The sequence below is a fragment of the Heterocephalus glaber genome, unplaced genomic scaffold (assembly GCF_053883595.1).
Source record: "Heterocephalus glaber isolate CG9 unplaced genomic scaffold, H.glaber_assembly_v1.0 deba00001509, whole genome shotgun sequence".
Taxonomy (NCBI): domain Eukaryota; kingdom Metazoa; phylum Chordata; class Mammalia; order Rodentia; family Bathyergidae; genus Heterocephalus; species Heterocephalus glaber.
Window position 1 is genome coordinate 44059334 of NW_028258325.1, and position 71776 is coordinate 44131109.

Here is a 71776-nt window from a genome sequence, read left to right on the forward strand (position 1 = left end):
CTCTCTGCCTCACCTCGTACCCTTTTGGGTACCTGGTATAAAGTTCCAGACTCAGGTTATCTTTCATAACAGCACGAAAGCGAGTACCCTCTTTTCTCTTTTATTCCGCAGCCTGGGGCGGAGGGGTGTCGTTAGTCCCCGTTCATTATCTACAAACATTACGGTATCCTGTTCGCATTCCGAACAAGGGGCTGTTCATAGATTGGCCTCCAGCGATTTCCTGCAGGCACATGTGGAAGTAATAGCGCGCGGTGCTGTCACCCGAGCCGAGGAGGCGGCGCGCACAAGGCCTGGGAGACGAGCCCCCAGCCCAGCCCTAGGCGCGCTTTCGCCGAGCCCGCACCCTGCGATCCAGCTCCCGTTAGGCTCAGCACCGCGCCCTCTCGAGTGCTTCTCTGTGACCCTCCCCTGTCCGCAGCCCTACGTCCGCGCTCCTGGTGAGCCAGAAGGTGATGGCTTTCGACGTGCCAGTCTCAACCGAGACACCCTAGCCATTTGAGTAAGGGTGTATGTGGGAGAGGGGTGGGGGAGGAGAATAAAGAACGCCACCCCCAACTACCTGCAACAAGAAAATTCAAAATTAGAGCGCGGAGAGCGAGCGCGTTCCCCTCCCCCGTCCTCCCTGGGACGCCCCGCTGCGCTCGGGGCTCGTTCCTGGAGCGTTAGCGCCCCCTGTCTCTGGCGAGAGGAATCGGTCAGTCCCAACGCTGGCTTCGCGTCTGGGGCTCCGAGTTTGGGGTTCAACTCGGTTCAGGCAGTCTGACCAATGAGGTGGGGTGTGGGGTGTGGGGGGCGACTCGGGGTCAAAATGCACCCTCCCCAAGACGCGGAGCTGCGGACTTGTAGACAATTCTCCAAATGTCCAAGCCCGGGTTTTTGTTGTGCGAGATAGAAGCTAGGGCAACTTCTCCCAGATAACCCCGAAAACAAAGGCGCTCCTAGGGAGTAAAGGTCGTTCTGCCCCACCATTCCCCACCTACGAAGACCCTCGCTTATTGCGCCCTATCCCGGACTCAATCTAGTCTTTCAAAAATCTGTCACCCTCATGTTGGACTCAACAGTTTGCCTAATCCCATTAAAGGATTAGCGTCTGCACCGCACTTTCCCTAAAAGACCCCTAGTTCAAAGCCACGCAACCGCTCGGAGATCTCTCCTCAGGCCCCTATTTCTAGTTGGTCCAGGTTTCTACAGAAAGGACATTTTTCGATTCCAGATTTATATTCCCACTGCAATGCTACGTGTCCCTTTTCTTCTTTACACAGAAAATACAAAACTACAGCAGCATAGGAAAAAATCCTCCAAACTGAGAGGCAAACTCATTCTGGAAATGATGGGCTGTTTGTAGTTTCACCAAACCTTTTTCCCGGCAGAGCATCAACACCTCCCCCTTCAATCACCCCCACCCCATCTGGTCTGCTTCTCCCCGCCCCCGAGTTGTTGTCGAAGTCTGGGGGTTGGGACTGGACCCCCGATTGCGTAAGAGCGAAAAGCTAAGGCGCAATCTGGAGACTAGGAGATTTAGACAGCCGGGAATTCGAGGGAAACTTTTATTTTGAAGAGGTCAAGGGAGGGGGGGCTTCATTTCCTGACAGCTATTTACTTAGAGCAAATGATTAGTTTTAGAAGGATGGACTATAACATTGAATCAATTACAAAACGCGGTTTTTGAGCCCATTACAGTTGGAGCTAGAGGGAGAGAAACAGGAGGGGACTGCAGGAGGGGACTGGAGGCCTTGGATGTACGTTTTACTCCATGTATAGGATTTTCCTTGAGGACTGACATAGGAGGAGTAGGTAAGGGAGAGGGGAAATAATTTTTGTTTCTACGGAAATCCCTGATCAGAACCCGGTGTTAGAAAAAAACGAAGTAACTTCAAACTGGGAGATGAGAAGAAAAAACAATATGGAGTTGAATTCCAGTTGTGTGTCCGGAGAGTAATTTACTCGGAATAACTGCACAGGGGTGCCTCTGTGTGGGGAGATAACCATAGCGTTAGAAGTCTGAGAATTTAAAAAAAAATTTTTTTCCAAAACTATTTTTAAAAGTAGTGTTTTTCTAACAATCTTACGGCCTCCCAAAGAAATTGTTTAGGCTTACATTTTTGAGGTTTCTTTTGGGGATGAGGTGGTATTCGTGGATACTGGGACGAATACCAAGTAACGACGCGGGTGGAGGCAGAGGTGTTGGCCCTGTTTTTGGCAGCGGGTCCTGGAAGGCGACAGGTTTTTAATGAGTATTTTCATTCCTCGCCGGCGGTTTGGCGGGATAGCGCAGCAGCCGGCGGTGTGGGGCGCGGCTGGGGGACCTGGAAAGGTGGGCCGAGAAGGACGCTGAGTGGGGCGCTAGCAAGGTTTCGGGGCGGGGGAGGTGTGAAGGGCTGGGCTGGGGCCGACCCGAGCTCGGGGGCCGGCCGTGTGCACATGGCGCCAGCCAAGCGCTCGTAATTACTGGACGGCGCTGCGCCCGGTGCGAGACAGGGCCAGAGGCGGCACCGCGGTGGCGGCTGCGGGACCCGCGGCTGAGCGCAGGCGTGGGGGAGGCTTTGGGGAGCTCCGGAGCCGTTTGTAGGGTCAGTGAGTTGCGAGGAACAGCAGCGGGCGCTGGCCCCGCGAGGCGCTCGGATTGCGCGCCCATCCCGGGGGGGCGGCGGCGGCGGAGCGGGCTAGTGGTCTGGAGTAACGACAAACACATTTGGCCCCAAGTGACGAAGTCGTCCTGGCTTCGCATTCCAGCAACTGGGATTTGAGGAATTTCGAGCTGCACTCCAAGGGGCCTGAACTGTGCCCGGTGGTCCCCACCCCCAGCCCTCTCATCTCGCCTCCTCCTCCAGGAGGCGAACCGAGGAGGCTGTGCTGTGGCGACTAGCGGCTAAGAGGCAAGGTCTCCGGAGAGGGGCTGACCCCCTGTGAGGAAGTTAGGGACTCCTCGGAACTGACGGAGGTGACTGCAGGTGAGACAGAAAGGTGAGGGGCAGTGGCCCTCACCGCTCGTCGGGGGACTGGAGGAGCCCTGCACCCTCTCTCCCTCCTTTCTCCGGTCCGCAGTGGGGTGCGCGGCACCTGGCAGCCTGCGCTCACCCCACGCTGCCTCAGCCTCCCTGGTCGCCCCCTTTCTCTACTGCTTTCTACCCGCTGTCCTCCCTGGCCACTTCGACGCCTTCTAAGCGTACCCCTCCTTCCGACACCGTCTGTCCCCGTGGAATCGGGCTTTTTGCGAGAGATTAACTCCTCCCGGCGTCCAGTGGGCTTTGAAACAACTGGGCCCGGCGGTTCTGTTTGGAAAGGGTTTTGACCAGCTCTCAGGGCAAAGGAGTGTGTGTGGCCCGACCCGAGTATGCTGCGGGAGGAGCCAGGGCCTCCCGCCCAGGTGTGCCTTAGCTGCCCAGCGTTGGGCCTTGGCCAGACAGGAATTGCTGAACTGTCTGTCTGCTGTCCATCTCTCCTGTAGCCTGAGCGCCCATCTCGCCATAGGCCCTCCCGGCCCCGCTAAGACCTCGGGATGTGCGGAAAGTGCCCGGGAGAACTTCCACCCGGTCCATCTCCGAGGAAGGGAGGAAAACCTAGGCCAGGGAGGGAACGTGCATGGCCCTATCACGTCTGGGCAGCCGAGCGCCAGGCCGAGCTGCCTGGAAAAGCCCTGGGCTGGGCGATGTGGGAAATGGCTTTTTGGCTCCGTGGCCGAATTGCTCAATGTTTTGAACCGACTCGCTTTGCCTCGGTGGCTCCCGGTCACAACTAGGAAGCTTTTTGGAATAAGGGGGCAAATGGGACACCACAGTGCCGAGTAGCACATCTCTCGGGACGAATACCCCAAATCCCTGTGAGCCTCCTGGGCCGCAGGAGGGGAAGAAAGGGCGACCAGGCCTTGCTGGCTCTGGATTTTACATAACCCCTCTCTCCATCTTGACCTCCCGGACCCTTGCGTTGCAATTCTTCCCCCTTCTCAGCCTCTTTGCCATCATACTCTTGATGAGAGGCCTGTCCAGCCCTGCTGTGAAGCTCTGGACAGTCCTGCTTTGGAGTTCTGGCACAGTCCTGCTTTTGGATTGACCCAAGTGCAGCTGGACCTTGTTCACGAGAGCGAGGAGGGACGGGAGGGGAGGAGGCGCCAGGAGTGAGCAGTTAGTTCGCTGGTCCCCGGTGCCCGTTTCTTGCCTCCGTCCTGAGATTGGGACTGGACGCAGAGCCCGGGCTCGCAGCTCTGCACCCCAGAGCTGCTTTCAGCCAGGGGCGCGGGCGGGGAGGGACGCAGGGGAGGGGCTGAGGGCTGGGCTTTCCAGCTGCAAACGCGTCTGGCGCCGAGGCGGGCCCGTTTTGTGCCTCCCGGGGACGGGCCGTGGGCGGCGCGCCTCTAGGGGACGTGGTGGCAGCGCCTTCCTGCAGACCCCGGTGGGTGGGGCTCCTTCTGGCCTCCTGGGGGCTGCGACCAAGTTACTTGTTGCTGATACAAAAGTGGTGATTCTGGGGAAAGAGCTAAGAGCTGGAACGGTGACTGAAAGGTGCGGCTCTGAACGTCCCTTGCATCCCGGGGCGTCCGTCCCCACCATCAGCCTCGGAGCTGAGGGGCGCGGGGATCTTGTGGGACCGCGCCCAGCTGGGGATTCAGGGTTGGGGACAAACTGTTCTTCCCAGTCGCACTGGAATCCCAGCGACATTTCCTTTTGTTTTAAACCGAACGGTGAACTAGGGATGGGTTGGGAAAGTGGATGGTAAGGAGGGGACAAAAGGGAGCCTGGGATTTGGGCGCCTCTTTCTCTATCTTCTGCATTCTCCCATCCTGTTTCCCTTGGAAGGGGATGGAGAGGTGCGGGCGGACGCGGGTTGCGCGGGGGCAGCCGAGGCAAGCGTCGGGAAGGTGGGCACCGAAGGCGGCAACATTCTTGAAAGCTAAGGAGGCACAAGCTCGGCTCGCCCAGGCCTTCCCGGTTAGCCAGTGCCTGGGCCGCGCGGCTCTCTCGCCCATAGGAGGCGCTGGTGCGCGACTGTAACCCTAAACCCCCGGCTCCTCTCCCTCCACCCCGCCCGGCCCCTCTCAGGTCTCCGTGGAAAACAATGCAAACGCCGAGCGTCGTGCCTGGGGCGCGGCGGCTTCTCTAGCTCTGAGGAGCGCACGACCGTGGGACCCTCCAATCTCTTGGCGGAGGGCGTGGAGGAGGCTGGAGGGAGAACGGCCCACGCAGTGTTTGTGTGGCTGGGTAGAGATCCGGAGGTGCCGGCGCAGAACCTCCCGGAGGAGGTTTTCGAGCCGCGGTCCCCACTGCGCGGTCTAGGACTCCGAGCCAGAGCTGCGCGCAGCGGAGCAAGCCGGCCGGGTAAGATCTGTGGAGCTGCCGCGCCCTCTAGTGGGCTCCCGCCTCCGCGGGCCCCGGGCGCTGGGAGCCAAGGGATCCCGGAGCTGAGGCTCAGCTGCCTCGCCGCTGCACCCACCCCCCACCCCCCCTCCCGGGAGGCTGAAGTGGACGCCACGATGGCGGTGTGTGGACTCAGTGTGGGTGGGCGACAGGGGATGAGGTCCCAGGTTTGGGCTAGAGAATTGGGGTGTCATTATCACTCACTGTGGGGGGAGCGGGAGACCGCGGAGGGCTCGGTCCCGCTCACTCTTGGGGACAATCGCCCCCTGCTGATCTCCAGGCTCGCACGCGCGCCCCCGCCGCGCCGGGCGGCCTATTGCTGATGTGTTTGTTTTACGACCCGTAGTTATTGTGCAGCGGGAACAGTAGTTTCCAATTTGCCCGGCTGCGCGGCCCCCGCCGGCCGGGTTTATGAGGGGTGACAAGGGCATGCGGACAGATGGACAAGCCGAGGAGCGAGAGCGTGGGCTGCACAAGACCCGAGCGGCGAGTCCTGCCGAGCCTCTGTGGCCTGGCGGGGCAGCGTCGCCTTCCTGGCTCCCGAGGCCCCTCTGCCCCGCGGGTCGGCCCTTAGCGATGGCGACGGTGGTGACCGTGCCCTTCACTCCTGGGGCCCCGGGGGGATTCAATTCAGGCATTTTCGACATCAGTTTTGCTCTTTCTCCTTCACTCCTCGACTTTTGACTGAGGTCAACAAAAAACCTACCAGTACAATTTAGGAAAAGAAGAAGTTGTCAGAGTTGGGACATTTTAGCTCAGAATTCGTTGCGGTGGCGTCTGCATCTGGGTGAACCCCAGGACGCAGTCCCTGGACTAACACTGCCACCTACTGGCAAATTTGAAGAATTGCCATGACCCTCGGTTTCGCGGAGATTCCAAGCAAGTATTTACTGAGGCAATGGCTTGTTTTGCTTTCCTGTGCTACAAGACTCGTTACACGGAAGACATTTATTTTGTACACATTTGTGTAGTTTCCTGCCCTATATATTTTTGTTTTGGGAATTGAACCCAGGACCAGGAGCATGCTAGGCAAGTGCCCTACCACTGAGCTGCACCCCAGTCCTGCCACTTGTTAGTCTTTTACGTTTAGATAATGAACAAAGTGTTTGCAGAGTGGACCTGTGAGGAAGGTGGTTGAGTACTTATGTTGCTGTTTATAAGTGGGGAGACCTGGTATCTGTGGCTTGATGACCTCAATCCAGTGCTCAATTGTACTACAAGATGCTACTCAGGCTTCCCCGTTAGGAACCGTATCAGGTTAGTGACAATAAAAAAAAGGGGGTCGTTATATTCTCCCATGGAGAAATATCTAGTGCAGAGTGAGCAGAAAGGGTTCTAAGCTTGGATCGTCCCATAAAACGCTCCTGTGTAAAAACACTCCAGCCCCCAACCCTCCCTGGAATGTCTGCTGGACCTCAGGAGACCAAAACAAGCCAGGCTGCGGGGTAAAGCTCCTGGGAAGCACACTGGCCTAGAAAATAGAAGTGGCCACTGAAAGGGACCTGCATTTGTTATGAGATCGAGTTGACTGTTGCAGAGTAGAAACAAGATGTGTAATTTTCACAGTTAGAATTAACTTAGGAGAGCTGAAATTAACCGAACCTCAGAAATCTGAACCTTGAGGTCATCAGTGGCTTTGGGGCTGTGAGAGAGTCTCCTGTGGTCTTTAATCATGCCAGGGTGGGGTGACATTCAATATTCAGTGGTCCTACAGCTGGATGAATTGTGCTGCTGGGGGTGGGAAGCTGTCATCTGGCTTTGTGAGAATGGCAGCTCTTCTAAAAGTGGGGCTGCTGGAGTGCATGCCTTCCCTTTGCTCTCTGGCTTAGCATGTTGTCTCTGCTAATGGAGTCACTTCTGTGTGCAGGGACAAGATGGCACACTTAAGAAAAAGGCAGTCACAGCAGTCAGGTTTGTTTCTGTCTGTGGGGCTGTCTATCAGGCCACCTTAGCAGTCTTCACAGGATCACTGGGCTGGAGGTAGCAAGGGCGGGGCAGTGAACTCCTGGCCTTCCCTAGGTGAGTTCTTATCTACCTGCCTGGAGGCAGGAGACACAGCCTGAGTCCCCAAGGCCTTGGGCCTTCCAGCTTCGTTATCTTAGTAACAAGAAGTGGAAGTAGCCTCAAGTGGCTGTCCTCCAGTGCCTCTTAGGAGTCTGGGGAAAAGGTCAATATGAAAAGCAAAGCACATTCAGTTAAGGTGTATAAATCAGTTCTTGGAGGGCTGGGGATTCAGCTCAGTGGTTCTGGCGCCTGCCTCGAAAGCACAAGGACCTGAGTTCAATCCCCATTACCAAAAAAAAATAAAATAAATAAAAAAATCAGTTCTTGCATAATGCAGCAGAGCAAGCAAGCAGGTCAGGTATTCGGTCTCAATTTACAGAAGATCCTAAGGTTCAGAGAGACAAAGTGTCAGACGAGAGCCAGCAGGGAGTCCAGTGTGATTTGGTATCTCAGAGAGAAGGAGTGAGCACAAGAGGATGGGGTTTGGGAAACCAAAGATCTGGATGAAACTCATTCTTCCTACAAAGTGATTTGTCTTTGCTTCAGCATTTGTAACCTCAGTGACTTACGTTCTGACTTTGGGATGAGCTCCAGACAGGTGTAGCTCATTCAGGATGAGCATTTGCCCCCTGCTCCCAGGATGGAGAAGTGCCAGGAATAGCAAGGCTTTCCCAGAGTTCCACTTGGCTATTGGTAAGGGCAACCGCACCTCTGTCCATGCTCCCTGTTACCTCCCCGTGGGGCAGACACTCTGCAATTGTTCACCAGTAAGTTGTCTGGCTTGCAGATGAGTAAGGATGTGAAGTTTCACAAATATGCCCGGATTTCAAGCCAGGGAAGCTCTCTTATCAGAAACAGGAGTTTGAAATCTTCAGCAAACACATGTTGATGCTCGGAATTTGCATCATCGTGGCTTGCTCAGGGTTCCCCGTCTTCCTTGCCTACTTTGTATGTCAGTAAATGATCTTCCCTGGTGGCGGGTCCATGGGTCTGGATGCACAGAAGGAAACTGGTGGGGCCCAGCCAGGGCAGAGCGCTGCTCAGAGCCTGCGTGCCCTGTGAGCACAGGGAACTGGGAGATATATCATGGGGAGGCCCCGCTAAAGAAAGACAGGATATAAATGTGATAAAATTCAAGACAGCCAGCTGGCCCTGGAAACCGCTTTGAAGTCTGCTGAGTGGATTATCAGTGGGAGGCTGATGTTTGTATGTACAAACACATGGGCTGTTACTGCTAATTGTGGTAAGTCAGGCAGTCAGCTGAGCTCTGGGGCCCCCTGTGCCTGCCACTCTGAGTCCGGGCATCTGCCAAGACCCTTGGAAGCCATCAGCCAGCCGTCACTGAATTTCATTTGGGTTCACAGCCCCGTAATTATGTTTCTCCCACTGTAGGGAGTAGAATAGGAGGAGGAGGAGGAGGAGACTCCAGTTTGCATTAGGGGTGCAGCGAGATGGGACAGGGCTGAAACACTGATCTTCCCTTTGAGAGACGGTGTGGCAGAGTGGAGGGAGTATAGCTTTTGCATCTCAGACTTTGTGTTAGACTCCTGGCTCTGCCACTAGCTGTGTGTCTTTGGGTTATTTGCTATGCCTCTCTGGGCCTCAACTGCTACTTCTTAAAAACAACTAGGTCACAGGATTATTCTTTTTTCTTTTTTTTTTTTTGGTATTGGGTCCTTGTGCTTGTGAGGCAGGTGGCGGAACCACTGAGCTAAATCCCAGGCCTCTGTCACAGGATTATTCTTTAAAAAACATGGCATACACATAAAACTTTGACTTAAGACATTTTATTATTTTTTTCTATCCCCCCCCTCATTCCATCTGTCACTTGCCTTTCTTTTTTTTTTTATTGGTACCAGGGATCGAACTCAGGACCTTGTGCTTACGAGGCAGGCAGTACTTGCCTTTCTCCTCCATTTTCTTGATAGAATTCAAAGAAATAGAAATCTCATCTCTGCAACTAGGAAACAAAAATACTTGATTAGGCATCACCAAAACCTACACTTAGGTTCTTAGCTACTGGATCTCCTCCCTACCAAAGCTAGTAAACAGATAAAGAGCAGCTAGGGCTAAACAAGGCATAGATTGATTTAAAGACAGTTTACTCAGGACCGGCCCTCATATCTGGGTTTCCAGGTCTGCCCTGGGCCAGCCCAGTCCCACTGGCTGCTCCCTCGTGGGACTGGGGTGCAGAGGCCAGGTGCCTCCTGGCCAAGGCACTCTGCTGTACTGCGTCTCTCTGCTTTCTTGCTTCTCCACTCCTGCCTGTGCCTTGGGCCTGTGGCCCAGCTGTGCATCCCAAAGGTCTTAGAGACCCACGCCGGGACCTGTGTGTCCCCCGGGTCACAGTGGTCACCTCTGGGCACCACTGTTAGTGGGAGTTTCAGAACCTCCAGATCAGAATGACACTTTAAAATACTTGTTCCGATCAAATAACTTTTCCAAAAGTTACAGAGGAAGTGACATCTGGGTGAATTGAAACATGATGTCTGTGATACTCCACATAGAGTAATAAACACTGGTTTAGAAGTTTTGAAAATACACAATGTTTATTTCTTTGTTTTTTGTCTTCTTGATTTAAATGGTCTAAAGGAACCATTCTCCTGGATTCCAAGACCGGAAACTGAGACTGTCCAGAATCTGAAAGCTGCAGGCCTTCCAACAGTGTCTCAGCCTCAGACCTGTTCTGACCCTGTGGCCCCGTCAGGCCAGCTGATTCTTTCTTCTTAGATGTCTCATCGTATTAACTGTGAATGAAAAATTGGCACTTTTTTTTTTTTTTTAAATGATGTCACTGACATTTTCTGTTGTACAAGCATGAAGAAAATTAGGCTCAAGGGTTGTTTTCTGTTGGCTAACATTGTTTCTGTCCTTTGACTTTCGCAGTTCTCCAGAGCTATGGGGACATCCTGCCCGGCCTTCTTGGTCCTTGGCTGTCTCCTCACAGGTAGGTGTTCCTGGTCTCTGGGCTCGTCGTCTTGGGGACCCCATGCTCTGTGGGTGCATTACCTGTCCTCTCCAGTGACGGGTTGAGGACATATACTATCCCGGCCTTAGCATGTTAGTTAGAGTAACTCGACCTACCCACTCACCTACACTGGACGTGGGCCGCCAAGAGACATGGACCAGATAAATTCACATATGTTCAAAGGAAACAAAGAGTGGAAAACTTGCCCAGGAGCGCTCAGTAGCCAAATCATGCCTGGCTTAATGAAAGAGGCTTACTTTGCTTGAAAATCCCATTTTTTAATTCTTCCCTAGGAATGGAATCGGTAGAGGAGTGTTTCTCGCTTGGGGGACACTATTTCCTCCTCACCCGGAGGATGCTGTGGGGGCCACTTGTTTATCAGACTTTTGTAGATATCATCCAGATATTTAGGTACTGAAACCAGTGCTTCTCTTGTCTGAGGAGTTAACTCTGTTTCGGTCTCATCCTTATGGGTTTGGTAGAATTAAGCAAGACCAGATACTTAGTATTGAAGTTCTAAAGTCCACTGAGTAGAGCCAGGATGGTGGCTCACACCTGCAATCCCAGCACTTAGGAGGCTGAGGCAGGAGGATTGCTGTGAGTCCAAGGCTAGCCTGGGCTACATAGTGAGTTCAAGGCTAATCTCAACTACATAGCAAGACCTTGTCTCAAAAAATAAAATAAAATAAAATAAAATAAAATAAAATAAAAATACCTCCACTGAGTGCCCCCCACCTACAGGGTGACAGATAGCCTAGATGCAGATAGCCACTGTTCTAACAACCTGTAGGAGCAGGTGGTCACATATTGAAGTTGTGTGGGATTCCCATGTTAGGCAAGGGAGATCTAAGACAACTAATTAATAATTAAGTCATAACATCACTCCTGTCTGTCTTATGGCCAAGGGATGCTACACTGAAATTGATGAACTTAAAGGTTTTTAGATCTTGGGCTTTATTATTCGAGGATTAAAGTCCACATCATCCTGCCTGGGTTCTGGAAGTCATTAGAGACACAGCTTCCCAGAGGGCAGGGGGAAAGGGAGGTGCTGAGCCTGAGCACAGATAGACCTGCTCTGTGCTTTGCTGAGTCCACCTCCTGCCCGCATCCTTGTGCCTGTCTTTAGGAAAGGGGAACTTCTGCAGGGAACGTGTGCGATGAAGAGCCCACGTGTGCTCCTGCCCAGGACATCTTAGGGTATTTTATGGTTACACATAAGAGTCTGAAATATGGAATTGGATCAGACGTCCTCTGTCCATCTGAGTGGCCGGAGGGGCAAGTGGAGCCGGCTCAGTGGGGCTATCGAGCCCTTTGGAACACTTGCTGCTCTTAGCAGATGCAGCCGCTGCTATAATGGAGGCCTTTTCATGGGCATCCAGACCAACGGATTTGGGGTAGAAACGGTCATTGTTCACGAAAGCCGCCACTGTGGCTTCTCTCAGTTCTCTGGGGGAGATGTCCTCTCTGGCTTCGTCCTATTCAGAGCATGTTTCCTTTGACAGAGCTGAGCCTAATCCTCTGCCAGCTTCCACTGCCCTCCATCCTTCCAAATGAAGATGAAAAGGTCGTGCAGCTGAATTCATCCTTTTCTCTGCGGTGCTTCGGGGAGAGTGAAGTGAGCTGGAAGTACCCCATGACTCCAGGAGACGTCCCCGACGTGGAGATCAGAAATGAGGAAAACAACAGCGGCCTTTTTGTGGCGGTGCTGGAAGTGGCCAATGCCTTGGCGGCCCACACCGGCTGGTACACTTGCTACTACAACCACACGCAGACGGAGGAGGGCGAGGTCCAGGGCAGGCACCTTTACGTCTATGTGCCGGGTGAGTCAGATGGGTGCCCTGGACCACGCTGCTTCTCATCCTGTTTCTCCTGCTAATGTCTTAAGATATTTTTTTAAATGTAAAATTCAATATTTATTGGATAAAACTGAAGAGTGGAGAACACACAATTTTTTGTTTTTTTAAAGACAGGGTCTCACTATGTAGTTTAGGCTGGCCTTGAACTCAAGGTGGTCTTCCTGCCTTGGCCCACCTCGTTCTGGGTTTAGACATGTGGAGCATCACACCTGGCTTGCTGCTGTTTCTGAGACAGGGTCTTGCTATGTTTCTTAGGCTGGTCTCAAACTCCCAGGCTCAAGGGATCCTCCTGCCTCAGCCTCCCAGGTAGCTGGGACTATAGGCATGTGCCACTGTCCTGGGCAGAACATGTGAAATTAAATAAAGTTTGTCAGTCATTATTAAGAAATTCATTGTTAATATTTCAAAGCTGCATTAAGTTTTTAAAGTCATCTTTGTTATGGCATGTCCTTTGTGTGCTGCAAAATATCTGGACTCTACTCATTTCTATTCATTTCAGTCAAGCTGAGTAAATATTTACAGTGTGTTCAACAGATATTTACTGTGACCATTGCTGGAGGCAGAAGAGTGTAGAGGTGTCGGGTGTAGAGTGTAGAGGCAGAGTGTAGAGGTGGCTTGGCATTACTTATAGTTCATTACAACAGCTTTCAAGTAGCACTGAGCTTTCAGATTCAACACAAATGTGCACTTTCTTTTTTTGTTTTTTTGGTACCAGGGATTGAACCTGGGACCTTGCGCTTGTGAGGCCGGAGCCAAAATCACTGAGCTAAATCCCTGGCCCCATGTGCACTTACTCTTGATGAATTGCAAGGGATTTCTTTTCATCTTTTTAATCAAAATGTAGGGGGAAACTCACACTAATGTTTCTTTGAGCCATCTGAGATACTATTTTTAAAATTTCTGTGCTAATTTTCAATAATACTGCCTATAAGCATTAGGAGTTTCCGACAACATTTTGTGATATCAAAATTATGACTATTATTTTCCATTTTTGTTCTTTGTTGTTTAATTTTGGATTTAGATTCCTGGCTAGCATTTATCACCAGCATTTCTTAATAGGGACAGGCAGTTAGGTATGATTCAGCGTTTAAAGTTACCTTCACATAAAATTCATAGCTAATGAGAATAACGCTGGACCCTGGGTGTGAGTGTAGCCTAGTGACAGAGAGCTTGTCTAGTTTGTGCAAGGCTCTGAGTTCCATCTGTAGTGTGTGTGTGCGCACACACATGCAAACACACACACACAAATAAATAAAAAAGAAAAAGAATAATGCCAATGGGATAACTTTTCTGCATACGTGTATAAAAATGAAATTAATGCCTAATAGATTCTTCTTTCTTATTTAAACCACAGACCCAGATGTGGCCTTTTTGCCTCTAGAAATGACAGATTACATAGTCCTCGCAGACACCGATGACTCTGCCATCATACCCTGTCGCACAACAGATCCCAAGACTCCCGTAACCTTACACAACAGCCAGGGGCTGGTGCCAGCCTCCTACAACAGCAAACAGGGTTTTAATGGGACCTTCGACATGGGGCCCTACTTCTGCGAGGCCATTGTCCGAGGGAAGACGTTCCAGACAATGCTGTTTAATATTGTTACTTTGAAAGGTACTTGTACCCTCTCTCTCCTTCTTTAAATAAAAATAGCAAACTCATCGGATGCAGGCAGGGTTTTTAATTTAATCCTAGTCACTGGTCATAGAAGTTGGAATTCTGGTTTGGGGGTTGAGGACCCCACCTTTTCCATGCAATGCAGCTAACTCCTGTGGCTATAATAATACAAAGCCGAGACTCACTAAAGGCTAAAGCTTGCTTAAACATGTAAGTTTCATGTTTCATCAGTTGACTTCAAAATACTGTAAGGAATTTTTTCTTACATAAGCCTCTTACTATTTGATTCACACTCTTGATTACAGAGACCCTAACGGCAAACACACACCCCAGGGAGCTGGATGCCTAGATTAATTTTGGTACCTTAAGAATTAGGTGATTTCAGTTTTGAGCTGTAGTTGTGGACTGTTGATCCCAACCCTTTGACATAATGGTTAGCATGGATGGGGAAGTAGGACATGTTGTGGGTCTGGATGGGCAGAGCTTTAGGGAGCACTTTGTGAACGGGTGGCAGCAGCAAAGGTTGCCCTTTGACTTTCTGTGAGGGCTCATTCTGTACCAAGCACTGTGCTGGGTTCAGAAGGTGCTGGGACTGACTGAGTAACAGAGGGGTGGCGAAGAGAACTGAAGGGACTGGAGGTGACTACGTGAATAAAACATAAGTGAAGGTGCCTGCGAGTGAAAGAGTGCAGCACTCCCTGACCCCGTGCTTAGGAACATGGTGTTCTGTTGGACTGAAATTTGTTTTTATTATTGTTATTTGTATTTCTGTACTACAACTACAGGCCAAATTATGCATAACAACTCGAGATCAAGGCCTCTCTGATTTTCCAAATTTTGTCTCGATCAATCTGGTTTGCAGTACTTCTCAGAGTTGTTTGATTGTTTTTTGAGACAAGGTCTTGCTGTGTAGCCTGAGCTGGTTTGAATTTGGGGAGCTCCTGTCTCACATTATGCTTATTTATGCAGATGATGCTGGGACTATAGGAGTATGCACCACACCTGGGCCTCGGGGTGTTTTGTTTTCTTTATTGGTTATTTTTGAGGCAGGGACTACCTATGTAGTTTGGGCTGGCCTTATCTCAGGGTTTTCTTAAACCCAAATATTATGAGATCCTGGCTGTACTATGGATATTTAAGTCCTTTTATTTTTTAAAATAGCTGCACCACAGCTGGATCTTGAAATGGAAGCTCTGAAAACTGTGTATAAGTCCGGGGAAACTATCGAGGTCACCTGCGCTGTCTTTAACAATGAAGTGGTTGACCTTCAATGGAGTTACCCTGGAGTAGTGGTAGGTACCCTCAAGACATGGGTGGTGTGTGCCTGCAACACATGTGTTGGAGTTCTGATCAGTGACAGCACATCCCTGAGATTCTCCAGACCTCAACCTCCCATCTCTACCATTTTTCTTGCTTTTTTTTTTTTTTTGATACCAGGTATGGAACTCAGGACCTTCTGCTTGCGAGGCAGGCGGTGGAACCACTGAGCCAAATCCCCAGCCCTCTATCATTTCTCATTTGTAGTAGGTAGGAAGTTTTTATCCCAAACCAAAACACATGCCATTTGGGCCAGAAAAATATAATCAAAATGCTGCTTGCTTGCTTTATTTATTTATTTGTTTATTTATATTTATGTTTTTGAGACAAGGTCTCACCATGTAGTCCAGGCTGATCTTGAACGCACAGAGATCTTCCTGCCTCAGCCTCAGAAGTGCTGGGATTACAGGCATGTGCTACCGTGCCCAGCCAAAGTACTGTTTTATACAGCACATTTTTTCCTGATCATACAAGCAATGTAGGTTTATCATGGAAATTTTGTAAAATACAGAGAAACAGAGGAAAAGCAACTGCCCAGAGCATCACACTGTTCAGATTTTAGGAAGATAAATCCTTTAAAAAGTTTTATACATAAATGTTTAATAATTCATAGATATTATTCTTTAAACAGTACTTCGCCGTACCCTTTTCCCTTCAGCAGTGTATTACATATGTCAGGTCATCAAATGTCTATTTATTTATTTATTTTTAATTTTTTTGTGGTACTGGAGATCGAACTCAAGACCTTGCACTTGCAAGGCAGGCACGGTGCCACTGAGCTAAATCCCCAGTCCTTATTTTTTAATTTTAAACAATTTCTTATCAATAGCGGGGATTGAACTCAGGGCCTTGGGTACAGTAGGCAAACCCTCTACCACTAAGCCACATCCTCAGTGCATTAGCCTCTTAAAATGTGATTTTCTTTTTTTTTTGGTATCGGGAATCGAACTCAGGTCCTTGCACTTGCGCAACAGGCAGCGAAACCACTGAGCTAAATCCCCGGCCCTGAAATGTGATTTTTCTAAGGAACTAGCTTTTTGTTTTTGAGTTTTAAACTTTACGTTTTAGAGCAGATTCAGGTTCACCACAAAACCGAGAGGTGCAGAGATTTCCCTGCAGCCTCCCCACACCCCCATCCCCACCTGTCCCACACCTCGCTGACACCTACTGGGCACCTCCTGGTCAGCCAAGTGTCCAGAGGCCCCAGGAGGGCTTGCTCTGAGGTGCCAGCTATTTAAAAGCCAATTTTCTTCCCCTGTGCTGTAGAAAGGCAAAGGCATCCTGAAGCTGCAGGAAATCAGATTTCCGACCATCAAGTTAGTGTACACTCTGACGGTCCCTGACGCCACAGTGAAAGATAGCGGCGACTATGAATGTATCGCTCGTCATGCCACCGAGGATGTCAAAGAAATGAAGAAAGTCACCATTTCCGTACATGGTACGTTCTGCTTTCTTGAGTATCAGTCTTCTGCCCTGCTTGGCGTCTGGAGGTGGTGATTGCTGTGTAATGTGCCTCTTCCCTGTGCAGAGAAAGGGTTTGTTGAGATCAGGCCTACTTTTGGCCACAAGGAAGCTGTCAACCTGCATGAAGTCAGACATTTTGTGGTGGACATACAGGCCTACCCACCTCCCCGGATAGCCTGGCTGAAGGACAACCTGACACTGATTGAAAACCTCACTGAGATCACCACTGATGTGGAAAAGATTCGGGAAATAAGGTAGAGAATGTGCTTCCCAAGTATGTCTTTTGCTTCTTCCTCCTCCTCTCCCTCCTTACCTCCTCTTTTTTTTTTTTTTTTTTTTTTTGAGACAGGGTCTCACTATGTAGTCCAGGCCAGTCTTGAGCTTGCTACATAGCCCAAGCTGGCCTTGAACTAACAATCCTTCTGCCTTAGCCTCTGAAGTACTGGGATTACAAGTGTATGTCATCATGCCTGGTCCAAGTATGTCTTCTTAACACGTGTGTCCCTAGAAAGATGGAGCTTAGTGCCTATCTTACAAGCCAAACCAAAAGTCCACCTAGAAAATGTAGTAATCTGAGTTGAGACATGCTTGAAAATCAAGTACCTCTAACTGTAACATTACAGTGTGATGATGGGATGCTGGTAAATATTTAATGGTAAGGTAAGAAGAAATAAATATCCCTGTCCCCCAGTGAAAGACAGGTTTCTGGATCCAGCTGGGGGTGGAGGAAAGATGTTGAAATTGAACCCGCTTGGATTGAATATTTGAAAGTAGACATTTCTGGTGATTCCACTGGTGAGACAATTATCACATTGACTCACATGAATCAAAACATCATTGGTTAACTTTGCAACACATTTGTCCCAGTCAATGATTCTACAGGAAAAAAGGGTAGACCTTGGCTGTATTTGGTCAGGAAGGAGGTTTATGGTGAGTCATTTGGATCCTTGTCCTTTTCTTTCTTAAATTTTGAAAAAGGGTCTCTATAAGTCCCTAAATTGCTCAGGTTAGGCTCGAACTTGCAGTCATCCTGCCTCGGTATCCCAGAGTGCTGGGATTATAAGCATGCACTACCACACCTGGACCCCTGCTCTTTCCAGAGAGTGGTAGATTCTACGCTCTTATGTCTTAACTAGTTGTGGTGTTTTTGGTAAGGCACTGCCCAGCCTTGCGTTTCTCACCTGTAGTATAGGATTTATATTACCTCATGTTTTCAAGGCAAGGAATTGGGTGAGATGATATCTTGAGGTCTGTTGCAGTTGTGTGTGTGTGTGTGTGTGTGTATTTGTGTGTGTGTTGCTAAGGATCAAACCCAGGGCCTCTTGCACTGAGGCCCAGTGCCAGCCCCTCTCGAAGTTTCAAGCTGTGATTAGGATTCAGGAGTCAGAAGGTGCATTTTGAAAGGCCCAGCTAATTCAGCCAAATGCCCTCGTCAGAAATCACTCTAGGAAAACACAGCTCAGTCCTGTATTTTAAGCTGCAGTCAAGAGAAGAACAGAACCTTTGTCATCATTTCACTGAACTCCACGCTTTGAATGCTTATTTCTGAACTACATTCCATGCTGCAATTGAGAAACAGCATCTGAGAAAATGAATTAAACAAAAATTTTTTTTGTGTGGTGCTGGGGATTGATCCCAGGACTTTGTGGTGCATGCTGAGTGTGCGCTGTATCACTGAGCTACACCCCCAGCACAGAACATGGGATTTTAAGACCCCCACAGAGTGGTTATGGGACTCCCATTGGGAGTGGGCTCCCAATGTGGAAGGCAGAGCCCACAGGAAGGGCCACACAGGAGGGCAGCTGGCAAACCAAGAACTTTGCTGAAGCTGTGAAGCCGAAGTGGAACAGGGTGATCCTGGCTCAGCTAACACTCCAGATGAGACTGAGCATGATCTTCAGGCTATAATCCATAGCAGTGACGAATCAAGCTTGCCATCGGGTGGTTCTGGAAGGTTGCCTGTTACAGTGACTCAAGAATCCTTCAGCACATGTAATTTTTCCTTTAGCTCTTAATAATTGTGGGCCAGGAAACACAAGGATGAGCGTGGTGAATGGGTTACCAATTTCATGGAGCTTGAAACCAGGGGACCCACTCCTTTCTTGGGCGATCAAGTACAGACAGTGAGTGGCAGAGGCTCATTTGGGCATTGGCAGTCAGCTGTGTCCGAGGCGCTCTAAGGAATCCAGTGCTGAAGCACATCCATAGGTGTAACAGGAAAACCCTGTCCAGCCTACTCTTCGGTAGGCCCAGGCGCTGCAGCATTTGCCAAGTGCTTTTGGCCCTAAGCAGTGCTTTCCTACATGTAATCTCATTTAACAGATTCCCAGAATGACTGCTATGTGCACACTTACACCTTTCAATACAGAAGGAAACCAAGGCATGGAGAATTTCAATAATCTCCAAGTTCTTCATATTTTATGACCAGTGCTTTTCTTTAACCATTCTAGTTGCCTTTGCATATTGTGATTTTGGTGGTGGCTAGATAGACCAGGCCAGCCTTGAATTTGCTGTGTAGCCTGGGCTGAACTTGAGCTAGCAATCCTCCTGCTTCAGCCTCCTGAGTGCTGGGATTACAGGCATATACTGCTATGCCTGGTAATTGTGATGTTTTATGAAAGACAGTCTAGTGAGAAAATATTATGTATACATACAATGCCAATATCTTTGGGGGAAACTTTCTTTTATGAAAGTATGAAGAAGTTATTTGTTCTTTCTGAGTTGATAGAATCCCGTGCTTCAAAAACAAACACGAAGAGGTGGTGTTGTATGAAGCCACATTTGCCTACTCTTCCAATCTGTCCAGTTACCCCTCCACTGCACATGTTAGTTTCATTAGGTTTTTATGAAACCTTCCAGAGTTTCTTTAAGCAAATGTAGATGAGCACTAATGCTATATCCTGGTCTGCCCTCCCCACCATCAGGGACAGCATCTTCATTCTGTTCTCAAAGTGTTCCACTGTTTGGCTGAGTCATCCAAATCACCAAGTCACCCCATATTTGAGGGGCCACAATTTTTAGAGGGTAAAAATCAAGATTTTGTTTTTCATTTTGTGTTTTTGAGACAGGGCTTCACTAACTAGTCCAGGCCGACCTTGAACCCACTATGTAGTCTGGGCTGGCCCTGAACTTGGAGCGATCTTCCTTCCTCAGCCTCCTGAATGCTGGGATTACAGGTGTGCACCACCACACCTGGCTTTGAGAATCACATCTCCGATTCAGACATTTAGCATGCGGAATCTTGAGAATTCCAGAAAAGAGATGATACAGACAAGAAATTACAAAAATGAAATTTCAGCTGAAGACAGTAGTTGCTTAAATAACTGGAATTTAAGCAAGCTACTGCTGGTTGAAACCAAGCCTGTTTCTTTCAAGGTATCGAAGCAAACTGAAGCTGATCCGTGCCAAGGAAGAAGACAGTGGCTATTATACTATTGTGGTTCAAAATGAAGACGACGTGAAGAGCTACACTTTTGAACTGTTAACTCAAGGTATGCAAAGGCAGGGCCAGCTCAAGGAATGACTGTCCCCCAAAGAGCTTGGTACTTCTCTCTGAGGTTAGGGTGGGGAAAGAACACTTTAGAGAGGAAGTGGGGACCAAGATGTCACAGGTAGGGGTAGCTTTGTTGCACTTAGGAGTTCAGGTACAGGTTGAGCATCTCTAACTCTAACTCAAAAATCGAAAGTGCTCCAAAATATGAAACTTTCTGAATGCCGACATGATGACACAAACCACAATGCCTGTCGCACCTGACTGCTTATGTGAGCCAAAATTCCAAGTGTACAAAAATGTAGAAACTCACCTTCTAGTTACGTGTATAAGGTATCTGAGACATAATTAATTTCATGTTTAGACTTGGGTCCCATCCCTAGGGTACTTCATTGTCTAGATGCAAATATTCCCAAGTCGGGAAAGAATCTGAATCCAAAGCACTTCTGGTACAAACATTCTGGACAAGGGAGACTCAGCTTGTAAGTCTGGGTGGTTCTGGCTTACTCTGAAACACTCTGACTGGGAATTTGTAGGTGCTGACTGCTCTCTTAGCACCTGCTTCTCAGTGTAGTATTTTTTAGTTCAGATCATCTTCAGTTTTTCTGAGGAGCTCCCCTGGTAGGCTCTACACAGTGGTCCCTGTCAGAGTCGACTGATATCTAGGTTCAGCCCATGTCCATCAAGCTCCTCTGTGTGTGGAGTACATCTTAGGTGGGCTGTTTGGATCCTCATAAGATTTGTGATATAGGCATTAGCCATACTGACCACAGATTTTTAAAAATCCTTAAAACTTAGTAAAATCTCACATATGCACTTGGGTAAATGCTGCTTTAAGTTACACTCCTGCTAAATTCATTAGTGGAATTTTAAGCTCTAAGATAATTTGAAGAGCCTCTTTCCCTTTCAAGCAAGCCAAATGACCACAGACACTTTATAGTCCTCATTCCAGTTTTAGAACATCACAGGCCCAAGGCCCCAAACACTGAAACTGTGCACATGCTCTTAAGCAGTGTCTATGTCTAAGGTGGAGGGTACAGCGTGACTCAGACAGCTGGGCTCAGCCCCTTCTAGTGTGGTTCCAATGCCATGTGAACAGTTTCTGAGCTCACAGGTCATTTTGAAGCCCCAACAGTTCTGGGACATGAACTTCTCAGTGCTAACTTCTTCCACCTCTTGCAGTTCCCTCATCCATCTTGGACCTGGTTGATGACCACCATGGCTCTGCAGGGGGACAGACTGTGAGGTGCATGGCTGAAGGCGTTCCTCTTCCTGACATTGAGTGGATGATCTGCAGGGACATTAAGAGGTATGGATATAGGATATTCCCCATTGCTTTGTGCTCAGAATGTCTCTGACTCAACAGGAAGTACTGCAAATGCATTTTATTGCTTTGGCTGGCTCTGTTTTGTATTTGTGATTCTTTGTTCTAAGGCTCTGAGGAGAAGGCTGTCATCAGATCCTCAAAGGGTCTCTAATACAAAAAAAAGATGCATCTTAAGAACTATGGTCCAATCAGGATTTGTACTACCCTGCCCCATAGTTTTACCTCACATTTCTTCTTTGGTGAACTTTCCTGGCTAGACTGGTATGTGAACATAAATAGCACTCATGTGACTCCTTTCACCTTCACGCCCCTACTTACTGTTTGACAGAATTAACTACCACTCCTCCCTTCCTCCCCCCACTCCCTGGACCTTTTTAGGGGGGAGTACTGCAGATTGAAACCAGCCCCTTTGCACTGGGTTACGTCCTCAGCCCTTTTTTATTTTAAGATGGGGTCTTGCTAAGTTGCTCAGGCTGGGCTTGAACTTGGGATGTGCCATGGTGCCTGGCCCTCCTCCATCTTAAGTAGGCATATGAACTATGAGCTCACCCTTTTACCCATGGCCACTGACCGTGTTCAGACACCTTAATTGCTTTTCCCCCAACGCTGAGACTCCTAGTCCCACTCTTGTGAGGGATAAGGGGTGACTTGGATGCTGGCTGGAGTGCAAATCTAGGTCTTGGAACTCAGTTCTGAGGATTACCCAAGCTTAGTGGCATCTTAGGGCTCTACCAGTGTGTGTGTGGTGAGAAGGGAAAGCCAGGCCTTTTGGAAAGGGTGGGAAATTGGAATTATTAAATGTGCTTCAGGTTAAATTGCTCAATTTCATGGATTCAAGATTAGGGATCAGTAGAAATGTTTTATTGAACATGTTTACACCTGGCTCCTTCCCAGACAGTTAACTTTCAGTTGTCTGTGGGAAGGTTATTTCCTCTGGAGTGTGTGTTTTAATGTTAATACCCAGCTTATAGCACCCCCAGGTATATTCAAGATCAGAAGTGCAGACAAGATCACTGTCCTACTCACACCATGACTCCTAATAATTGGTTCCACTTTTGTGTTTCTTTTCTCTCTAGATGTAATAATGAAACGTCTTGGACAGTTTTGGCCAACAATGTCTCAAATATCATCATGGAGATACATCCCCAGGGCAGGAGTATTGTGGAGGGCCGAGTGACATTCGCCAAAGTGGAGGAGACCATTGCAGTTCGATGTGTGGCCAAGAATCTCCTTGGGTCTGGGAACCGAGAGCTGAAGCTGGTGGTTCCCAGTAAGTAGCTCAATAGTCAGGATGGCAGCAGGTCATCGGCTGAGCCCTGACTTCCTCACTCAGGTGGAGGGTGGAGCCCAGATCAGGTGGTGTAGGAATGAAGGCAAAAATTCAGATATAAAAGCACTAAAAGGCCTTCCTTGGGTATCAGGGCCTTGTTTTAGATTCCAAAGTGGCATCTTGCAGAGGTTCCTGACAAACAGATAAGTAGATGAGCCCTTTGCTTATCTACCAGCATAGCTGCTTCATCTCTTTAATCTTAGCATCTGTGTGTGGGGTGTCTCCTATCTCGCTGCTCTTTGCAACAGTGCAGACAGGTTGAATTCTTAAAAAAAAAAAAAAAGGATAAATGAAGGCAAAAGCAGTAGAAGCAGAATGCAACTTTTCAACCTACATTTATAATAAAACTTAGAAAGTAGAGATTTCTACACATATAGCAGTTCTCAATCTCATTTAGCAATGTTATCCATATTCAGATTCCATCTAAAGGTTATTCTTGAAGCATCTTTAGACAAAGGGTAGAGATCCCCTGTTGAGTTTTTTTTTTTGGTACCAGGGATCGAACTCAGGACCTTGTGCTTTTGAGGCAGGCACTGGCACCACTGAGCTAAATCCCCCACCCCATCCTCCCTCATTGAATTTTGCCCATTGCTCTTTCAAAGGAAGAGTTGATGTAGTTTCACGGGTGTAGATATTTGGGAGATAGCATTCTTCACCCCTAAAATGAGACAGACAGGCAGTGAGAGATTCCGACCAGGCACAACCACCAACTTCCTGTCTCCCTGAATACCTGAAAGAAATTCTCCACTGTGTCCCTCTCTTTGTCCTCTAGCCCTGCATTCTGAACTCACGGTGGCAGCTGCAGTCCTGGTGCTGTTGGTGATTGTGATCATCTCACTGATTGTCCTGGTTGTCATTTGGAAACAGGTAGGTATTTTCTCAAAGCACTGAAATATTTGAACCCAGTAAGAATAAGAACAGCAGCTTAGAACACTGCTGAGCATAGAGAAGGGTCTCAGTAATGACAGATGGGGTGAATGGTGTTGGACCCCCCTGTGTGCAGTCACTTTGTTTCTGCAGTGAAGCTGTGGTGCTTTTAGACAACTCACAAGTTACCTGTCCTGCTCATTTATAGAAACCGAGGTATGAAATTCGCTGGAGGGTCATTGAATCAATCAGCCCTGATGGACATGAATATATTTATGTGGACCCAATGCAACTGCCTTATGACTCCAGATGGGAATTTCCAAGAGATGGACTAGTGCTTGGTAAGCTCCTGTGGGGATGATCGTGCCAGACTCTGTTCTCACCCCTTGCTGTTTATAGGCCTTGGATGAAGTCAGGGTTCTGAGCTTTGCCTAGTAAGAACCAAACAATAAAAATTTGCTTGTAGACATGTACTTTCATCTTGAAAATTGTTAGCTGGGCTTGAGGGCGTACCTCAGTGGTAGAGTGCTTGCCCCACATATATAAGGCCCTGAGTTTGATTCCTGGCATTGAAAAAACAAACAAGAGTCAATTTTATCACTGCACTGGTTTTTAAAATCTCAGGTAGAGGCTTGGCAGAGATACTCACCAAAATGATTTTGCTTTGGAAATGGCATAAACTAGAAATGAAATGAATTTCTTTGACTCAAAAGAGATAGATGAGAAGTGAATGAGGAAAATTACAAAGCGTACTTTGATCCAGTTCATTCTGTGGGTGCCTAAAATACCTCCCCATACATAAGATATAAAAAGGTTGTAAAACTGTAGGTACAGTAAAAGGCAACTTGTCACAGATTTCAAATGTTTCAATTCTAGGGTGAGGGCTGGGGATTTAGTTCAGTGGTTCCAGTGCCTGCCTCACAAGCGAGAAGTCCTGAGTTCAATCCCTGGTACCAAAAAAAAATAGGTCTCAATTCTAGGGTGAGACTAAATATATGAAATCCAAAGGAATTCTGGTGGTTTTTGTTTGTTTTTAATCACATTCTGAATGAATAAAAACAAGACAAAGGTAAATGAAAATTAGAGCTAGAGATTGTGTCATAATGAATAATCCAGCCAAATTTTAATTATCCCATTGGTCTCATTTCAAAATACGGCAGTTTGGGTTTTAGAGAGCTACTTACATGAAAATCAAACAAGGTACCCTTCACTGCTCCCAATTTCAAATGCTTATACATAAGTTTACCTTATTATATTTTCACCACTGTTTTCCAAAAAAGAGATGAGGAGCTTAAGGAAGTTAAAAAGTAATAAAATATGAGGGAGAGAGGAAGAGCAAAAGCCCTATTATGGTTTATATTTAGATGTCCCCTCAAAGTTTCATGTGATTATAGGTGGGGCTTCTGAGAGGTGATTGGATCATGGGGACATGTTACACTTCGGTGGACTAATCTACCGATGAGTTTATAGCTAAATGTGATTTGGGATGTGAAGCCTGGTCAGAGGAGGTGGGTCACTGGGGGGTGTGCCCTAAAGGGCCTATCTCCCTTTCTCCTCCCTTGATTGCTCTCTGCTTCATGCCCGCCATGCAATGAGCAATTCTCCTATGCCATGGCTCTGTGCCATGCCCCTCTGCCATGCCTCCCTGCCTTGGAGCCAGCTATGTAGTAAAACTTGTACAAACTGTAACCCAAAATAAACTTCTCCGTTTGGTTGTGGGTATCAGGTATTGTGTCCCAGTGATGAGGAAAGTATCTAAGTCAGATTTTGGTACCAGAGAAGTGGGGTCATTGCTGTGATTACCTGACCATGTGGTTCAGAAGCCTTTGGAACTGGTTCTCAGGAGGAGTTTGGAAAGGTTTGGGAACATAGGCTGGAGAAGCAATTGTAGAATGCTGTGAGCAATCCTTGTTGGGAGACTATAGTCAAGCTCAGAAGACCAGAACATTGACAGTAATACAGCTGGTAAAGACCAGGCTCAAGAGGTTTCAGTTGGCAAGAAGGACTCCATGGCAGTTGAACTCCAGGGAATGTATGTTATGCTCTAGCAGAAACTTTATCTACATTTTGCTCATGTCCAGAGATTTTGCAGGAGACTGAGATTAAGAGCAGCAGACTAATTAACCTGGCAGAGGAAATTTCATGGCAGCCCAACATTCAGGCTGTGGCTTGGGTACTATTGGGAGCATTTAGCTAGCTCTACATTGTAAACCAAGAGCAAATGGCCCAGCTGAATATGTTACAAAGTTTTGAATTTGGCCAGAAAGGAAGGGCCAGTAAAGTTGGAATCTGGAAAGATGGAGTAGAGGAGAGCTTGGTTGGTGAAAACATTAAAAAGAAGCCAAGTATTTTACAATGGGACCATAGAAAAGACGGCTTGATGACATCACAGGGACCAACAGGACCTTCCTCTTCAAAGGCTCAAAGTTGCCAAAATGAATGACTTCGTTTTAAGAAGAGAGCCCTAGAGCACTGAGCTAAAAAAAGGAGAAGGCAATTTAGGGAATTGATTCCCCTGGATTCAGTTCACCATGCTCAACCATCCAGGCACTGAGGACTCTGTTGCCACCTGCAGATGCAAAAGGATCTGGCTACTGCTCAAGCTGATGGCAGACCTTGGCATTTTCCACCTGGTGCTGGTTTTATGAGTATGCAGAGAATGCAAGAACTGTGGAGTCACAGAGGCTTCCACCCAGATTTCAGAAGGTCTGGGAGGCCAGGCATTGAATTTGTGACAGGACAGTGTATGAAGCAGTGAGAGTGGAACTGAAAGTGCAGTGGAAACTTCATGAAGTTGGAGAAGCCAGAAACATGGAACATCTGAGGAAAGTCACAAGGAGGAAGCAAAGCCTACCCAGAAGAGAAGCCATGAGGGCTACTATGAGGGCAATGCCAAGGCTGTCCAAGCAGTTAGGAGCTTATATCTTGCCCTGGGTGCTGGACACAAAGCTACAGGATGTAGCCTTTCATGAGTAAGGTTTAATTTTTTGAAAAGGAGCACAAGGTGGGTGTCTTTAACACCAATGTTTATTTTTAGGAGTATTTCTATTATTTATTTTAATTTTATGAATTTTATTGTGTTTAGTAAACTTTTACAATGTGACAACATGTTCATCAGTGTTGGTTTTCAAAGATATTACACATTTTCATGTGTAAATTGTAATGAGCTTTTAGAAAGAATGTTATAGAGACTGCCAATTAAAAGTCCAAATGTATTTCTTTTGATGTATTATTTAATCAGTTATAATTAAGGCTGGGAACATTAAAATCTTGTTAAAATTATTAGCAGACAAGCATGACTTCAATAGTGGTCCATGTTATATCTACTGGAGGAATTGTGCAGAAGGAATTGTAATTTTACTTCCCCAAAACTGCAAACAGACTACAGAAAAAAATAAGAAAGAAAATTTCCTAGATAAGGAAAAGAGTTGATGGAAAATCTTTTTAGCTGGAGTCAGATATTGGACCAATTGAACTATATCAAGGTAGAGATCTTGAATGTTACAACTGGAATGTTAAGGTCAATGATAGTTAGTAAATTTGAGCTACTAAATTCCTAAACTACAGGGGCTTCCTGAATCTAAGCACAGAAAGAGCAGCAATGGGGTAGGAGGGTAGCTCAAAGGCAGAGCACTTATCTAGCATGTACAAGGCCCTGGGTTTGGTCCCTAACACACACACACACACACACACACACACACACACACACACACACACAGATCATTTCAAAATCAGGGCATCGAGTGAAATTGCAATTTACATGATGTGATGCAGCCCAAGATCCCCCCCCCCCACTGTTTTGTTATTTATTGCTACATAACAGTTGCCCCCAAATTTAATGACTTAAGACATTGAGGAATTTATTGCTTATAATTCTATAAGTGACTGCACCTAGCCAAATAATTCTTCCACACCATAGGCTGTTGGCCAGGGATTATCTGAGGGTTCAAGTGAGTTGGAAATTTCAAAATGACCACTCACATGTCTGATCCCCCACGGGTCTCACTGGGAAGCTAGACCTAGTTGAGGTGCTGAAATGACCAAATATCCCCCCATCCCCCACCTCTCTGTCTCAGGGCCACCTCCTCTATGATTGACCTTTCTTCTTGGCTTTCCTATGACTTCTCTACATGGCCTCCTCTAGATTTCTTACATGATATCTCAGGCTACCAAAAGTGAAAAACATTCTAGCCAGACGTGGTGGTGCACACCTGTAATCCCAGCACTCGAGAGGCTGAGGCAGGAGTATCACCTTGAGTTTGAGGCCAGCCTGGGGTACATAGTGAGTTCAAGGCCAGCCTGACCTACATGGTGAGACCTTGTCTGAAAAAAAAAGAAAGAAAAAAGAACCTTCTAACCATTCTTAACTACCAGGAAAATAAAATATCAATAAAATAAAGTATTAAATTAAAATATTTATTTATTTTTTTAATAAACATTTTTTACAAAATCTAAAAAATAACTAAATAAATTCCTATATAACTTCAATGAAAATAAAAATAAAACTCTACAACCAAAATAGTCTTACTTCAATTATGAGACCTAAGGCAGTCTTCACACTGTAAAAGTAGCATGTTCCATATGCAAGTGTCACTTACAGTCATAGCACAGGTGTTTTGTTTTCCTGCCTTTTTTTTATAGGACATACTTAACATCTCGCTGGTCTTGCTATTGTGTTAGGAGGTTCTTGAGATGTTTTACCTGTCTGTTCACTGGTCTGCTGTAGAATTCTTTTGTGGAGTTCTTTGGGCAGATACATATTGTTCTCTCTGTTGTAATTGATCTTTTATCAATTCCAGTCCCAATTCATCCATTTACAAACAATTTCCAACATTGAATTTCAGTGTTTGCATTCTGTCTAATAGGTTTCACCCCTGGAAAGAACCTAATAACATTTTCCTGCCTACTTCTAACATGACCATTTTGTAGCATTTGGACTAATCAAATGTTTATTTACATTATTGTTTTCTTTCTCATCTGAATCAAGGTCTTCATTCTCTACTTCTCTGTCATTCCTTGTTCTGTCTCACTGTTACAACTTCTTTGGTTTATATGATCCATGTCATAAAAATAACCTGTAAAGCAGTTTGCATCTTTGTCCCACATAGTAACTTTGTCTCCCAGGAAGTTGACTATGGGCTTTGCAGACCTGCCTTCAAAATCCTGTTACAAGCCAGGTGCAGAGGGGCACAGGCCTATAATCTCAGCTATTTGGGAGGATGAGGCAAGAGATTTGCAAGTTCAAGGCCAGCCTAGGCAATTTAGTGAGACTCTATCTCAAAATAAAAAGGGTTGGAGATGTCGCTCAGTGGTTAGGATGAGAGAGGGAAGAGAGTCTCTGGCCTTAAAAAGATCTGCAAGACCAATAGTTTACTTCCTCTAACATTCTGCCCCTAACCTCCTTCATTTTGACAAAAGTACCCTTGGAGTGAGACACCATGTGCAATTCTGTAAAGAAGACAATCTTGTAGATAGAGACAGACCCAGCTAGAGCACTTTTTTTTTTAGCCAGCAATGAGCTCAGCCCCAGGGTTTTTCTTGAGTGCTCCTTGGGATCAATGAAATTTGGAATGCTGAAGTATTTCCAGTGGTTAAAGATTTATTGATGCAGAGGATCCCTCTGTTTGCTTGTGGCAAACAGAAGGGTAAAGAACCAGGGGGCTTGGGTGGGAGCCATGGGTACAAGTGGAGAGGATTCTGGGGCCTGGGTAGCACTGAGCTGGTAACCAGAGTGTTCATAGCAGGCCTGCACTCTCTTCTCTCCTGCTGTGTTTTCCTTTCTGTCACCAATGTTATTTGACAAAAGCAATTACACTAATTTCCTTCCCTGTGGGATCAATTCTTTTTCTGACATGATGGCTGGGATGAATAATTAGGCCTACTCCATACAGGAAAAACACCCACCCAGCTGTACACCGGGCGTGCTAGTCTGAAAGCTGCACTGACGTTGGAGCTGGGAGCTGGCATGTGTTGATGGCTCTGTTTGCCCACAGGTCGCATCCTGGGATCTGGTGCCTTTGGGAAAGTGGTGGAGGGAACAGCATACGGGCTAAGCCGCTCCCAGCCTGTTATGAAGGTGGCTGTGAAGATGCTCAAACGTAAGCTCTGTCTGTGGAGGGTGCTTTGAATGGGGAGACACTAAGTGAACTGGTCAGAATCATGAAATGCAAAGCTTTTAAACAGCAAATTTAAGATGAGATCCTGACTCTTTTGACTCTAGGTCTTATGTACGTTTAGACCTTTTTGTCAGTTAGGTGTATTTTGATTCCTCTTGTCACTCATTCATACATTGGAAAATCAGGAGTTATCTCTAATGACTGACCTCTTTTTACCCTGAAGAGTAGGAACTACTCATTAGAGTCTATGTAGACTGAATGGACCATCTGCTCCTCTTTTAGACTCGTGGTAAATAAAATGATATCAAATCACAGGATTAGCCACAGTGCCAGCTTTTGTGGGGAACAAGAAGTAGACAGCTCAGTTGCACTGATACATGATTTATTTCTTCAACAGCCACAGCCAGATCCAGTGAAAAACAAGCTCTCATGTCTGAACTGAAGATAATGACTCACCTGGGACCACATTTAAACATTGTGAACTTGCTGGGAGCCTGCACCAAGTCAGGTAGGCTCCCTGACCTGGGAGGGAGGCTTTGAACTGAACACTTTGGCTGTGAAAACTGTTGAACCAGGCTCAGATCTGCCCTCTTCATGCCCAGACACACCAAGAAATATAAATCTCCAGCAGAGTCCACTGGCCCAACTGAACTGATGGAAGATTATTGTTTTTGAGCAACATCGCTTGCAAGTCCAAATGTAACAATTTGTAGAGCTGGGCATAGGTGGCACATGCCTGTAACCCCAGCACTCTGGGAGGCTGAGGCTGGAGGATCACAAATTTCACCCAAGCCTGGGCAACTTAGTGAGATCTTGTCTCAAAAATCTAGTTAAAAAAAATTCATGACTTTGTGTTCTTCATTTTCATACCCATCTTCTAACTGATTTTGGTTCTCACAGGCCCCATTTACATCATCACTGAATACTGCTTCTATGGAGATTTGGTCAACTATTTGCATAAGAATAGGGATAGCTTCCTGAGTCAGCACCCGGAGAAGCCTAAGAAAGAATTGGACATCTTTGGATTGAACCCTGCAGATGAAAGCACAAGGAGGTGAGTGTGAAGAATATGTTATTTTATGAGCCTCACAAATAGAGAGGATCCATGTCCTGATAGATTCCACGTCTGCAGATTCAGTACTTTAGGTAGCAGACAGAGTCCAGCTAGCCTGCTGGGTCTTCATGGCAGTGCCGATGCTGCAGGTGGTTGGGAACCAGGACATCATGTGGCCTTGCTGTTAGGTTCAGTCATCCTGTATAACATACTTAGGAAGTGTAAGTAAGATGTAGGTCCACCTTGTAAGAGATTGTCTGAGGATCTCTAAGCTAGGGCTACTTGTCCTTGCTGAACATGGGCTAGTAAATCAAGACGGTGTTAGTAAATCAAGACGGTGTTAGTAAATCAAGCCAGTGTTAGTAGTCCACCCACAGAAGGCTATCTATAGAGATCTTTGTGGATGTGAAGTTCTGGAAGGTCAGAAAGTACAATGAAGGGCTGGGGATTTAACTCAGTGGCTCCACGCCTGCCTCACAAGGACAAGGTCCTGAGTTCGATCTTTGGTACTGGGGTGGGGGGAGAAAGTACAATGAATTGGTATAAATTACTTAATGGACATTAAATGGGTGCTAAATTTATTGAGTAGAAGGAATTGGGTGCCTGGCCACCTGACCACAGTGGTTTAGGTTCATGGCTTATGAACTGAGAAACAGAAGAAGAATAATGACAATGTCAAGAATTTTTCAAATTTTAAATGTAATAGACATAACATTTTCTAAGTTGTTGGGAACATATTCCCCTGCCTTACATGTGGCTCTTCAGGATATCTGTGTCCTTGATAAAGGTGTGTAGAGGAATGGGATTGAGCACAGATAAGAAAAAATATGTAAGAAGAATCATAGGAGCTGACATTTGTGGAGCCCAAATATTCTCATAGCATTTCCCATCTTTGTAGATGGGGTTCATGCTACATCTTCCTAGGATCGAGTTTGAGAAGACCGGTGATTTGTGTGGTTGTGTGATTAATGCTCCCTGCCTCAGCCTCCCCATGTGAGGGGTGCACAGTGGTTTTGCTTTTGCTCATCCTTTAGCCCCTGTGCCTGCCTCAGTACCTGGTACACTGTGGGTACCCATACGATCACCTGCTGAGTCACCTACTCAGTGACCACTCCAGAGGTGCAACCTGGGTAAAATTTCCTTGTCTGTTTTTACAGCTATGTGATTTTATCTTTTGAAAACAATGGTGACTATATGGACATGAAGCAAGCTGATGCCACACAGTACGTCCCCATGCTAGAAAGGAAGGAGGTTTCTAAATATTCGGATATCCAGAGATCGCTCTATGATCGTCCTGTCTCATATAAGAAGAAATCTATGCTAGGTAAAAGTGTCTGTACTCACTCTGGGCATTGTGATCTTCCAGTGGTTTAATATGATACTGAAAACACTCTGAGGAAGGTGAACAGGGATGATAAGTAGACCTGCCAGGCCACATGGTCTCTAAATGCAGGGCTACTCACCCTGGTCTGTGACACGTTGTTATAAGTTTGTGCCCTGTGAATTAAAAAAAAATAAAGACAGACTTAATGTAGTGAATTTCTCAAACTTTAAATATAATCACTTCAAGGAATAATTTATTCTTTGATACAGTGGGCTTCCTTTTTTGTTAACATGTTTTTAAAACAATATTTTAACATTTATTTCTTTTTCTATGTTGGGATCAAACCCAGGTCTTTGCATGTGATCGGCTAATGCTCTATTAAACGCCATTAAATTGCCTCCAGAGTTCCACTCTCTCTTCCTTTAAATGAAAGCATGGTGACAATTATTTTTAATGCCTTTACTTGGAAAAAAAATTAAAAGTTGAAAATCTTACTTTGTTTCCTCATAATGTGTTTTTTTTTCTTACGTTGTAAGATTTTGATATCTATGAGTTCATTAACCCTTGGTTTTAGTTTCTAACATCTAATTTGTGGTAGAAGCTGAAGAGTAGACAACTGGAGGTTATATTTTCTTTCAGGTGTTTCTGTTGACTGTTGTTAGAAGGCAGACCCATCTGTTTTCAAAACAGAAGTGTATGTGGTAGGTTGACGTGATTTATAAATTCCAGGGTGCCTGGCTGATGTCACACCACATGGGGCACCTCCCATCTGCTCCAGGGTGGCCCCTGGCCCTGGGCTAACCACAGACTTGGAGTAGGGTGGCGGCTGGATGGGTCTGCCTCAGTTTTTCTTGTGATCTTATCTTTTGGGTCCTGAGCCCTCCTGTTGTTTGATGCAAAAGTGTTGAGTTGCCGTGGGAATTGTTTTGAGAATCACTGATGCACTCTGAATATTTGCAGGGTTCTTAAGTGAAAGGTACAATCCATTAAAAAAAAAAAAAAGAATGTGCTTGTTTGGTAAAGCTCAGTACACAATAATATTTTCCATTTTCTTCACTTTTAAGTTCCATTCATTTCTCACTGCCAAATGGGTGAACTTCCAAGCGCTTTTTAAAGATGAGCCAGTCAGTTATCGGAACCAGTGCTTCCTCTTCCCTCCCACATTGTTAAAAATAGTGTATGTTGCTTCCCAGGCTGAGCTGGTGAACTTGGCACCAGGTATCGGGGGACCTGAGTCATGCTTAGGCCCAGGCCCTGTTGGCAGGTAGACCATGGTTTTCTGGCCTGCCTGTAGCTGACTGAAAAATATGAATGGCTGGAACCTCTCTTCATGGGCCTGAACATTCTCAAAAAGGACTGGGAACTGCTGGCCTAGATTGCCTTCTTCCTCGAAAACTCTGAGACCCTTCCAGATGGGATGAACTGGGGAAAGTGGACAAATTACAAACAAAGGGAAGTCAGTGGCCCTGATCTTTAAGATTGCTTCCTTGTCTGAGGGGTAGTTGACTCAACTGACAAATTATAAATCAGGTACTATGAAGGTAGCTCTAAAAAGAAAATAAAGGTGGGCAAGACGGTGCACAGCTATAATCCCAGCACTTGGAAAGCTGAAGCAGGAAGATTTCCATTAATTTGAGGCCAGCCTGGGTTACATAGTGGGTTCAAGGCCAACCTGAACTACGTAGCAAGCCTCTGTCTCAAATGAATGAATAAATAAATAAACAAACAACCAAACAAATAAACTCACCCACCCAGAAACTACTTTTTCAGAGTTCTCATGTGTATTTGTTATGGAAGATTTTAGTGTGTATGTGTATGTGAATTTTATTTATTTATTTATTTATTTATTATTTATTTTTGGTACCAGGGATTGAACTCGGGACCTTGCACTTGTTAGGCAGGTGGCAGCACCACTGAGCTAAATCCCTGGCCCTGTATGTGAATTTTAAAGATGGCTATGGTGATTGCTAATTAAAGTTGAAAAAAGAAATCTGGGAGACAAATATACAAACAAAAAAATATATGTGAGAATCCATTAGAGAGATCACATTAGATTGTGTATGTGTACACACAGACACACAATCACACACACATATAAACCAGTGTGTTGCCACATGCAGGGTAAATATTCCTCATCTAAAATGTTTGAGACCCGAAATGTTCTGGATTTTTTCAGATTCTGGAGTATTCACGAGTAGATAATGAACTGTCTTGGGGATAGGCTCCAAGTCTAAAAACAAAATTCACTGATACTGCATGTGAACTTCATACATACAGCCTGTCGGTAGTTTATACAATATTTTTAGTGCACCTATATGATGGTACCTCAGTTCACAAACTTAATTTGTTCTACAATTTTGGAAAAGATGGCCATGTTTGTGTTTGTATGGGAAAGCTCACCACGGTCGGGTTTGTCACCAATGCAGAATTTCTAAAGAAAAACAAAAATTTTGCCAAATATTTCTGTTTGTGAATCAAACTGTTTGCAAACATGTGCTCTTGACCTGAAGCACCACTGTATATTGACTGACATGAGGTCAGGTGTGGAATTTTCCACTTGTGGTGTCGTGTCAGTACATACTGAGCTTTGGATTTTGGAGGATTTTAGGTTTTGGATTTTTTGGTTTGGTTAGGAATTCTCAATTTGTATACATTGCTTTTTTTTTGTTTTTAGAGGCAGGATCTCCCCATGGGCTTGAATTCATTATGTAGTCCAGACTGGCCTCAAACTCTCAGCAGTCCTCCTGCCTCAGCCCCCCAAATGCTGGGATTACAGGCATACACTACTAAGCCTGGTTTATATATTACTTTTTAAAGAAAAGATCTCAGGATTTATTTATTTGCAGTGCTGGGATTGAACCATGGGCCTCAAGCATGCTAGGCAAATGCTGCTCCCTGAGCTCCACTCTCAGCCCCCCTGGCATAGTTCAGCTGTCTACCAGGGAGGTCCAGAAACTGTAAGAAGCGCCTCTGGCTGTGTTCTTTGGCCTGTCCTCAGCAAGCTGGGGTCTTGGGGCAGATGAACTGTCATACTGTCCACCAGCCCAACACATTTCATTCCTCTTCTGCAGATTCAGAAGTCAAAAACCTCCTCTCGGATGATAACTCTGAAGGCCTTACTTTGTTGGATTTGTTGAGCTTTACCTATCAAGTTGCCCGAGGAATGGAATTTTTGGCATCAAAAAACGTAAGTTCAAGGAACAGAGACCTCTTTGGACAGGGCCACAGATTTCTGAGCCAGGAGGAGACACTAGGAGGGAGATCTTGGAGCAGTGACAGCTTCTCCTTCACCGACCTTCCTGCCTTTTCCCTGAGTAGGGATGGGAGCCCAGCATCATCAGGTGTCTGCATTGCTCCAGATCTTTCTGTGTGTTGGGGTGTGAGGTGGGGTGAGCTCTTGAGCCCTTCCTGAGGTGCAGGCTGGGCAGCTCCAGGTGCCACCAGGGAGCAGCCAATCTTGCAGGCTTGCTGCTTTCTAGTCACAGGTAGATTGACTTTGAAGTTGTTTTCTTGCTTTTTCATGTAGTGTGTCCACCGCGACCTGGCTGCTCGCAATGTCCTCCTGGCGCAAGGGAAAATCGTGAAGATCTGTGACTTTGGCTTGGCTCGAGACATCATGCATGATTCGAACTATGTGTCAAAAGGCAGTGTATGTACCTTTCTCCTCATCTGGTTCGCTCACCCTCCCTCCCTTTAACTTTTCAAGTTGTGTTGCTTCTTGGCATTCGCTGCCCATCTTTTTAACATGGAGCCCACAAGATTTCTGAGTGGGCTTCATGGGGGTCAGTAGGAAAAGCTTAGGCTCTGCACAGATGGCTGGAGCATACATAGCCACTTCACCCCATACTAGGGTTGGGTTTGGGGCCAATTCCTGGTCCATGTCATTCCTTAGTGTCCTGGTCTATAGCAGGGAGGAGTAGCAGTGCCTATCTCCTGAGCTGCTGTGGGGGATTAAATAAGGGAATTCATGTAGAGTGCTTAGAACAGTGCCTGGAAAATAGCAGCACTCAGTAATTGTTAGCTATTAATAGGTGAGTTGTGGGTATGCATGTACAAGCGTGCATCTCCAAGGGGTGTGACTAGTTTTTAAGGTTTTATCATATTTTTGTAGGGTAAATATGACCAGTAGAATGTTAAGGACACTTGCATTAATGCATCTCAGAGGTCCAGTTTCCTTAAAGACAGCCTTTGTACTGTTTATCAGACCTATCCTCTCCATTCCTGCCTTGTAAGCAGATGAAGTAGGTTAGGATGCATCTGCAACCTGAAAGTATAAGTCCAAAGCACTCTATGCAGGGGTTGTGAGATGGCTCTTGGGGGTTCCTGCATCCACCCAGTGAAGGGCATGGGCCTGTGTCCATGCTCTGCGTGGCCATGGTCTGAGCCATGCTGCTTCCCAGGCACCTTCAACAAATCACTGAATTTTTTGGATGGAGCTGATTTCTCACCTGTTTGTAGAAAGCTGTGACTCTCTCCAGCAATCTTGGAGTGGGGAAGGATGCTAAGGAGACTACTTAATGTATCTGCTTCACTTTAGTATTTTCACCAAAGTTTAGACCAGCTTCACAAAAGAGGTTCTAGTGGTAGGAAATTGCTACTTATTTCTTAAAGTCCAGAAGCTATAATTGCCTCACAGGTCACGGATCTATTCTTAATTTTATTATTGGAATATCTGAAAAGAGGGGACAGATTTGTTTAGGGCTTAGTTATACTTCACAGGTAACAATTAAGTATTAAGTGGTTTGAGCTATTATTCCTTCGGAAGAGCTAAGAAACAGCCTTAACTATTCATCATTTATAAATATTAAGAATCTACTGAGTACCTATGCCTGTAATCCCAGGACTCTGGGAGGCTGAGGCAGGAGGTTCACAAGTTTGAGCCCAGCCTGTACAATTTAGCAACTTAGCGAGACCCTGTCTAAAAATAAAAAATAAAATAGGGAGTGGACATGTAGCTCATTGCCAAGGGCCCGAGTTCAATCTCAGCACTGGAAAAAAAAAAAAAAGAACAACTAGGAGCTCAAAGTATAGCGGTGAACAAAATGCATACAAAATACATTCTATGGAACAAGATCATTAGTGCAAGTTATTCTTAGCTGAGGGCAGACTCTTCCCATTTCCACTGCTGCAGGTCATCCTTGTATGGCTGGAAGCTAATTTCCTTCCTCCTTCCCTGCAGACCTTCTTGCCCGTGAAGTGGATGGCTCCTGAGAGCATCTTCGACAACCTCTACACCACCCTAAGTGACGTCTGGTCTTACGGCATTCTGCTCTGGGAGATCTTTTCTCTTGGTATGGGCCTGGCCTCTCTGCTTCTTTGGGCAGTCCTGGAACAGACTGGAAGGGATGTATTTATCCAGCTCAGGATGTGAGCTCTGTTGAGCTGTGTGCTGTGTGATCAGGCAAGCTGCAGCCACTTTACCCCATCCGTTGGCCTTTGCCGTATCTGCTGCAGGCCCATGCAGACTGAGAGGGGGTGTTGGAGGCTGCATCCCCATACCAGGCCTCTGCATGTCTCCTCTGGGCCATCCCTGAATGATTCCCCAAGGAATCACCTGGCTGCCATTTCATTTTGGCCTTTGGGTTAAATGGTTCCCCACCTCGTGAGGATGGATGATAGCAGCATGGTGAGGGAAAGGACTGTGACTCCCCTTTCTGGTCATCATTTTGGAGGAGAGAAACCTTTCCTGAGAAGGGTGAGGCAGGACCCTGACCTTTATGGTTCCAGTAGGGAGAGAAGATTTGCACTCTTAGAAGTAAACCATGTAGTGCTGACTTAAAATTGCAGTTCAAGTCCAGAGGCAGGAGAAAGGAGACCTGATGAGCTTTGGAAGTTGTCAGAGAGGAAATTCAACATGACCTGCCTTTGGGTATAAAAATGTGAACCATTTTGTAAATGCATCTGTTATCTTGATATGAAAGTAAAGTATGTGTACTTTCCCTAGTCCCCTCTGTCTCTCCTACTTCTCTCTCCCTGGAGGATCACCATGCATCATCCTAGTCTAAGGCTTATCAGGTCTCATACTCCTGCAAAACAGAATTTCTAGACAATTCAAGCCCCAACTTTGACTTTTGGTGTAATCACTTGAACATTACTGGGGAGAATGACTTTCCTACCCTCAATTCAAAATTCCTCCTTGCTTTTCTAGCTTGCTTGTATATCTATGTAAATCCAATAGTCAGAAACACTGAAAAACATTTTAGTGCTTTTTTCTAAAGATGCAAAATTTTTACATCAGATATTTAGACTTGACCAGGTCTTTGAGGTCAAAGAAAGGATAACAATTTCCCTGAAAGAACCAAGACATCAGGACTTCCAGATTGCAGACATTCCCTAACATGCTCTGGCACCCTGAGTGTCTCAACAGTGTGTGGTGCCTTTATCATGACTCTTCTTTGCTCTTAGGTGGCACACCCTACCCTGGCATGATGGTGGATTCTACTTTCTACAACAAGATCAAGAGTGGGTACCGGATGGCCAAGCCTGACCATGCCACCAGTGAAGTGTGAGCTTCCTACCCTCCCATGGGCCCATGTCCCTGCCCTGTGGGTCTGTGGGGTGGGACGCCTTCGGATCTCCTTGTGCCCACTCTGAGCTCTGTGCCTTTCTAGCTATGACATCATGATGCAGTGCTGGAACAGCGAGCCAGAGAAGAGACCCTCCTTTTACCACCTGAGTGAGATTGTGGAGAGCCTGCTGCCAGGACAATACAAAAAGGTTTGTCTGGGCTTCTTACAGCAGTGGGCAAAGGGAAGAGAGCTGGTAGTTATGCCAAGGAGCAGTGTTATTCAACATATTTGAAAGGAGCATTTCAAAGCAGGATACAGATTGTGTGATCCTGCGGCTGGGGCTCACGGTATGCTCCATGGGTTCCTGGTAACAACGATGAATGAAAACCCTCTCCTTCCTGAGGGGCTCTGCTTTCATCTTAGGTGTGTGACACCTGTAAACACTTTATCCTTCAGATGTGTGAGTATCTGTTGTGCATTTAGAAGTCATAGGATATCCACAATGATTACATCGCTAATTTGAATTCATTTAAAGCCATGTGAAATTGGGTTTTACCTGCTGTCCAGAAGGGACAGCCTCAGCTGTTATCTGTGCCTCCAGCTGGTTTTCTGTGGCATAGGAAACATTGTTCAAAGGAACAAATATAATTTCATGGAGCCAGGCAGGAGATGGAAATGAACAAAATAACTTTCTGCCGAAGCCTTAGGAAGGAAACTGAGGAGAACTTGTATAATAAATCCTGTCTCTTAGACTCAGATTAGCCACTGTGTGGGCTTTTCATCCTACTTCTCCTCTTCTCCAGGAAGAGAGGAGCAGCAGCAGCATCAGGAGGTTGCACTGGAACCTCGTGGAAGTTGAGCTAAAAGTTAAATACTATAGTTTGTCCTTTGTTGATGATCTTAGTGACCCCTGTGACTCTCCTAAGTGCAGCAGGGAGGAGCAGAAAGAAATTAACCTTAGGTTGGTCTGTAGTGCTCTGATTGGTGGAGATGTGTTGGTGGGCAGAGATTGAAACTGTTGTTGAATATAGAGTTTTTGTATCGAAGATTGGACTTTCCTGACATTTAGGGATCAGAAACAGGTTGGGAATTATGTTCTCACTGAAGTCTTCACCCCCTCCTATGGGGACCTGTGAGAGCCCGGAAGACTCCATATGATGGGGCCAGAAGGCTCAATGCTAGTGGGGAGGGCAGGCACATGGTTAAAACTACTGACTTGGAAAAGGGCCTCTTGGTATCTGAAGACCTACTGGCAGATCTCCTTCTTTCATCCCCACCTCTAGGCAAGGTTGACACAGGACTCTTTCAGTTGTCTAAACCCTACCTGTCTATGAGGTCCTTTGGAAACACAGTTATGTCATTGTGATTTCTGTTTTGAAGTTTTTTTGTTTGACTTTTTGAGACAGGATCTCCCTATGTAATTCAGACTGGTCTTGAACTCACTATGTAGCCCAGACTGCCTTGAACTTGCAGTGATCCTCCTGCCTCAGCTTCCTGAGTGCTGGGTTTATAGGCTGGCACCACCATGCACGGCTTCCTCGTGATTTCTGAATGTCTGTGCTTGTTTATGTATTTATTTATTTTTGGTACCAGGGATTGAACTCGGGACCTTGCACTTTCGAGGCAGGCGGCAGCACCACCGAGCTAAATCCTCGGCCCCTGTCTGTGTTTATTTTTATAGCCCAGTCAATAACATTTGATTAAATATGTTACATGAATGCTTACAGAGTTATGAGAAAATCCACTTGGACTTCCTGAAGAGTGACCATCCTGCTGTGGCCCGCATGCGCGTGGACTCAGACAACACATATATTGGTGTCATCTACAAAAATGAGGAAGACAAGCTGAAAGACTGGGAGGGTGGCCTGGATGAGCAGAGACTGAGCGCTGACAGTGGCTATATCATCCCGCTGCCCGACATCGATCCTGTGCCTGAGGAGGAAGACCTGGGCAAGAGGAACAGGCACAGGTAGGTAGACATGGCAGCCACCTCAGCTGTCCACCTTCCCCCGCCTCAGCAGTCTGAAAGGGAGGCCCCATTCTGGCTACCAGAAGAAGGCTCTCCTGGGTGGTGAACTGTACTCTGGGAGCCTCTGCAGCTGTGAAAGCACCTCCTAGATGAGTCGACTATGCCCCTGACTCCTGGGGCTGTGGTGGGCGAGGGGGGGAGGAATTGTGTTTCCCTGGTAGAGAACCTTTGACTGGAGTCATCTGGAATAGTCCTTTGGCTAAGGACGAAGTTGAGAGAAAGGTGGGGGGCTTGCTCAAGGTCCCTGTTGTGTGTGTGTGTCTCCTTTTTCCTGTCTTTGTTCAGGGCATGATATGTCCCAAATGACTTCATCAGGTCAGTGAGACTGTGGCCTGTGGTGAGGAGGGCTGGCCTGTGTGTGTGTGTGTGTGTGTGTGTGTGTGTGTAAGTGTGGACCCAGAGCCGGAGGCCTTGGGCTTATGCAGGCAATTGTCATCTAGGAAGTCACTGGCCCTCTCCTAGGGCTCAACTGTTGGCTTTGGTGGGTGGTAGAGGGATGAGAAAGGGTCTTGTTGTAATGGGATTGGCAGTTCCTGGTCTGAGCCCCTGGAGAGCCAGGTTCTGGGCTGGCAGATGGGCACTGTGGCTTGGGAACCAGTTGCAAGCCAGGTTGTCAGCTTTGGGAGACACTATGACATTGACAAGCAGAAAGGTGATCTGGCATTGTCTCAGTGGGAGTTAGTTTCCTCTGTCCCGACATTCCTGCCTATTGCCTGTGAGACAGACCAGCAGAGAGATGAGTATGCCAGGCCAAGAGGGCCAGAGCCAGGAGGCCTGACCTACCTAACAACTGTCCCCAAGGAGGGAGCCAACAATCCTTACCACAGATACTGTGGTAGGACAATAGATATAGTACCCAAGGATTGACTCGGGATCGGTACGCAAGGGTTGACTCAGGAGCCATTAACAGTGTCCAGCTCCTAGAGAGAAGGGCATCAGGGCCAGGTAGTCAAGACCAGCCCAGTGGACTGGGGTTCTAAATGAGGTGCCAGGGTACAGGTGGGGGAGAGCACAAACTAGGAGCTGAAGTGAAGTCTTAGGTGTAGGGATGGTCCCAGCCATAGGATTACCAGGGTACACCACAGCTCAGGAACTCCATAGGTTCCAGGAGCCCTTCAGGGTGCAGGAGTCTGGGGGTGAGTGGAAGAAGACTGTTTCCTGCAGGCTCCCAATTGGCCAGGCTCTGTTCCCGGCTCGAGGGTGGATACAAAGAGAAAGGGTCAGTGGCCAAGGAGGCACAGTAGGCCCGACAGGCAGGCAAGAAGCAGCTGGAGGCTGAGAGCCTTGCCTGTCTCTCAGTCTCTCTGTCTCTGTCTCCATCTCTCTTTCTCCCTCTCTCTCTCTCCTTCCTCTGGATGGCCCACCTCTGACTATGTGAACAGCATGGTGTAGCAGTCTCATGCTGAGAATACACCATGGTCCCACCCAACAGCAGATAATAATCAGTGTGGAGCAAAAAGAAATACGTAAAGGCATAGAGAGCAATACAAGGCAGGATAAGGAGAAGACAGCAAGAGTTCACAGATGGGGAATTGTGACAGGCTGGATTTTAGGGAAGATTATTTTCCCCAAAACTTATGAAAAATGTTAAATGTACAGGAATATTATGAGAATACACCTACCACTTAGAGTGGTAGTTGCTAAAGTTTTGCCATGTTTGCTTTATCTGGCGCTCTCTCTCTCTCTCTCTCTCTCTCTATATATATATATATACATATAATAGGTGTTACATATATCACACCAAACTCATAGTTTGTTTCTTGCTGTCATTTGAAAGTAGGTAGGAAACACTAAGGTACTTTACCCCTAGTATCCCCTAAAAATAACAATTCTCTCCTGTATGACCACAATATCATGATCATGCATAAGAAAATTAACAACTAGCTGGGCATGATGGCACATGCCTGTAATCCCAGCACTCAGGAGGCTGAAGCAGGAAGATTTGTGAGTTCAGGGCCAACCTGAGGTATATAATGAGTTCAAGGTCAACCTGGACTACACAGTAAGACTTTGTTTCAAAAGAACCCAAAGCAACAATAACAACCTTCCCCTCTATTCTCTGATATCATCTAATGTTTAGGCTTTATTCAAATTTAGTTGGGTTTGAATAATAGTTGGAAGATTTATTGAGCACTTACTATGTGTTATGGAGCATTTATTATGTGCTTTGTAGTGTTACCTTATTTAATCATCCCAACAGGTATATTGTTAAGCATTATCATCATGCTATTTCATAGGGAAGGAAGTAAATTAAAGTCAAGGGAGTTAAATAAAATGCGTGAAGTCCATTCTAGACCTAAGTCTGTCTTACCCGAGAACTCCCCCTAACCCTCAATGAAGAATAAAGAGCCTTCATACCACAGCGATATATGCACACGCATGTTTATAGCAGCACAGTTTGTAATAGCTAAAGTTTGGAAACAGCCCAATTGCCCATCAACTGGAGACTGGATAAAGAAGATGTGCTTTTTTTTTCTTTTTTTTTAATAAAATGGAGTACTACTCAGCCATAAAGAAAAGAAACTAGAGACATTTATAGCTAAGTGGATGCACATTGAGGCCATACTCTTAAGTGAAATAAATAGCACACACATGAGTAAATACTGAATAGTTTCTCTCGTGTGAGAAACTAAAAATGTAAATAAGGATCAAAATGTATAATAGATAATGTGAAATAGGAAGTAAAGGTCTAAAGGGGTAGGGGAAGTGGGAGGGGTAGGGGATAGGAAAGAAGGGAATGGAATTAATATGAGAAAGTGAAAAAATGGAAACAAAGTCTTTGTAAATAGGGAGGGATGGAGGGGTTGAAGGGAGGTCAGGGGAATGGGGAAAAAATAAGAACCAGGATAGATTATGTAAATGTGCAGATTTCCAATGATGAATGTCATTATATTGTATACCTAACATGTACCAATAAACTTACTGAAAAAAAAAGAAGAAAGAGTCTTCACCTGGGCCTTCCAGGCTCTGAGAACACAGTCTGGCTGTTCTGGAGATTCTTGGGAGAACGAGCGGCTGGTGGGGCTGCAGTGTGCAGTTGATTTAATTTTTTTGCATTTCCTTCTCTGTGCCTTTTGATCAGGCATTGCTGATTTTCTCTTCCATGAGTAGGAAAAGTAGCAGTTGTTACAGCTTGCTAGCAATATGGATGAAAAACGTGGCAGAAAGGCAGGAAAGCTGAGGCGTGTGTACCTGGGTTGTCCAGACAGCCTGTGCAATGAGGCTGATGAGCAGCTGTCGGTCTCAGTGACAGACCTGCCACCCTGGACAGCCCAAGGCTGATTGGCAAACGATCTGGCCGGAAAAGTTTACCTGCCTTAGGTTGCCACCTGGAAATGCACCACAGCATAGCTGACTTGTACATAGTTCTTAACTTTCCTTTTCTCTTCCTTGGACAGCTCACAGACCTCTGAAGAAAGTGCCATTGAGACAGGTTCCAGCAGTTCCACCTTCATCAAGAGAGAGGACGAGACCATTGAGGACATCGACATGATGGATGACATTGGCATAGACTCCTCAGACCTGGTGGAGGACAGCTTCCTGTAACTGGCAGATCCAGTAGGCAACTTCCACTCCTGGAGCCACCTGTGGGACCCTTTAGGAAAACCACTTTATTGCAATGCAAAGGTCTAGAAGAGGACTTGGATAATGGGTGAAGAGGACTTCCTGAAGGGAGCTGGGGAGCCTTCTGAATCTGAATGAATGGGATTTTTGAAATAAACTTTTTTGGTATTGCCTCTTGCAATACTTCAGTAGCATCTCAGTGGCCTGTGAAGTTTGGAAATATATGGACAGGGAATAGCAGGCCACAGAAAATGAACTTTGTGTTTCAAGGGCATTGGTGAGATTTCCACACACACAATTTGTACTGCAACAAAACCCCAGCATTGTAATTATGTAAATAATTCTAACCCAGGATGTGTTTAGATTTGTATTAACCGTCTTCTCTGGACTTCTGAAGAGACCACTCAGTCCATCCATGTACTTCTCTCTTGGAACCTGGTATCAGCTGCTGTTGAATTTTCTTATGAAGTGCATGCAAAACCACTTTTGAACCTTAAAAGGTATTGGTACTATCACATTTTACTTTTTTCTTAGTGTTAAAGAGATAAAAGATAACAACCAACTTTGTTTAATAGATTTGGGTCCTTTTGGGTCATTTTAATATTGTAGCCTATGTTTATAATAATACTACTGTTATCAGTAATGCTAAATAAGTAATATGTAATGTGATTTCCCTACAGAGAAAGCACAATTTAAAGAAAAAAACCCCTTTACTAAGTAGGTGACAAGTCTGACAGTATTTGACATTTACATTAAATAACATATGTTTCTTTATAAAACATGATAATAGCTTTAGTGTATTAAATTTAGTAAACATAGAGAGCAAAGTATAAGTAGTGTTGTCCAAGAAGTCAAAGTTTTTAATTATGTACTGAATAGGTCCCCTAATCCATTCTACTAAAAACAGCTAATAACCTCTGAAGTAATGGGATTAGAAACAAACAAAACCCCCACATTCTAAATCTTCTCAATAGAAAGGCAAAATCCTGTGCCCAACATGACTTCTGCTGTGACCCAGTAGAAATCATGATAATCAGAAAAAAGACTGGATTCACTGAGGTGTCTTTCGCGACTAATGCTAACTTTGGTGAATCTATGAACCTTGAGAGTCAGAAGGATGCCATAACTTCAGCTCCTTTCTTTCATCTCATACCCTAAAGAGAAGGAGCTTGCAAACCTGAGATCATAGAGGTGTTTTTCATGAAACCTTGTGTGCATCAGCCTGGCTCTTCAGTTCTCAGGTGGAACTGGCAATGGGAACCACTAGATTCTGCAGAACCCAGAAATTATGCATTATTAAGTCTGATGGAAGCAGGAAACTACGTTTTTATAAACACCTTGGCTATTCTGATCAGCCAACTTTCAGAAACACTGACTTAGATCACAGGAGGTTGCCATGGGGGAAAAAAACAATTTGAAATTTGGATCTGATCTAGAAGTCAACCATGCAGGAAGCCAACTATTAAAGTACTTGGCTTCAGGTCAGTGACATATATATATATATACACATATATATATATGTATATACGTATATATGTATATATATGTATGTATATATGTGTATATATATGTACGTATATATGTATATATATGTCAATTGCTACCCTTAGTTTAACTTTCCAGTCTTAGCCGAGGCTGAGAAAGCTAAATTTTTGGTTTTTGGCACATCTTCCAAAATTTAAGACAAAGTAAAGGTGCTGCTTCCCATCGCATGGAAGACTTGAACCTGTTCTCCTCCAAGGAAAAACATGTGTAAAAATTACCAAATTCCACATGCCAAGTCTCTGAATAGCCAGGTTAATATTTTGGTGAAAAAGATTGAAAAGTTTTCCTGGGATTTTGGGTGTAAGTGGGAGGATGAATTGTCACATCCATCCAAACTGTCAAACTAGTTAGTATGGGTTCATTGGAATTCTTTGCAGTATGCTTAATTGCTGACACCATTATGAATGAAACATGGGCTGTGATTACAGCAATCACTGATGTGCTTCTGGCAGGTGATGCTTTGGAAGATGTAGAAGCAATAACAAGGTACTTGACTACCTACTGGTGGAATCTCAATGCAAGCCCCAACTTTCTTGTCCTCCTTTTCCACAGTATGTGTGAAGACTGAGCCAGATTGGCCAATTAAAAATGAAAACCAGACTTGGTTCCATAGAGCTAATTAGACTTGAAATACATTTGTGTTTCTAGAATCATAGCTCAAGCATTCTGTTTATCACTCACTTTCCCTGTACAGCCTTATTTTGTTGGTGCTTTGCCTTCTGATGCTACTTTGAGTCTTGCATGGCATTATGAGGCTGGATGAAGATTCTCAGCCTGGTGATTTCCAGTCTGTACGAGTGCTCCTGCCTGAAATGATGAGGGATTGCATTTTTAAAATGGTGTTTTCAATGTTTTCCAGATTTGTTTCCTTTTTGGCCTCCTGAAAAGTCCCCAGAAGAAAATTTGCTAATCCTTCCCACTTTCTATTTTTATGATGACAATCAAAGCTGGCCTGAGAAACACAATTTGTGGTTTTTTAAATGATCAATGATATTCTTAAAATGTTGTCTGCCAATCTGTACAAAATGGTCCTATTTTTGTAAAGAAGGACATAAGATAAAATGATGTTATACATCAATATGTATATATATATATTTCTATATAGACTTGGAGAATACTGCCAAAACCTTTATGACAAGCTGTATCACTGCCTTTTTTTATATTTTTTTTAACTGTGATATTCCCTACAGGCACATTAACTGTTGCACTTTTGAATGTCCAAAATTTATATTTTAAAATAATAAAGAGAAAAATACTTACATGTTCCCAAAACGGTGGTGTGGTGCATGTATGAGAGGAACTAACTTGATGTGGGGGGGGGGTCTACCCATATGAAATGTATTACAAATGCCCCGTTCATGTTTTTATTTTAAAACGTGTAAATGAAGATCTTTTATATTTCAATAAATGATATATATATATATATATTATGCTGAGGTTCCAGCAATATTTTTGTTTTTTAGTTTGATCATAAAAATTAAAGCAATCCTGTTCAACTTGCTTTCTTAGCGACATTTCAGTTGGCTTCTATATTATACTTTGGATGAACTAGTGAAAAATTTAGGTTTCAAGATGCTATTTGAACTAGTTAGTTTTCAGACACAGCATTTGATGTAAACACGATTGGCACTTGGCTCATCTTTGATTCTGTCTTTTTGTTTGTTCTTATTTTTTGGTGTTTCCCTCTCCTGCATAAGGAACACAAGCCTACATTTACTCTGTACAACATTTGAACAGTGTAAGAATGCATAAAGTACAATGGTGAAGCCTTTTTTTCAAATGTATCTTCGTCCCTGTCCTTGTCTTGTTTCATAGAGACAAAACTACATGATTTGGTATGAATTTTTTTATTCCTTTAGTCCCTTTTCTATGCATCTGTGTATATCTGTGTATTTTTGTTTCGTATTTTGCCTAAACAGGATTGCACTCTATGAAATGTTTTGTAATGTGTATTTTGAAAAATAGACTATTAATTAAAACAGTTTTAGGTTCACAACAAAACATGAGATGTGATTTTTAAAAATACAGTAAATATTTAAAATTTTAAAAAAATCTATTACAGCTAAAGCCACATTGCCATTAATCTCCGTCCAAGTATTCCCCTTTGCTTGAACACACTTATCCCATGGCTCCTGCTACTTTCTGAAGCAGTTCTGGAAGTCCTCTTTCATGAGTGTCTTTGCATTGTAATGACTGGCTTGATATCCTGAAATGATTCAAAATGTTTACCTTTCATAATCATTTCGATTTTGAGGAAGAACCAGAAGTTGTGCAATGCTAGATCTGATGAATAAGGTAGATGAAGATGAGCTATAATGTTTTTATTTGTTAGAAATTGCCATAAATGTTTACTTGAAGGGCAGTCATAAAATGCAGTGAATGTGTAAAATTTAAAAATTTATTAAACTACAAGATACACTGCCATTAGGCCCCCTAAGAATACTCAAAATATTCCCATATACACTTATCCAATGGATTTTTTGCAATGTGTCTTACTGTAATAAGTTCTTTAAAAATTTATACATTTTTTGGGGGGTTTTTTTTGGTACTGGGGATCGAACTCGGGTCGCTTGTGAGGCAGGCAGCAGAACCACTGAGCTAAATCCCCAGCCCAGTTCTTTAAAAATTTAAACATTCACTATGTCTTTCAATTACCCTTTGTAGAGTAGAAGGTGGAAATTTCCTGTATGCCCCTGCCATGACACCTGCCTAGCCTCCTCTGTTCTCAACGTTCCCTGAGCCTGTACTGATACATCACCCACACTCCAAATGGCTTTTTCCTTTTACTGCTACAGTTTAGAGATCTCTGTGAGAAGTATATAAAAGTAGATCTACATTTAAAAAAAAATCAGCTTTATGATATCTCATGATATAAATATACCATAACTTGTGTTATCACATTCCTGTAAAATAGATTCATAGCTTCTAAATCTTTGCTATAAAAATGACCCCAGTAGGCCAGGAATTTAGCTCAGTGGTTCCACCGCCTGCCTCAAAAGCTCAAGGACCTGAGTTCGATCCCCAGTACCCCCCCCAAAAAAGACCCCATGTAATCTTTGCAATACATCCTTGTGCACACATAGTATTTTGTTTCAATAGATTCCCACAAATAAAGTTGCTAGGCCCAAAGGTGTCCAGAAATAAATTAGTGTCGAGCACAAGTCTTCATGTACAACTGCACAGTAAATTCCTGTCTGCTCGGGAATCACTGGCTTTGCAGATTGTCTGCAGTTTCCTGCTCTCCTGTACCCTGTGTTGCTCAGGAATCATAATCTTCAAAACAGGATTGGAAGAGATGTGTTGACTTAAGTATGGGAGTATATGGGCTTTGTGTTCTGAAGCAGTTGGAGCCAATGATTAGGATATTTTAAAAAAATGATGCAACTCACCTTATTTTCATTTCATAGACAATAGAAATTATGTTGTTAATTGGAAGATATCACCCTATTCCAATATAACTCCTTATTCCCAGAACCCAAAAGCCTGCAGATCAAAGCATATCTCCTAGGAACTCAGCTGCAGGGTGAGTATTGGCTCCATGGGAAGAAGACAGGTGACTAGGAGCAATAAACCTGCTGGAAAACAATAGCTGCCTACTGTAGCATCAACATGGGGCTCTGGGGTTGTCTGGGGAGATAATTTTGTCCTCTTTTTAAAAGTCTGTAATTCTACTTCCTAATATAGTACAGATAACTCTGCCAACTTTGTTTAGTCATGATAAAATAAAAGTTGACTCATTATTGGAGAGTTTTTAAACTTTTGAAAGATCTCACAGTTTTTTTGATTCTTAAAACAGGCTTTAGTTGTTGTTATTATTTCTTGTAATGGCAAAGAGTATAGCCAAGGAAACCCAGGATCCACAAGACAAATGATTTCTAAAAATCTTATAGCCAAGTAATGATAGAATAGGATTAGAAATTCCAAATATACTAATCCTACTGTCATTTATACTATAACAAACCATAAGAAAAGCAAGAAAGACTGGGAAATGCCAGTGTTCAGTAGTTCACTATACTTCTTTGATATTTCCAAATACAAGTGATTGACTCATCAGGCTGTAGAACTATTCTACACATTTGTAATCAGAACAATTTCTTTTCAGGCTGTAACACAACAGCTCTAATAATGGGTATTGTCATTTGAATAGTGATGTGCTTCATGAAACACAGCTCAGGAAAATGGCCTAGAATATCTGAATCCATCCTAAAGCAGGCATTTTTCCCTAAGATAACAGTAATGATGCTTCATTATATCTGACTCCAAATACACGTAAGGATTAAATCCAATGACATTGTTACAGCTGGATTGATATACTGTATTTATAGTTATTTCACCCCTATAATTAGAAAATATGTGAAAATACATATGTGGCCTACATTAGCAGTAATAACATTCTGCTCCACCTGGTTGTGGGAATAGCACCTATGTCCTAAAGAATAATGAATGTAATCTCCAAAATGTGTTCATACATGGGTACTGTTTCTATCACCCACCTCTTAGTTTACATATATAGCGATGGAGACATCAAAGACACATAGTCTCACATGGCAGGGGGAACATATTTGCTCCCTGTTTCTGGTTTATAGGCTAATTGGAATTTTAAAAAGACTTGCCACATTATCCTGGCAGATGGTATTTTGCTTTATCATTATTCATGGGTATTAATGACTTCCCTCTGGAGCATGTGTATCCTATTTTGAATTTCATTACATTTCATGCTGACTGCTCCAAACAGAATAAGATCCAGTATTTTCTGTGTGATGCTTGAGCTGCAGATCATTTGTTGGTCAAAGTTTTGATTGGGAACTAAGTAACTCTTTGAAATAAAGGAAACGTTTTTCTTCTCTATCCTGAGTCTTCTGTCATATTTCTCATTTTGTTCAGCTCACTGTCCCACAGGGGTATGTGTAGGATCAGGTGTATACAAAGACATTTCCAGGGTGGATGCATCTTTCATTAGCCTGGGTTGATTAGATGCCTTTTCTTTCTTTCTGGAAAGGCTGGGGTTTGGCTTCCTAAATGAAGAAAATGGATGAGAACAGATGCAAAGATCTGGCTGAAGAAATTCACTTTTAAATTAATTACTTCCACAAATATTTATTATAGAACAGGTTCCTATTTGTTGAGATGATTTGTAAAATGCTTCAACATTAATGAGGTAGCTGGCAGAGTTCAGTCCAGCCAGCTAATTCCCTGAAGGGACCATTAAATCACAGAAAACAGCAGGGCAGAGCAGAAAATTGTGGAAGGTGAAGGCCACCGTCCTTCCTTCCTTCTGTCCTTCCATGAGAGCAGCAGGTTACAGAGTGCAGCTTCTTGAAGGCTTCTGATAAAAATGGAGCTTTTCTGCTACCCAAGGATGAAAAATGTGGCCAGTGCATTTGAGAGCAGGGAACAAGGGCTAGGGCAGCCTGTGCCTTCAGTCCCTGTCCTTGCTGGGATTCCAGACACTTCCATGGCTACCTTCATATTGCCCTTCCAAATTTTTATTCCTCCATCTTTCATCTTTTTTTTTTTTTCGAAACCACTGAGCTAAATCCCTGGCCCTCCATCCTTCATCTTTATTGAGCAAGGCACTGTTAGGCCCTCAGATACAGGAAGTTAGAACAGAAAAGCCTCCTACATCGTGGAAATAGTGCCTCTTCAGAGCAGAGGGTTGATCTGTTTGAGGTACAGTATAATAAAGACCATGTGCCCCTCAGGGACAAAGCTTGGCCTGATTTCCTTGTGGCCCATTAGAGAAGATTGGAGTTTTTTAGTACAGTAGTCTCTCACTATGCACGGAGAATCAGTTCCAGATGCCCCGGCAGATTCCAAAATCCATAGCAACAAATAGAAATTGGAAAAATACCACTTACAATTTCCCTTATGTAAGATGGCATGGTATTTGCACTTATGAACATCCTTCTGTATACTCTAAGTCATCTCTAGATTACTTAAAATACCTACTACAATGGAAATTCTACACAGGCTGATTATACTGTATTAATTAAGAAATAATGACAAGAGAAAAGTCTGTATATGTTCAGCACAAATGCAGTTGCTGTAGGCTTCTATAACAGAGAGTACACAAACAAGATGGGAGGAAACAAAGGCTAAGAGAGTGCAGAAAGACCCTGAGGGTCTTGAGAGGGTGGGAGGTGGCTGCAGGACACGCCTGCACATCACTGCATTTTAGTGAATTCATTGTAGTACTCAGCTTGTGACAACTTCAAATTTTGCTTTCTGGAACTTCTTGAAAATTTTTGTCAAATATTTTTCATCTGTAGTTGGTTGAATCTGTGGATGCAGAACTCAGTGATAGAGAGGACTGACTGTATTTTGTAGTTTGTTAGTGCACTTACATACACTGTATATATAACATATATACACTATATATAATTTACAAATAGTTCATTTTTTAATGGCAAATAAATACATTAAAAATGTTCAACATTGCTAGTTATTAGAGAAATGCAAATTAAAACAACACCAAGATTCCATCTTATGCCAAAAAGAATGGCTATCATCAAGAAATCAAATAATAACAAATTTTGATGGGGATGTGGGAAATAAAGAATGCTTCTTCATTGTTGATCGGAGTGTAATCTGGTGCAACCATGATCAGTATGGAGAAATCAGTATGGAGATTCCTCAAAAACTAAAACTAGAAATTCCCTATGACCCAACTAGTACTCTTCTAAGTATCTTCCCGAAAATTAAAGACTTCATATTACAATGATACATGCATACCGATGTTTACAGCAACACAATTCATAATAGCTAAATTTTGGAAGATGATTGTATGTCCATCAACAGAGGGATGGATCAAGAAAATGAAGTATTTATACACCATGGAGTACTATTCTACCATAAAGAGGGATAAACCTGAGTCATTTGTAGGAAAATGGATCTACCTTGAGACTATAATGTTAAGTGAAATAAGTCAGACACAGAAGCTTAAATATCACATGGTTTTTCTTACATGAGATACCCAAAATATAAGTAAAGAGCAAAATAAAAGACAAATAATAGGAAGTGGGGAGATAAGTCTTTTGCAAATGGGAAAGGGGCCAAGAGATGGAAGGAGGAGAAGGAGAGGGAGAAGAAGGGGATGAAAAAAGAATTAAGATGTGCTGGGGCCTGGGATTTAGCTCAGTGGTTTCGCCACCTGCTGTGCAAGCGCAAGGACCTGAGTTCAATCCCCAGTACCAAAAAAAAAAAAAAAGATGTGCTATGTACATGTACCAACTCCCCACAAGTAATGTGAACATTATGTACTGCAAGCATGCACTAATAAAAAAATTGAGAAAAATAAATAGTTCATGTTTTGATGCTATTACAAATGGTATTTTTTTAATTTCTATTTTATTTGTGGCTACTTTAAGAATATAATTGGCCTCATAGTTTACCTATATGTTCCTTAGGATTTTTTTATGTAGACTTTAACATTATCTGTAAGTAAAGACAGTTTTACTTCTTCCTCCCCAATGTGGATGCCCTTTATTTCTTCTACTTAATTGCACTGGCTGGGAACTCCAGTACAAAGCTGAATGGAAATGAATGAAAGTCACTTTCTTGCTTGGTTCCTGATACTAGAGGAAAAGTATTCAGTTTCTTGCCATTAAATATGATGTTAGCTTTAGGTTTTTTCATGGATATCGTGCTGGTTAATCTTGATCGTCACCTTGATTCGGTAAAGAGACTACTAAATAGGTGAATGGATTGTGAAGGCACCAACTCATGAACTGGTTGATGCACTGATGAGTTCCTAGCTGAATAAGCTATTAGGAGGCAGGGCCTAGGCGGAGAAAATGGGTAGGGGCATGACCTTGGGGAGTATATAGTATATGATTCCTCACCCTTTCTGGTTGGGTTTTTCTTCATGGCTGGAACACAATACTGTTGTACCCAGTGAGAGAGAACCAACCAGAGACCGATATTAAATCCACACACGAGTTTATTACCGGCTGGGATCCGAGCCGAGCATCGGACTTGAGCCCCGACGCGGGGGAGACAAACATGTTTTATACACCTTTGAGGCCAACAGTTTCTAGGCCCGCCATGGGATAGAACTAGTAAAGCAAGCAAAAGGTACAGAAGGAGAACATCCTGCTGTTAGAACATTTGTAAAACAATAGTTGATTAATTGTTATTTCTGAAGAGACTTTCTAAGGGGAAGAGGTTTTTAAGCTTCCTCCTTCTGAGTTCATCTAAAGGGCAGGCAGGTGGGTCAGCAGCAATAGGGAGTCTGTCTTGCTAACTTGGGTCCTTCAAATACCCAACAACCACAAATCTCTACAAACTAGCTCACAGTTTGTAGAGGTTTCAGGCCAGAGTTGACTGGCTCCAAGGCAGAGGTAGAGGGGCAAGACAGAGGAGAAGCAGCTCATGGGACAGCAGCAGGAAGCAGAGAGAGGGGAATTAAGGGAGAAGGGAGGGGAAATGCCCTTCTAGGCCACTCCCCCAGTGACCCACCTCCTCCAACCAGGCTTTAACTCTCAAACCACATTTAACTATAAACTTATCAGTGGACTAATCTTGCTTCGGAGACAGCTGACCATAGAGTAAAACTTGAAACTGTGAGCTAAAATAAATGTTTCTTTTTTAAGTTGCAGGGGTCAGGCATGGAAAACTGACTAAAATAAATATCCTTCATCAGGTTAAGAAAGTTTGGTGGGATTTATTTTTTAAAATCTACAATAGATGTTGAGTTCTGTGAAAACCTTGTGTGTGTGTATTATTGACATCATATGGTTTTTTAAAAAATTATTTGTTAATATGATGAATTATATATTTTTTTAAATGAATTTTATTGGTACATTTTAGGTATACAATATAATGACATTCATCATTGGAAATTTGCACCTTTACATAATCTCTCTTGGTTCTTATTTATTCCCCATTGATGAATTATACTGACTGATTTCCAAATGCTAAAGCAATATCGCATTCTTGGCTTAAAATCCTCTTAAATTATGATTTATTATCCTTTTTATATAGTACTGGATTCAATTTACTAACGTGTGGTTAAGAGTTTAAAATCCATATTTGTGGTTGATAATAACTTATAGTTTTCCATTCTTGTCATGTCTTTGCCTTCATTTGGTACCAGGGTAATAATGGCACAGAATGAGTTAGATGTATTTCCTCCTCTTCTGTTTTTATGGACAAGTTTGTGTAGAATTGGCATTGTATTTTTCCTTAAATGTTTGTTATAACTAACCATTTAATTTACTTAGGCTTGGAAGTTTCTTTGTTGGAGGATTATAAATTTCTATTCAATTTTCTTAATAGGTATAGAGCTATTCAGAATATTTATTCATTCTTGAGCAAGATTTGGCAGTTTGTGTTTTTCAAGGAATTTTTCCATGTCATACAAGTTATTGAATTTACTAGCAGGAAGTTACTTATAACATTTTTTATTATTCTTTAAATTCTTTAATACTGTAAAGCAATTACAATTAACATTGCCTCACCCCATTCATTCATGATATTGATCATTTGTGTGCTATCTCTTTTTCTATGATTTTGACTAGAATCTTATCAGTCTTACTGCTAGTTTCAAGGAATCAGCTTTTAGCTCATTTTTTGTCTATTCCCTATTATTTGTTCCATTTCTATTTCATTGATTTCTATCTTTATTACTCCTTTACTTCTACTTACTTTAGATCTAATTTGTTCTTTTCTAGTTTTTAAGATAGAAACCTAGATAATTTATCTGCGACCATTTTTTTCTAATACAAGGAATTAATACTATAAATTCCCCTTTAAATTTAACTTAAATGGTAACTAATCAAATTAAGTAATTCAAAGCACTGTCAGGGTACAGATAAAAGAGCCTTTTATTCAGCTAGGGGAAACTGAAGAGAAGCATTTGAGTTGGGCTTTGAAGGATACCCCTTCCCACTCACCTGGTAGAGAAGAATACACAGATTCTTATTGGAGAAGGTGAGAGTATTCTAAGCTAAAACAACAATAAGGCTGGATTGATTAACTGACCTTCCTATTATAAAGTGTGTTCATGAATATTTAATAATTATGATCCAGAGTTAGAACTGTCATCCCTGTAAGGCAAAAGTGATTATAGGCTGAGGAGTTGTTTGACTTTTAAAGTCATCCTATTAACTGATCCCATTTCCAATGCCAATGGTATTGGTCCAATATAGAGCAAAAGAAAGACTGTTATGTAAAATTCTTGGATATTGATCAGAGATATTGATCAGAAAAAAGGTAAAATGGGGTTCAAATGGAGGCAACAGGACAGTGACTCTTTGATATGGGTACAAAATCACTGGAAACCTTCATTTATCAGAGAGAGATTACCTTGGATTCTCCAGCTTTCTATTCTACCACCAGGAGATCCTTATTGGTGTACAATTTCTTAGTCTGCAGCAGGTAGTATATACATGTGTGAACAGATTGGCTCACTCACCCTCTCTCAATATCATTTTTATTTTTATTTTTCCAACACAAATGTTGCAAAGCAAACACTCCGACTTACAAACACTTACAGCTAGAATTTGATTCTGGCCAATAAGAGGTAGATATAATTTATGAGGAGGATTTCCCCAGTGCATTAAAAAGGCAAGCTCTTAAGCAAAAGATTTTGTTTTTCTTACTTTGTCCTTCCCCGTTCTCCCTGCCTGCAACTCAGACTCAGTTGTAGCAACCATCTTTTCACCAAGAAGCTAAAAGCCACATTCTGAAGATGGTAATCCAGGAGACAGAAGACAGGCCATTTGATAAGATCCTTGTACAAGTGCACTAACCGTGAACTATTACCTCCAGATTCTTTTTTTGTGTGTAAGAAAAATATGCATTTAAATGATTCTGTTCATGTTTTCAATCACTTGCAACATTCATAAGTGATACAACCTTTTGCAACAAATTAAAAATTTGGATGGAGATGTCTGTCATGCAGTTAATCAGTTTTCTGTAACTGTGACAAAATACCTGAGAAAACAACTTAAAGGGGGAAAGATTTATTTTGGCTCAGTTTCAGAGCTTTCAGTCCATGGTCAACTGGCTCCATTGCTGTGGGCCTGTGGCAAAACAGAGCATCATGGTGGTGGGAATGTGTGGCAGAAGAAGCTCCTCTTCTGATAGCACATGAGGGGGTGGGGAGAGAGAGAGAGAGAGAGAGAGAGAGAGAGACAGGAAGGGGCCAGAGACAAAAAAAAAATATGTCCTTCAAAGCCATACCCCTAAGTACCCACTAACCTGCTGTATCCTTTTAGGCCCTACTTCCTAATAAGCCATTGAGCTATGAGTTCACCAATGGATTAATCCACTGATGAGGTTAGAGTCCTCATGATACAATCACTTCCCAAAAGCACATCAGTTGGCAGCCAAGACTTTACAACACAGCCCTTGGGGGACAGTTTAGGTCCAAATAATAACACATTCCAATTCTTTTCTCAGTGCTTGGGATGGAACAGAGGGCTTTGGCATGTTAGGCAAATGCTCTACCAGTGAACCACGTCCCCAGCCTTTTAATATGTTTTCTTAACTTGGCTTCCAACATATCTTCCTCTTTTAGTTCTCCTCTTGCATTATTGGTTACTTTTTCTCAGCCTTTTTGCTGGTCCTTTTCTTTCTGGCTTCTATTCATGTCAGAGAGACCTGGGGCTCAGTCTTTGTATTTTCTTTTTTTTTTCTTTCATCTAACATAATGTTTCAGATACCACCTGGCAACTCCTAAGTGTGTATTCCCACCCCAAGGCTCTCCTGACTCATACGTCCAGCTGCCTGCTCAGCATCTTCCTTTGGGTGTCACATAATTAGCTTAATTTCAAAACTTAACTCTTCCTTCTTTCAAGTTTGATCCACCCTCAGCCTCTGTCATGTCAGTAGATGACAACTCTCATCTTTCCATTGCTAAGACACAAATTGGTGTCATCCTTCTCAATTCTCTTTCTTACATTCTCCATCTACTCTGTTGAAATTTTGTTTCTACCTAAAAAGCATACAGTATCTGACAGGTATTCAGAACTTACCACTTCTCACTGTCTCCATTGCTACCACCTAGGCTGAGCCACCATCACCTCCTATCTGCTGTACTGCCACAGCCTCCTAAAAGCTCCACTCAACTTATTATTTCTCATCCCACAGCACACAGGTCTCCATACACAGCCGGAGTGATCCGTTTACCACAAAGGTTCTTCATGTCCCATTTACCCTGCTCAGCACTCTGCAATGGCTCTCCATTCTGCTCAGAGTGAACACAATCTTGAAATTAGCTTTCAAGCCCCTTCACGATCCATCCTCTGTCACCCAGTGTCCTCTGCTCTTCTCTTCTTTGTTCACTTTCTTCCAGCCTCCCTGGCCTCATTGCTGTTTCTAGGACACAAGAATGTGCCCACATTTTGGCCTTTGAACTGGCTGTTTCCTTTGCATGGAATGCTCTTTCTGTAGTTGTGTCTGGCTGATTTCTTCATTTCTTTCATGTGTTTGCATTATTTCATCTTTTCCAGGACCATGGTTCCCCTATTTAAGACTGCCACCAGCAACAACCACCATTCACCTCACAATGCCCCTGCCCCAAGTATTTCCTGACTCACCCTGACTCTTTCTTTTCTCCACTTAAAACTTTGTAATGTGTTGTATAGTTTGTCAATTTGTTCACTGTTCTCTTCAGTCTCCTTTGGTAGACTGTAAGGTACATAATGGCAGAATTGGCATATGCTTTGGTCCCTGATATATCCTTGGTGTCTAGTACCACACCTGGTCCAGAGTAAGTGCTCAGTAAATGTTTGTTGCAGGGTTGAATGAATCACCCATCCATAGAGGGAGAGGTAACAGGGTGAACTGTGGGGCCTCAGACTATCTGAGAAAACAACACTCAAGTCTCTGGTGAGTCCTAAAGCAAGTTCAGTGTTGAGCCTCACACTCCTGCCCAGCTATCCTAAATACCTATTGCAAAATGGCTGTAGGTATTTCCGATTGAGTGAACAAAAGGATGACAATCACATTAGTGAATGCATGAAAATTTTTTAAGCAGAAACACATCTGAAAATTGCTTTTCATGTTAGATTGAGCTTCCGAATCCAGAGAAATCAGACATTCTATGGAATACATTCATTTGCCATCAGTTATGAGAAAAATTATATTTCTTGCTTTAAACAAAATCCAGAGGTATAAAAAATACTTTAAAACACATTTTTAGTGTTTCTCCATTTGCTAGTTCTCTAAGAGCACATTTAATATGAATGTTTTTTCTCAATATTTTAACCTGAAAAATTTCAAATATATACAAAAGTTTTAAAAACATACAGAGAACTGACCTCTGTACCCACTGATCAGACTTTATAATTGACAACAAAGTCTCGGAGTTTTATTGGCAACTTGTCCAAGCCTGGAGTGGAAGAGGAGAGGGAAGAAGAGCTAGAGGCAGTGGAATTTCTGATCCCCAGCAGTACTGGAATTGAGTATGCGGGTGGTCTTGGGTGGTGGCTGTTTTCATAAGGCATGCATATTTGTAGAACTTGGGGTGAATTCTTCAGAAACATTGACTTTTCCCCCACTGAGATGGAGAATTTGCTCCACTTCTGGTCTGAATAAGCAAACATTGTTTTGCTTGAGCTCCTCTTCAAATTCAGGACTCTGGTTAGGCGTTGATGGGAGCTTCTTGGCAAAGGACCCAGTCCATTCATAGAGGCATACTTCAGCGTGGAGTACAGCCACAATAGTCTGTATTTAGATTGTGCTACAGCTGAGGATGAGCCACTCATAGAGCTGCTCTATGTTAATGACTTCAGAATGGAAAGTTCTTTATCCTTGTTGCTGGGCTGAAGACAGGGAACAGGAGGTACTGTCCGAGTGGGAGTCTGAGTGGTCCTCACATTTTGTACCCCAGACATTTCACCTCATCACTTTGTGGTCCTGCTATAATCTGTTCTTATTCTGAGACAAGTGGAGTCAGTGTTAAGAACTCAGGAATCTAGATTTTCTTCCTGCGAGCTCCTTTCAATAGTCACATCTTAGTTCTATTTGACTGACAACTCTTTTCTGTTAGCATCTTGAAATTAGCTCTTTGTGGAAATCTCAGTATTTTTTGAATAATATCAGTTTTCCTTCTGTTTCTCTTTTTCCTTCATGGATTGGCTTCCTTTCCTAAACATCATTTATCCCATTTTTATTCCCAAATTTTTATGTTAACAACAATAATAAGATTCTGATGAAAAGTTTTTATGGGCTTAACAAAGGGTTAATAGTGAAACTTTTAATCTTAACTACTAGAAGCAAGCCTGGTTAGTTGACTCTTGAAAAGTTTTAACTAGACTGATAATAAATCCAACCATTTTTTTAAAATCAGGAAAGTCGTTTTTACTGATTTTTGTTTTTTAAATGCAGAATTTTGTAGAGACTGCATTAGGTGAGACCAACCAATCCAGCTCCTGGTAGCTCTGAATCTGTTGCTTTGGTCAGATCACTTGAGCTATAATAAGGCATCTGGATGGGCTAATGCTTCATGAAATGGGTTCACTGACTATATTTTATCCCAAGAAACTGATTTTGCTGGGAAAGGGCAGTAGCAGATCACAATCTTTAGGGCTATAATGTGATTTCATGCACCTGTGACAGCTAGGTTTCAGGGGAGATGCAAACAACTTTGGTCATTGGTTTGGCCCATGGTTGGCAGATGCCAGATAAACAAGAACAGAATCTAAGGAAAGAAAGTTGAAGCAAGGTGGCGTCAGGGCAGCATCTTGACCCCAGATACCAAGCTTTTTCTATGAAACCATCTAAACTCATCAGGTCTTTCTCTTTCAGTCTTTCTTCTTCATTCTTCTCTCTCTCTCTCTCTCTCTCTCTCTCTCTCTCTCTCTCTCTCTCTCTTGCAAGGGGGATTGAACCCAGGGATTTTCCACTAAGCCACATCTCCAGCCAACTTTTATTTTTAATTCTGACAAGGTCTTGCTAAATTTTTAACTTTCCCAGGCTGAGCTTGAAATTGGGATCCTCTTACTGCTTCAGTCTCCAAGAAGATGTGATTACAAATGTGCATGCAGCTACAATCTCCCAGTATTGATTCTGCTTCAAACTTTGTAAGTGAATTCACAGCATTAGTTATTGACATTATCAGTCACTCAGCCACTTCTGTTAGAAGTCTGACCTACTGGTGAGACCTGTCATTTCCACTCCCATTTCTCTTTCAGTTGTCCTCTTCCTTCTCTGTGCCTGATACCATTGCTTTGGGTCACACAGTCTTGAATTCTATCTCCTAGTCCATCATTCTGCTCCATACCCAACCAAGTCTCATCCTGTTCCTAGAATGATATTTCATACATGATATATCTGATTATATCAATTCCTTGCTTATATCCTACATGCCTTCCAAGTCCTTCAAATTATTTAGCATAAGGTCCAGGGATGTGGCTCAGGTGCCTGCCTGGCAAGCACAAGTTTCTGAGTTCAATCTCCTGTACCAAAAAAAAAATTATTCAGCATAACACGAAGGTCCTTCATTATCTGTCTCTTCCTTATCTCCTAGCTGGGCATTCAACAAAAATAGATACTGTGCCCATGTACTTAACCTGGGCCACAATCACAGGGCTGACACATAATAGGATCTTACTGCATGTTTAAAGAATGAGGAGAGAGATAGAATAAGGAAAGATAGTCATGGTTAGGTAGGTAGATAGAAAATTTTTTACCCAAATGATTCTAAATATTTAAGTTTTGTTGGTGTGCAGGAATGGACTCATTGATAATTTAGTTTGGACACTGTGAATATTTTTGCAAGATCTGTAAGATTCTTGTTCCTAACTGCTCCACTGCTGGTGGGAGTGTAGACTGGCCCAACCACTGTGGAAATCAGTATGGAGATACCTCAAAGAACTAGGACTGGATGTCCCATTTGACCCAGCTATTCCCCTGCTGGGTATCTTCCCCAAAGAATTAAAAGAATCATACCACAGTGATATATGTGCACCCATGTTCACAGCAGCACAATTTGTAATAGCTAAAACTTGGAAGCAGCCCAATTGCCCATCAACTGCAGACTGGGTTCTTTTTATAAAATGGAGTACTACTCAGCCATAAAAAATGAGAAATTAGAGACATTTATAGCTAAATGGATGCACATGGAGGCGATCCTCTTAAGTGAAATAAATAGGACACACATGTGTAAATATGGAATAGCTTCTCTAGTGTGAGAAACTGAAAGTGTAAATAAGGACTAAACGGTATGGAGGGGGATGGAGGGGTTGAAGAGAGGACAGGGGAAGGGGGAAAAATAAGAACCAAGAGAGATTATGTAAAGGTGTAAATTTCCAATGATGAATGTCATTATATTGTATACCTAATATGTACCAATAAAATTAATTTTCAAAAAAGATTCTTGTTCCTAGTATTAGATTTTTTAGATTCAAAACCTCTTGCAGCTGAACTTTGAGGCATTGGACTGCAGATTGTTTCAAGTACCACAAGGGGTTGCTGGAGAGCAGGAGAAGACCTAAGAAATTTTACAGTTTTCTCTTTTGGCTCCTCTTGAGTCTTGATAGGAAGTAGATGTTTTCCTCCTTTCTTGGTGATATTTACTTAGTGGATACAGCTTGGCCGTATGTTACTACACCAATCTCTCAAAGTCTTCTCTGCTGCCTGGAGGGACTCAATATGCTTTCCTATTCCTCAGCTCCTTGAATGCCATTTAAATCAATGTGGTATTCAGAGGAAAAGCATAAGGTGGGCTCTTCTATCATCGATCCAGGTAACACATCAGGCATCTTTGTGTCAAGCCCTTGCCAAAGGATGCTCTTATGGGGGAGCATGTTGTTGCAAAAAGTGCTGCTGGTTCCAAGCTGAGCTGGCCCCACCTCCGGGCAGCTTTGGGAGAAGACCTCAGGCTACATTTTAGCCTTCACTTACTCCCGTGGTCAGAGAACCTGGAGTCAGAATTCTAGAAGAACCAGCCAAATAAAGGAAATTAAAAATAACGTTTTACATATGTATATACATACATACATGTGTATATAGAAGAACTAAGAATAACGTCATATATTATATATAAAGTCTTTTATATAAATATAAATTATTTTTCTGAAATTTTGTGAAAGGACTTTGTACTGAATGGAGTATGTACCCCATGTAGCTAAGAGACCTGTACTTTCTAAATTATCTAAAATATTCTAAACTTTGTGATTATTCAATTATAGTTGTTTGGTCTTGATCACAATGAGTACTATTTTCATATTTCTTTTCAGCACATGAAATTAACATTCCCTTGTGATTAGAAGATGCTCAATTGCTAATAAGACTCATGGGAGGAAGCATTTGGACAAACTATTTTGGTTGCTGCACTGCTATTTCAAGACAATGAAAGAAATGTGAAGATGTTCCTTGAAGATGTAAGAGACACCTTTTGTCCTTTGCGTACCAACCTAAGCTGCTTTATTCTTTCCTGTGCATCCCTATATGGTCTCTTTCTCAAACTAGCTTTAATCTGAGAATCATATGAATGATTTGTTAGGTTAGGTTTGATTGTTTAAATCACAAAATCCAAATATCAGTACCTTATACAATATAGAGGCTTATTTTTTATTTCACATCAAAGAATCCTGGAATTCACTCTTCATGGTATGGTAGTTTAACAGATATCAGAGACAGAAACTCTTGGTTCTTTCCCTAACCCTTTGTGTGTAGCTTCTGTCCTCAAGATTATTTGATGGTCAAAGATGGCCACCAAGTCCCAATCATTAGGCTCAATTTCCAGCAATGACATGTAGGAAGAAGAGCACAAGCATATATGACCCCCTTGCTCCCTGAGGAGGTCTTTTTTAGAAGTCTCATTCAACAACTTCCATTTGTATCCCAGCCTGGGGATTTAGCTCAGTGGTTTCTCCATTTGTATCCCAATAGCCACTCATATTTGTAAAGGATGCTGGGAAGTATAGTTTTCTAGCCTGACACATGGAGACCCTTGACAATATAGGAGTCTGTTATTAAGGAAACATGTAAGCAACTAGTAGCCTCCACCACATACAAGAATTCAGTTCTCTAATGTTTATAAGAATACAGAGATAGAAGACAAAATGCAGGAGAGTTGCCTTCATTCAGGTACGGAATGCCTGTCTATTCACTGTGTTGTTAGGTGGAATCCTTCAGGCCTCTCTTACCATTTACCTGTTTTTTTCATTTCTAACTGTGCCTGTCTCATGGGCTTCAGGCTCACATAGCCAATTACTGATCACTGGGTTCCTTGTGAAACCTTCAAGCTCAGTAAATTCCTGTGACCCCAGAGACCTGCCTCTCTCATGTGCATCACCAGCTGCTCCAGTCCCAGGCCTGGGGGTCAGCCCTGATGCCTTCTCTTGGCTCCTTACACCTTCCTGGTTCTGCTTCCTATGTCACTCCTGGACCCTCCCCTCCCCTATATCTGCACAACTGCCTCCAAGATGAAGCCCACTTTGCCTGTTACCTGGACAGTTGTCTCATCCTCTCACATGGTCTAAGCTCCTTCATGCTCTGCTCCTTCTGATCCATTCTCCACAAAGCATCCAGAGAAATCATTTAATTTTCTTTCCTTCTTGCTAATGTGCTAAGCTCTTTCCTGTCTCAGGCTTTGACACATACAGTTCCCTCTTCCTGGAATGCTCTTTTCTCTAATTCCTGTCTCTTTGTTCGGTGAATCACCATGGATTTTGTTTGTTTTGAGATAGGATCTTGCTATGTAGTTCAGGCTGGCCTAGAACTTGCTATGTAGCCCACACTGGTCTCAAACTCACAATCTTCTTGCTTCACCCTCCTGAGTATTGCAATTACAAGGGCGTATCACCACACCCAGCTCTTCACCATGCTTCATACATATAGTCCTCTGATTACCTGCTTGATGATAGGTTCCTTGAAGCCAGGCCCTTTTTGTCTTGTTCCTCTGTACCCCAGGTGCCTGGCACAACACTGGCACCTGTTCATTCAGTGACTTAACTCCTTATACATTTGCTCATTAACTCAGACACATTTGTTGATGTCCCTGTACTCATTTATGGTTCAATGGTTGACAAAGTCGTCATAAAATAGTTACTTCTTTAGAGTTATAATCAGGACTGCAAGCAGAAATGTAGAACATTATATATGGTGTAAATAGCATGTACAAGAGACAAGAAGAAGGAGGGAAGAAGAGAGAAATAAAAGGTAAGTTTTCCACTAAGGAAGCAACTAGAATTAAAAAAAAAACAAACTCAACTGCAATCCTTATTGCCATTCTCACCCAAGGCCTTATTCTGGACCAACAATTTATATAATCCCAGTGTGAGACAAGTTCAGTTGCAATATTTTTAAACTAACTAGTTACCATTATTGCTACCTTCTTGAAGCTTCTGATTTCAGAAAGATAATCCCGAAATTAGTCTGTCGCTAGTTCTCTTGCTCTGCACCACCTTTCTGCCCTCAGACTCTCTCACTGTCTTCAACTGGCTCTGCTCTTGCTGGAACCTCTGCAGAGTGGGGGACTGTGTGCCAGGTTAAGCCAGGTGTGGCCTGCTCATCCTCCGCTGGGCTCCTGACTTGGGCCAACAGGGATGAGTGAGGTCATGGTCTTGCAGCTGGTCATGGCCCCAGGAAATTGGACAAGAGGGACTTAGAGATGGCAAGGGAACTAGAAGAGGGCCTGAGGAGACACATCTCTGTTTTTTTTCTTTTGGTGCTGGGACTTGAACTCAGGGCCTCATGCATACCAAGTGTACCACTGAACTGTATCCTCACCCACCAGGAGCCCAGTCTTAAATCTTTCTTTGTTGGCCAAGAGAAATAAAAATAGAAGGTTCAAAAAACCATTTTATTTTGTACACATGCAACTCACATACACAGAAAGAATAAGAATGCCAAGGAGGGCCTGAGGGCACTTCTGATGAATATCACGGGTGTTCCTTCCTCCCCGTCATCCTTTGACTCATGTCATCCACGTTAGTTGATACCCTTCAAATGCGTTGAGCCCTTGCTGACAGCTTGGCCGCATGTGACATCACCCAGGAACAGTGACAGATTCCCAGATGGAAGCTGGTGGGCAGGGCCTCCTTTATGTGGGCCCTAATCCTTGGACACCAGATTTGTCACAGGCAGACCGGCTCTCCACCTGCCTTACTGCGCAGGAGTGGAAGAGGAACAGAGAAGCCAATTTTTCACCTGACGTCTGGGAGCTTGGGGCCTGGAGGAGCCGCTCGGACCCAGCTGCAGGTGCTGACCTGTGTGGGTGAGTGATCCTCAGGCAGGAAAACCTTGGGAGAATTCTTCACTTCCTGTCCAAAGTGGCACATTGGCCACAAGGGGGAAGCATCACACCGAGATAGTGCTTGTGGACCTGTTCTTTGTTCTGTCTTCTCTATTGTCATCCAAGTGGTAAGCAGGTGAGGGGTCACTGCAGGGGGCTCTTATTCACCCAGTAGCTGTGACTGTGCCCACTGGGGGGTCTTGAACATGGCTAAGAAGTAAATGGACATTTGATGAGTGGTCATCACCAACGATGAATATTCAGGATTTAATTTTTATAATGAAATTAAGTGAAGCACTGACAAGGACAAGTCTTGGTGGCAAATTCTTCAATTCTGAGCAGTCATAAGTTGAAAACTTGGAATCAGATAATACCAATTCCAATGCTGGCCCAACACGTCCACTAAATGCGTGCTTTTAGGTGAGTCCTTTAACTTCATCTTTCATACACTGTGCATTCCTCTTCTGTCTATCATAATGCTGTTTTGAAGACAAGGCCAGAGAATATGGGCCAAAGTCCTCAGAAAAAGATGACACAAGATGGCAAATGTACTAGTGCTGCAACTCAGGCTAGCAGGAAAAGTACACTCTGTGCTGATATCTTCCTAAGCTGGGTAGTGGGCGTGTGTGTGTGTGTGTGTGTGTCTGTGTGTGTGTATGTGTGTGTGTGTGATTCAACTTGGCATAATTTAAACCTTAGCTCAATTTAGAGCCAGGCACACTGGTGCATGCCTGGAAACCCAGCTATTCACGAGGCTGAGGTAGGAGAATTTCAAGTTTGTGGCCAGCTTGAGCAACTTAGTGAGACCCCCATCTCAAAATAAATCAATAAATTAAACAGAAAAGCTAACTTTGTTCAATTCAATAATTTAAGCAGCCTCTTCAGGCTAGGATGCCAACTGTCCTGGTGTACCAAGACTTTCCCACTTTAAAAATTTGGAGTAGTGGATCCAGGAATTTTCCCTAGTCCCTGAAAAACTAAGACTCCTAAGACTCAGGCTCAGCTTGGGTCTCTTCAGGACTATTGGCTGGGCTTTCTGACACCCACCTCCCCATTACTTCTCTGAAGGCTCTGGTGTGATTAGGAAAGGTGTGGTTCATTTCTCTCAGAAGTGAAGGGGAGCCAGGTCTTTGGATCCTGGTAGAATACTTCCTGCCTCTCCTGATAGTGGCAGGATTGGTTAGCTTTGCTGGCAGCCAGGACTCCCACTCTAGGGCTCACTAGTAGAGCCTGTGACTTCAGTTTGGGGCCTTTGATCTCAGTCTCTGGCTATTCTACCCCCTTGGATAGGCCCTCAGGTTAGGTGAGCAGATTGCATGCTGTGCAGGATATTTCTGAGTCCTGGGCACTGCTGAGTCAGCTGCTTTCCCTAGGAAGCCTCTGCAGAACTCCAAGATGACCTCTTGGATTTCTAGTCCTGGTGGACTCACACTATCTCCCAATATCCAAACAAACACTGGATGATGTTGTGAAGGGATTTTGCAGGTGTAATCAAAGTTTCAAATCGGTTGACCTTAAGAGAGGGAAATTATCTGGGTGGCCGAGACCTAGTAACATGAACCCTCTTAATCCATGTCTGAAGGTTAAGGTCAAAGAAGTCAGAGAGATTGAAGTGTGAGCCAGGCTGCTGAGGGTGCTATAGGAATCAAGGGCAATCCCTGAGCGATAACCAGTGAGCTATGGGGACATACAACCACAAGGAAAGGACTTTTGCTAACAATTGAAATGAGTTTGAAAGTGAACCTTTCCTGGGTTGATCCTCCAGGCAGAAATATAGACAACCACCATCTTGATCTACCTGCAATCCTGGGCTGAGTATTCAGCTAAACATGCTGGACTCCAAACCCATGGAAATTGGGAGCTAATAAACTTATGTTGCATGAAGCCACTAAGTCTGTGATAATTTGTTATATGATATAGAGAAAAAATTTACTGCCCTTCCTTTGGGTGATGGTGCAAAGATGGGAAGAGCAAGCACTCTTACGTCTCTGCTCCTCAACTCCCATCTCCCTTTTTCTCATAATCCTTCTAGTTGAAAAGGCAGGTTCTTCCTTCCCTTCCACAATCAGACTTCTAACTTTCCTGCTATGTGGGAAGAGAAGTTTTCTCCATAATTCCAAAGAAATCTATGATATGAAACTTGCAGGCATAAAGTGACTCCTGTTCTGGATGTCCAGGAATGAAATAGAAATGAAAAAAGCCAATGATTTATATGGTAGATTACAAGTGCCCAAATGTTACCTATCACGTGCTATAAAGATACACATTATATGTGATTACAGCAAATGCCAAGAAACTAGTGATCTGAACAAGAAGAAAAACAGTTTTTTCTCTCTACCATTTTCTAAATAGGTCTTCAATCCTGCTCAAAGTGACTGGTTCTTTTTTCTCTCTTCTAAATAAATTTCTTTCACAAGTATTGTCTCAAATCCCTGATATTATATGTGCTATTGTGGCTTGAAATACTTACGGGTAACACAGATTTAGTATTACCGTATTATCTGCCTACATTTGTGAAATTTGCGCCCCTTATAAGGGTATATGCTGTGATGTATTATGGCCTATTAGATGCCACAAAATCAAAGTACTGTTCTATCTTGGTGGATTAATTTTATTTGAAGGCTGGGAGAACAAGCTAGTTTTCATTTGTAATCTAAAACTTATTTGTAATATTTGAAAGAAACGGTGTTCAGTTTTGGAGGAGATGCAACCTATTAATGAAATTTCAACACAAAAACAAGTGTATTTCAAAAAATCTACAGGGCTGTTTTAGGTTGTGCCACAGAAATTAGGGGCCATGTGACCATTCTTTTACCACTGGCAACTCATTGGAAGGTAGTTTTAGCAGACTATCACCCAACCATATGGAGAAAATAAAAAGAGGAGGAAGGAAGAAGCGAAAAGGAGATGGCACTGAGGAGGGTGAGCAAATGAAAATTTGGCAGCAATGGGGTCTACTCTCATGGGAGGAGCACTGAAGGCATAGGTGTAGTGGATTCATAGAAGTCTTGAACTAAAATGTTTTAGTTAGCCAATTTTTAGATACGTAAGTGGCACTATGCTTTTTTTGGATATTATTTTCAAACATTTAACCAGAGGCACATTCCCTCAAGGAGGATCAGGATTTTTATTGTTGAGATGCCAAGAGAAATAAGGAGTCAAAGCTGAGATTTTAATGGCCTTAAACTCTTTTTTTTTAATTTCATTTTATTGGTACATTTTAGGTATACAATATAATGACATTCATCATTGGAAATTTGCACCTTTACATAATCTCTTGGATTTTATTTTTCCCCCTTCCCCTGCCCTCCCTTCAACCCCTCCATCCCTCCCTATTTACAAATACTTTGTTTCCATTTTTTCATTTTCTCATATTAATTCCATTCCCTTCTTTCCTTGGCCCTAAACTCTTAATACCCATTTCAGCAGTCATTTTGGGAAAGCCACTCATACTCATTAAATTGCAAACACTAGGAACTTGAGAGAACAATAACATATTTTTTCAAATTCCCAAAGTTTTTCTTTAAATATTCAACACCAGAATTTTGAAGAGCAACCATACTCTTTCTTTCTGAGCCTGAACCTTCAATTGACTTGCTTGAGTTACAACCAGCCCTCTTGAATGAATTGAGTTCATAAATCAAGGGTCCACTGATGTGCTTAATAAGTGTTCTCTGTGTGCTTAATTCTATGTGTGCTTAATAAGAGTTCTCTGTTTAAGACACCTTGCTTATCAATAGTACTAGATAAACACTAACCTACTCTTGCTATTTTTAGCATCTCCTTCTTCTCCTTCCAAGTTGGGTACTAGTCTGTATTTATTTTTGTTTTTTTTTAAACATGGTTTTATCATGCAGTTCAGACTGACCTTGAACTCACTATGTAGCCCAGGCTGGCCTCAGACTTGAGACACTCCTCCTACCTCAGCTTCCTGAGTGCTGGGATTACAGCTCTGCACCACCGTGCCTGGAAGGCATTTGTCTTTTTTAATACACTGAAGGTATTTTGTTTTTGTTTTACTTTTGATTGTTTTTGAAATGAAGTCTTGATTTTTTAATGGTAGTAAAGTTTTATTAAAGGTAGGAAAAGAGGCTCTGCAGAGCAAGTTTGGTTCAAGTGAAAGTAGGAAAAGAAGTACACCCTACAGCCTAAGGGTGGGCCACCATGCAAGAAAGAGCACAGTGGACTGTCCTTTTTGTATCACTCACTCTTCAGGCTGATGTCAGGTCTAGGCCATCCTATCAAAAACTTGATCAAATTCTCACAAGAAGTCCACATGCAGGGCTTTGGGAACTGTTCTGTGGAAAATTTTGGAATTAAACAGATCACATCTACTTCCTCAGCCAGGCTTGCTGCACCCTAATCTCCTGACTCATTTTTCCCTGAGAGAGACACATATCCCCATAATTGTTATGGGGTGCTGAGGGAGCAAAGTTGTCTATCTTTGTATAGCTTCTTTCTGCTAAAAGAGACTATAGGCCCTATTTCCTGGAGATTATGTGCTTTCCAATTACCTTGGGGTGTTATTGCTCACTGACCTGGGTGAAGAAAAAAACCTGTCAGAAGACAATGAGATAAGATATAGTGACTGTTGAGCTGTCTGTTCAATAAGAGAAAGAAAGTTACTTTAGGTTGGGGATGTAGAGCCCAAATATGAGGAGCTGATCAGATTTCCATGTTTCTTGTGGAGGACAAAGTATGGCAAAGAGAGAGATTAGATAAATTATCAAGAGCCTGAAAGCCATAGCTTTAGCAAGGTTACTAACATTAGGGATCTAATTAAAAACAGAAGCCTCAATACAGATGCCCATGTAAGGTGTAATGAATTAGGGTCATTAGAGACTCTACTTATCTGTACCTGGAGCAATACTGGACTCTTGCTTTCTGAAGAGGAGCCTTAGATCTTCCAGAGGTTCTCAGGAATAGCTTTCTTCTTGGTTCTATGAAAATTCTAGAGATGATTTCACATGTAGGATTTTTATAGCTTGCCACTGTGTCCCTTGAGGAAGGACCAGAATGGTTCCTTACAGACTGAAAAAAAGGTTAGGATATTGAGAGGCTGTAGAGCTGCCCTTCTTGCCTCCCTATTACCCTTTTGATTTCCCAAGGAGATTTTAGACATATCTCTTTGGGATTCCTTGCAATGAATGAACACAACCTGCTTAGGAAGACAGACTACCTCTCAGAGTTGAAGAATTTCCTGCTTGTGTTTTATAGATAATTGCTCCTTAGTCAACAAGCTTCTTCTTTTTAGATTACTGCATGGAAATGTAGCACTAGTTAGGCACGTTTGGAGACTATATAGCTATTTAACTTTTTGCCTTTTCCTACTATCAATGCCTGAGTAAGAGTTATTGGCTCAGCCTTTTGAGTCCCTAGGGAAAGAGGTTTGGCTTCCATGACTTATTGTGAACAGACAAGTGTGTAACCTGACTTTTGATGTCCTTCTTGGACAAAGCTACTTCCATCAGTGAACCACACCTCCTCAGAATCTTTGAGGATGAGATCACTAATGTCCTGCCTGGTTGCATAGGTCTGGGAGATCATTTGTTTCTAAGAATGGCGAACTTCTGGGTCTATAGGCATCAAAGAGGCAGAGGTAAGAATAGTGTAAGATTTTATAATAACCTCAGGGTTGTCTAAGAGCATGGCCTGATACTTGGTAAGCAGTTCTTTTGTTAACCCCAAGTAACCTTTTGTCTCTAGAATAGCCTTGACCTGATGAGGAGTCAGGACTTTTAGTTTCTGTGCTAAAGTTAATTTTGCAGCTTCCTCTGTTAGCACAGCTGTGGCTGCTGTGCTGTCAGGCAGGGTGGTCATCCAGGAGCCACCCCATCAAACTTTTTTGAAAAGTA

At 43.6% G+C, this 71776-nt stretch overlaps 1 protein-coding gene across 5 annotated transcripts; it reads left to right on the top strand.

Moving 5' to 3' along the window:
• The first annotated feature begins 1614 nt into the window (after nt 1-1614).
• Nucleotides 1615-47163, top strand: Pdgfra (platelet derived growth factor receptor alpha). Of its 5 annotated transcripts, none has more exons than XM_087187666.1 (24): nt 1622-1794; nt 2832-2951; nt 10242-10302; nt 11826-12143; nt 13534-13794; nt 14959-15089; nt 16381-16552; nt 16643-16832; nt 19954-20069; nt 21251-21377; nt 22472-22665; nt 23498-23592; nt 23801-23933; nt 29586-29690; nt 30106-30216; nt 30609-30762; nt 31920-32086; nt 35158-35273; nt 35613-35735; nt 37266-37377; nt 38492-38591; nt 38698-38803; nt 40323-40564; nt 44023-47163. In XM_087187666.1, the coding sequence occupies exons 3-24, from the start codon at nt 10254-10256 to the stop codon at nt 44168-44170; spliced, it is 3270 nt and encodes a 1089-aa protein (XP_087043792.1). In that variant the 5' UTR covers nt 1622-1794; nt 2832-2951; nt 10242-10253; the 3' UTR covers nt 44171-47163. The 5 variants fall into 5 exon arrangements, with proteins under 5 accessions (XP_004849765.1, XP_087043792.1, XP_004849766.1 ...); XM_021262336.2 differs by lacking the exons at nt 1622-1794; nt 2832-2951 and adding exons at nt 4347-4499; nt 5037-5312; XM_004849708.3 differs by lacking the exon at nt 2832-2951 and having other exon boundaries at nt 1615-1794.
• The last annotated feature ends 24613 nt before the right edge of the window (nt 47164-71776 follow it).

Bases quoted from the DNA above. Each gene is read 5' to 3' on its own strand.
- Pdgfra (XM_004849708.3), top strand. From the start codon at position 10,254: ATGGGGACATCCTGCCCGGCCTTCTTGGTCCTTGGCTGTCTCCTCACA. The intron at 29,691-30,105 runs GTAAGCTCTGTC...TTTCTTCAACAG, and splicing joins GGCTGTGAAGATGCTCAAAC to CCACAGCCAGATCCAGTGAA. The intron at 38,592-38,697 runs GTGAGCTTCCTA...GTGCCTTTCTAG, and splicing joins GACCATGCCACCAGTGAAGT to CTATGACATCATGATGCAGT.